The 72,089-nt window shown below is 38.6% G+C and overlaps 5 protein-coding genes, 1 non-coding gene and 2 pseudogenes across 6 annotated transcripts; 5 read left to right on the plus strand and 3 right to left on the minus strand.

The window, feature by feature from the left end:
- Window positions 1-154: 154 nt before the first annotated feature.
- TRNAM-CAU (transfer RNA methionine (anticodon CAU)) lies at window positions 155-242 on the minus strand. The gene is given in 2 exon segments: window positions 155-190; window positions 205-242. It is a non-coding gene; the product is annotated as a tRNA-Met (tRNA).
- A 5,980-nt stretch (window positions 243-6,222) lies between these two features.
- Window positions 6,223-7,071, plus strand: LOC141835307 (protein P21-like). Its single transcript, XM_074722749.1, has one exon. The coding sequence runs from the start codon at window positions 6,261-6,263 to the stop codon at window positions 6,948-6,950; it is 690 nt and encodes a 229-aa protein (XP_074578850.1). The 5' UTR covers window positions 6,223-6,260; the 3' UTR covers window positions 6,951-7,071.
- A 13,268-nt stretch (window positions 7,072-20,339) lies between these two features.
- LOC141834770 (thaumatin-like protein) lies at window positions 20,340-20,930 on the plus strand (annotated as a pseudogene).
- A 1,068-nt stretch (window positions 20,931-21,998) lies between these two features.
- LOC141835373 (auxin-responsive protein SAUR71-like) lies at window positions 21,999-22,552 on the plus strand. Its single transcript, XM_074722822.1, has one exon. It carries the CDS (start codon window positions 22,013-22,015, stop codon window positions 22,343-22,345), a length of 333 nt encoding a protein of 110 aa, XP_074578923.1. The 5' UTR covers window positions 21,999-22,012; the 3' UTR covers window positions 22,346-22,552.
- An 807-nt stretch (window positions 22,553-23,359) lies between these two features.
- Window positions 23,360-25,058, minus strand: LOC141834458 (phytoene synthase 2, chloroplastic-like; annotated as a pseudogene).
- A 4,329-nt stretch (window positions 25,059-29,387) lies between these two features.
- On the minus strand, window positions 29,388-32,723 carry LOC141834712 (receptor-like protein kinase 7). Its single transcript, XM_074722056.1, has 2 exons — window positions 30,038-32,723; window positions 29,388-29,884 (listed from the first exon to the last, which is right to left on the minus strand). The coding sequence occupies exons 1-2, from the start codon at window positions 32,679-32,681 to the stop codon at window positions 29,520-29,522; spliced, it is 3,009 nt and encodes a 1,002-aa protein (XP_074578157.1). The 5' UTR covers window positions 32,682-32,723; the 3' UTR covers window positions 29,388-29,519.
- Window positions 32,724-63,785: 31,062 nt separating this feature from the next.
- On the plus strand, window positions 63,786-66,358 carry LOC141835320 (endo-1,4-beta-xylanase 1-like). The gene is made up of 5 exons (XM_074722765.1): window positions 63,786-63,827; window positions 63,891-64,267; window positions 64,350-64,527; window positions 64,605-65,156; window positions 65,228-66,358. The coding sequence occupies exons 1-5, from the start codon at window positions 63,786-63,788 to the stop codon at window positions 66,356-66,358; spliced, it is 2,280 nt and encodes a 759-aa protein (XP_074578866.1).
- Window positions 66,359-67,562: 1,204 nt separating this feature from the next.
- LOC141834363 (uncharacterized) lies at window positions 67,563-71,945 on the plus strand. The gene is made up of 9 exons (XM_074721725.1): window positions 67,563-67,722; window positions 67,866-67,927; window positions 68,015-68,076; window positions 68,189-69,073; window positions 69,149-69,224; window positions 69,295-69,393; window positions 69,467-69,571; window positions 71,624-71,694; window positions 71,771-71,945. The coding sequence occupies exons 1-9, from the start codon at window positions 67,563-67,565 to the stop codon at window positions 71,943-71,945; spliced, it is 1,695 nt and encodes a 564-aa protein (XP_074577826.1).
- The last annotated feature ends 144 nt before the right edge of the window (window positions 71,946-72,089 follow it).

Genomic DNA, 72,089 nt, shown 5'->3' on the forward strand with positions numbered 1-72,089 from the left:
ATCACTTGGTTTAAATTGATCTCCACATTTATCAAATTTTGTTTACCAACTGCGCCACCACCCCATGTTCTAGCAGGGTAGAGTTACTTGGATGTATTTTTAATCACTTGGTTTAAATTGATCTCCACAATTATCAAATTTTGTTTAAAAAAGATGGGGTGAGAGAGGCTCGAACTCTCGACCTCAGGATTTCGCAAATTAAGCTATGAGACCTACGCGCTAGCCAACTGCGCCACCACCCCATGCGTAAACTCCTCAAAATTATATAATTTGGATTAATGATGCCTCAGCTTTTGTTCACTCCATTCCCAACGGGAATAGTTCGCAGATGGATTACGCCCGCGTCTCAAATTAACCATTTCTCTCTCTTTCTTTTCCATAATCGTCTCAAACTTGTAACGATATTTTAACCGATTAATCCATCATCATTTATTATAAAAAATTAAAAATTAATTATATATTTAAAAATCCCTCAGTATAAGCTATTCATTGGTACTATTTTTATGAAAAAATATCACAACTTCGAATGAGTCCATTGGTTTTTTTTCTCATCAAAGTTGCACAACATATTTATTGTCACCACTGTGGAATTTTTATCGTCGAAAATCATGATCTAAAGTTACTTATGCTCGATTTCAGTACTTAGAATAAGATTTCAAAGGATGTCATGCGCGATGAGTTGATATGAAATCATAGCTATCTCATTTTTTCAATTGTTTATTTAAGTTTTGGATAATTAAGATTGAAAATTTTAAAATTTAATTGATTTATTAAGATATATTATGTTTTTTAAATGTGTCGAAGAAAATAGTTCTGATGATTGATGAATTATTATATCAGCTATAATCAAAGATTAAAATCAAAATTTCTAAATTTAATTTCGTTTTCAACTTTAGATTTTTTACTCCACAATGCATTCAAGGAACTGAAGAACAAGCCACTCCCATCCCCATGGCTGTAGGCATATTGAAGGTTTGAGGAAAAAAGATGCATAGGTGATAATTTACTCGGCAAGTTAAATTTGATAGATAATATTAAATTTTTTACTAGGCAAATCTATTCGGTGATAATTTTAAATTTTTTAAAGTTTAATTTGGTTAGTAATTTTAATTTTGTTTTAGATTTCGCTTGTAATTTATATACTTTTTCTGGTTGAAATACGAATTTGATAAGTAATTTTTAATTTTTATTTATCAAAATTTGATTTAAGATTTGACTAGTAAATTAAAAATATTTATTGATTATGCTTCTTAATTAATTTTTTTATAAAAATACTTTTAAAATTTGGATATATGAGAGATTTTTTACGTTTAAAATTTTTATAAAAATATATTTAATATTACACTAGATTATTTTTTTAAATTTATTTTTTTCTCCATCTTTATTTTCCTTCGACGTCATTTTTTATACAATTGTTGTCGCGCTGTTACTCCTTCACACATTGTCGTACGTACCGTCTCTTTTTTTAATTCACCGTAGATGCCAAAAAAGATTAATTATATTTAAGTATTTTTGATCAAATAAATTTAATTAATAATTTATCAAAGTTAAAATCGATCCATAAAAAATTTAAAAATAATGATTAAAGTGCATATAAATTAATATTATAATAATTTATCATTTATTATCAAATTTAACTCGTATTTTTTTAAATTTATTTATCAAATTTAACTTTATTTAGGTAATTAAAATATTTATTAACCAAATATATTATTCTTTAAATTATACTTGAAAGTTTAAGTAGAAAAAAATATTTTTAAAATTTTACTAATAACATTCGATAAAGATACCATAAAAATTTTAGTAAATAAAATTAATTGTCATTAACAATATTTTATAAATAATTATATTAAATTTTACCAAGTAAAAGTTTAAATAAATTTGTCATACTTTTTTTTCCTTCTCTTTCTTCGCCTAGGGTGATAAATAATATCTTTCATCCTCTTTTTCTTTGCCTTAAAAAAATTTAGTCAATAATTATGTTAATTTTGATTTCTAAAAATTTAAAAATAACATCTACATTTTTTAATATTTTTGTTCTAAAATTATATCACCATGTTAATTTTTTTAAAATAAAAATTATGATAGATCAGATAAAACTGTCAACAAAAATAATTGATTAGTAATTATAATAAATAAAAGTTAATATTTGAATCATAATGGTCAATATTCATATTTATTCTAACCAGTAAAAAATTTAAAAATATCATTTATTTTTTAAATAAATTTTGACTTTTAGTTTATTTTTATGATAAAGTTTAATAAGGCTACCAATAAAAATTTAATAAATAATTATTATAATAAATAGGAATTAATATGAAATTTTAATTTTATTTATATCAGTTCTCTTTCTTTTTCCATTTTTATTTTCGTTAATTTTATTTATAACGGTTTTTTTTCTTTTCTTATTTTTATTTTTGTTAAGTTTTTTTCCTTAATTTTACTTGTCCATAACTCTGTTTACTTCATACAATGGATGAGGAAAAGAAAGAAATCCCTAGAGAAAATAAATCTCTAGAGAAAGGGAACAGAATCTTTTCTCTCTTATATTTGTTTACTTTGATACAAGGAGGATGAATAAATCTCTTATATTTAAATTATTTATTTACTAAAATACCCTCTTCCTCTTCCTCTATCCGCCGAAGCCTCTCCTCATCGCGGCCCCGTCCACGGCGTCCTAGTACACTTCCCCGTCGGCAATAATACCCCTTCTCCGGTCGTGCTTCTTCTCCCTTTGTGCATCACCGATCTGCCTCCCCCACGCATGTCCACGTCGTCGCCGTCGGATCTTCGATTTCCCGCTCCATACGCTTCTCCCTCAACCGATCCGCCTCCCCCAGACGCTCTCTCGCCTCCTTTGAAAATCGATCCGCCCCGGCCCCAGCCCCGGCCTACCGCACTTGCCTCTGCTCACCCTCCACCCACCCTGGATCCTTCCGCTGCCACCTCTACAAGGGCCTCAATGGAAGGGGCGGATCCGCCGCCGCTGCCTCGCCGTCGAACAGGCTCAACGCAAGGCGGTCTGCGATGGTGAACTCGCTGGTCCGGATCAGGACGGTGGAGGGTGAGTGGGTGAAGCACGCGCTTGCTGCGATGGCGAACTCGCTGGTCCGGATCGGGACTGCGCAGGAGAAGTAGAGAGGAGCAGGACGAAGAGAGAGCAGTGAAGAGGAGAGGATATTTGTGTCTTTTGGTTTTCCATCCTTCGCTTTCCGTCCGATTTGGAGGAGATTGATTTTGGCCAAAAATTCATCCGCGGACGGATGAAATTTCCTTTCCTTCCTAAAAACTTTGAGAGGTAAACGAGGGATGCATGCATGCAAAGGAAATCTTTCCGCGGTTTCTCTTTTCGCACTTCCAAGTAAACTGGACCTTAATCTCTGTGCAGCAACCTCCGCGCGTGCGAAACCCTAATCTCACGCTGGCAACCTTTCCTCTTCCTCTATTCAACTCCAACAGCATAAATCTGACGTCGGAAAACTCTTCAATTCCTCTTCCTCTATTCGGATCTGTTCATCCTCCGTTCGACCCCAAATAAATAAGGAGCATATCTAAGGTTAAAGGTAGCCAGGATTCGTACCTCTTCCTTCTTCTAAAAGGTGTGACCTTTCTATAACTGGCGCTATTGCTATTGTTGTGCTGGGACTGAGCTCTAGCTGGTTGGACTTAACTCGGATATGGCTCGGGCTGACTCGATCAGGTTGAGATCGGCCTTGAGTCGATTGACTTGACTTGAGTTTGGTCATGAGTTGGCTGATTCAATCCGAGTGTGTTGACCAAGTCTGAAGCCTAGTTGACTAGAGCTACCAAGTTGGCTGATTCAACACGAGTGTGTTGACCAAGTCCGAAGCCTGGTTGACTAGAGTTGAAGCTAGTCCGATTGAACTTGAGTTTGACTTGAATTGATCAGGATCCACATTGATCAGGTCATGAACTTGCCACATAGTCATTATTGTCTCTGCCACATCATCAGTTATTAGATGTCATTGTATTTTATATCAATATGAAATGGTTAAGACTTATATCTATTTGTATGGGTTTGATCAAACTTATTTGATATGGAATAATCACGATGAAGAAGTTATAGATCTATCTGAGAATGCAAAGGTAAGAATTGATATTGAAAATAATAATGAGATAAATGAAGTGGAATGTGAGGATTCGAAGTTTATTGACATGTTGAGGAACTTACTTGACTTAGAATAAGTTATGCTAGAGATTCGATATGGACAATGGTAATAATAATGCAACATTCAAGTTGTTTAAATCATTGTTTAAAGATAACAACTTGTGTTGATATTTTGTGTTCTTTGAGTTCTTTGCAAAACGCATTTGTGCGCTCTAACCTTCTGTGGTGAATTTGATAATGCTGGTGCTACGATGAGTGTTGATGACACTTTGACTTGCTCATTTCAGATTCTTAAACCAGCTGACAAGAAAAAAGGGTTTGAGAATAATTTGTTAAAACCAGGAACACATCCAAGAAATTAAGCTAACAGGTTGAATTATATATTTCAGTGTTTCTTGTCATTTTGATATTTCAGATCTTTTATTGTAGCATCTTTTTATTAGTCTTTTTTTTTATAATTTAGTACTTTATGTAAAATTCATTTTTTATCTGTTATTTAACTATATATATAAATATATATTTAAATTTTATCAATTATTATTTTATAGAAATGATTGATAAATTAATAAAAATGACTCAGTATTGTTTTTTAAATTTAGTAGGATCCATAACTCAATTGAAAATATATATCAAATATATTTTAGTTGATAAAATTTTTAAAAAATTATCAATCAAATATATATTTAATTGATAATTTTTTAAAAAAAAGTATGATCAAATATATATTTGACAGTTATTTTTAAAAAAATTATTGTCCATTTGTTTGACCGATCGATAATTTTTTTAAAAAATATAAGCCAAAATAATGGTCGGACATATCTACTGGTCAAGTCTTGATAAAAAATTTTTGGTTGGTAATCTATATTACTGATCAAAATAATAGGATTAGCAACTATTTTTTATCGGTAAACTTTTTTTTTTCTTGTAGTGAAAAATGCATGAAAATAGTTAACAAGAGTTTAGTGAGTTTAGTCGTTAAGAGTTTTGAAGTAAATCATAACTATAGATATTATGAATTTTGTATAAATAAGAGGTTTTTTTTTGTTTGCAGATCGCACTAAACCCACTACACGCGTCTGGATTGTCGGGGCAAAAATTGCTCAAACAGCTTGGTTAATGTTTTGTCATTCAGATATATTAATGGTCGAATCAAAATAGATGACCATTAATTTAACGTTTAGGATTTAAGATTTAGAATTTTGATAAGCTTATAAAAGAGTTCTTTCCTTGGACAGTGAACATCAAATAATCAATTTATCCATCAAAAAACAACTCCTCCTTTCTTTGCTCTTCCAAATGATAGCATTCGATCGGGTAAGGCATGTTCTCAGTTCGCCAACATACAATACTTGATCTAACTCAAGCGTCGATAGCTCGGCCTATTAGGTAGCTCGGTAACTCAAGCTGCTTGGGCGGCTTGGCAATTTGCTTAGTTTGCTTGGTAGCTCAACTTACTCGACAACTCGGTTAGCCGGCTGGTAGCTCAGCTTCTTTGGCTAATAACTCAGCTCGGTTTCTCTACTAGACAATTCAATCTGAAAAATATTGCCAATTAACACCAAAACTATCTGTAATTGAAGAGATTAAAGATAGTTAATTATTTCCATATATATTATTAGAGAAATGAAGTGCAATATGAAAAAATATAACATAAAACTAATATGACATATTCAATTGCATAGTTGTGAGTTCCACTACATGGATGTGGGACCCATTGCTTGCAGTGTGTCATGCTGATTTTTTCATGCTGCATATCATTGCTCATATTATTATATCATCACGTGGAAACATCTCTAAAATTTACACACATATATATGCATATGAGGCGGCAATCCCTTCATCATCATGCAACATTTTTCCGCAAAGAGACGAAGAATACGTGCCTAATCGTCTCTTCTATATAGACATCTGTATCAAGACCATAATTCTCTGTTCCTCTTATTATTTTCCACAAACCTACTGTTCTTCGCTAATTAAGCCATAATTCTGATCTGTTTCGTCCCCACTACGTCTCTTAAGATTAAATTAACTTGCAGTGCCTTGTTCGATTAGAAGATTACCTCCTTCCTCGATCAATCTCCTATAAATTCCCCTTCTCTCCCTCGTGAATCTGCACAACTGAGGCATACTCATGGCTTCATCAATGGCTGTGCTGCTCGGTTTCTTCCTCTTCCTGTTGCCGCTCTCTGCCAATGCCGCCACCTTCGAGATCGTCAATAGGTGCTCCACCACAGTCTGGGCCGCCTGGGTCACCCTCAGCCCCCGGGCCGGCGGCGGCAGGCAGCTCAACCAGGGCGAGTCCTGGACCATCGACATAAATGCCGGCGCCACCGGCGGGCGTATCTGGCCACGTACCGGCTGCTCCTTCGACGGCAACGGCCGCGGCAGCTGCCAGACCGGCGACTGTGGTGGGCTACTGCAGTGCGGGGACTACGGCAGGCCGCCCAATACCCTCGCCGAGTTCGCGCTCAACCAGTTCAACAACCTCGACTTCATCGACATTTCCAACATCGACGGCCACAACGTGGGGCTGGACTTCAGCCCCACCACCGGCGGATGCCGGGGGATCCGGTGCAACGCCAACATCGTGGGGGAGTGCCCGGCGGAGCTGAGGACGACGGGGGGCTGCAACAACCCCTGCACGGTGTTCGGGACGCCGGAGTACTGCTGCACCAACGGCCAGGGCACCTGCGGTCCCACGACGTACTCGAGGTTCTTCAAGGATCGCTGCCCGGATGCTTACAGCTACCCGCAGGACGACCCAACCAGCACTTTCACCTGCCCGGGGGGCACCAACTACAGAGTTACCTTCTGCCCTTGATTAATCCATCCGGATTATAATCTATTAATTAATAACTATATGACAATAAGATCAACGTAACGTATCATGGAGAATAATTAAAAGTGGTCAATCGATAATTGATGGTTATCTTTCTCATAAATTTTCTCTCTGATTATATCGTTTACAAGTGTTTTGTGGGGGCTGTGTTGTTAACAAATTGGTATAAAAAGTCTTATGGTAATATCTGAAATAATGAAAGCAATTAGGTCGATGTCACTTTAAAACAAATTACAATTTGAACTAATGAGAAAGGTCATTTAATTAGCTAAAGTGTTTGATGTTGTTAGTAAATTAAGACAAAGAAGATGGAAACGAAGGAGCAACATAAAAGTGCAATTGTGACAATTAGAAAGGAATTTGAGATGTCTAATAAGCTCATATATCAAACATTTGAAGTGTTTGATTAGCATAGAAACCTCAAAATAAAAAATATATATAGATAGAAAGATCCAAGGGAAAATTAATAATATAATTATAATGATAATTTAGACTTAGATTTGAGTTCTTTAGATTCATCAATTATTTATTTTATTTTTTGATAAAAAGTGTTTGAGGATGAGAAGACTAAGAAAAAAACATAATAGTGTAATTATTTTTACAAGAATATAATAATGACAATTTGAGCCCCACAATGTCACCAAGCAATATTATATGCAAAATGTGTTTAGCATGCCCCACAATGTCACCAAGCAATAATTATATGCAAAAGGTGTTTAATGACCTTGAACAATGGTGGGATTAATAAAGATATTTACCACATAATACTTATTTACTAATGACATCAATTGTATAAAAATAGTTTTAATTGCTAATAAACATATATACTCATGTAGATAAATCTAGCTCTTAAGACATGGTGTAGAAGAAGCTGTTTAATTAAGTGTGCAAAGATAAAGGAAAAAATATTGGGCAAAAGAATTGACTAAGACCATGCAAAGGATCATAAGATAATTATAGCTGATAAAAACAGTTAAAAGAATAAATAAGAGGATCAAATTTTAAATTTTAATATATATGAATATTTTGAATGTTGATCTCTGAGTATCCATATAAATTGTACTTAAATTTAAAGGTGTCTACCTATTTGGAAGAAATAATAAGAAAAAGAGAGAGAGAACGGAGGAACTTGAAATCAACTTCATGTGGTTCAATGCTACGTACCTTGGAAATCAAATATGCGTAAAGTGCGATTTGCATAATCTTTAAATTAAGTGATAGTAAAGATTATGAAGCTGGATAATTAATCATGATCAACCACGTGGATTAACATGCATGAAAGCCTCGTTCCTTATGAATTCGTTTAGGTATGCATATACATCACGAGAAGAAGATTACGAAGAAGATCTAGACGTGATGGGGACACATATCTGCCGGCCTACATATAGAAAATCTAACATTTTTCCACATAAAAAGAAGAAAAATATATCTCAAAGAACGCCTCGTGTCAATCCTCAATCCCTCTACGCCTCTTTTTCTCCACGTACCCCTTTCGTTCTGGTCTTGAAATATTTATCCTATTATCCAATTAATATGTTCATGTCTGAGACTTGGGAGAGTACTGAGCCATCGATGAATTATCTTCGAAGTTGATGGATCTTCAATTAATTTGGTAGAGAATTAATTGAGGGACTGTCCGGATATCAAAATTCGATGAGAGTTAGAATGCATGACAAGATAGATCTTTCAACCACTTCGATACTCAAATAAGTTTTTAGATATAGAGAAGGAGAAGAATAATAAAAAAATGATAGAAAGGGTGAAAAATGATTGAACTGCATACCTTTGCTCACTCATGTACTAGCCATCTTATATACCTCCCTCCTATACGAGGAGGGGTGGTCACGTTCTCCATGTCCTAATTGATAGGACAATGTCTATAAGCATAGGGAGGTCCCATCACCATGCTTCGAGGATCATATCATCTTATGTCTCATTGACTCTGTCATCTTATGTTCATGAAGGAAAATGTCTCATCATCCTGTCTTAGGGTCATGTCATCCCACGTCTTCTAGACCACTCTAGGAGTCATGTCATTCCACATCTTCTGGATCTGTAGTCACTATGCTCGAGGGTCATGCCTCTCATATCCAATTAAGGAGGCCAACATAAAGGGTTGAGCAGCGCTGGTCGAGCTGATGAGGTTGGCATGGCTGAGTAGAGCTGATGAGGTTGGCAGGGCCGAATAGAGCTGAGCTCGGTAGGGCGAGTAGGATTGATGAGGTCGGTGTTGGGTTGCAAGGGTGCAAACATAGTTCCACATATAAAACACATGGAAAAGATCATGGATTTAAAGGATGAAAAGTATCTCCATTGGTATGAGGCCTTTTGGGTAGAGCCCAAGAACAAAACCATGAGGGCTTAGGCCCAAAGTGGACAATATCATACTATTGTGGAGATATTTTGATTCCATCGGTACTTACAAGTGGTATCAGAGCGAGGTCGCTCTTCACCGGACTAACCGCCGGATGAGTCATGATCCGGATCTAACCATGTGGTTTAAATCTTAAACAAAGGAAGTGGGTGCTCCCGTGTTTGAATCAAGAGAACCAGACACCAGGCAGAAAGTCCTAGTAGGTCGGATGGACCGAGGGGCAGGAAGTCCTAGTAGGTCGAGTGGACCAAGGGGCAGGAAGTCCTAGTAGGTCGAGTGGACCGAGTGTCACGCCCCGAGAAGGCCGTCCGAAAAATTTCAACAGCACCTCCCCTGTAACTGTGACAATTCCCCTAATACATACAACGATACTCGGCCACATGCGGCCAAAATATGGACTACACGTCCAATCATACACACACAGATACATAACAGATAATGAACTCTAAGTATAAGGCCCACATGGCCACATGCTAATAAACCAACACACGTACCAAAAACCAAAATGGGTAAACGACAAATCCATACATGATAGTAAAAGCTTCACATCGAAACATAACCGGATCCACAAAACACCACGAGAACATAGATCCAATCTCAAATACACAACATACACTACAAATCCATGAATAAAAATAATACACCGAATACAACTAGGAATAATACCAACCAAACCATATAGAGTCAAATACACAACATACACTACAAATCCAGATGGAATCAGCCTAGGCAGAATCTGTCATGCTCCAAGTAAAATCCTATCTACTACCTGGGGAGGAACAAGGAAACCCCAGGGTCTGGTAGTGAGTATAAAATACTCAGTAGAGTACAGAATATAAATGCACAACATGTAAATATATCAACTGAGATAAAGAGAAAAGTATACAGTCTCTACACTACTAATCAACAGATAACAGGATATATCAACTGAGGTAAAGAAAAGGTATACAACCTCTACGATAGATATATAAAGAAAAGGTAAATACTACTCTAACAGGAATCCTAGTAAAAGGTATCATGGGAACAGATATCATGGTAATAATAATCATGTGAATAGAAGTCATATGCATTCAACGATGCATATCAGGTCATACAATACAACAATAATATATCAAACAAATGCAACAACCACAGGCAACGATGATGTAAACAACAGTGCGGTAAAATAATCCACCAGCAACTGCATGCACCAATGCAACACACATCAAATGCAACATGCATGGTCACTGTCTGCACTCATCACCCCCAGACACCCGCACAATGAACTGGGGCGCATGACAGGACACTGCACACCTTCCAACAACTACACGTGAGTGAGGAGTGAGAAAATATCACAGGGGAGCTATCTCCGGCCTGGTCACTGTCTGCACTCATCCCTAGACACCCACACAATGAACTAGGGCACACAACAGGAATCAACCACATCAACAACAACTACACGTAAGGGGAAGGGCAGTCTTCAGGAGGGCCAGTCCTGGTAGCACCCACACAATGTTATAATGATTGCACCCACACAGTGCTACAATGATCACACCCACACAGTGCTACAATGATCACACTCACACAAGCAGTGCGTCAATGTTCAACATGTTATGATGTTATGATGCTCAGCTCAACAATTAATAACAACAACTACTCAACATAGTCAACAAGAATCATGATGGGTCCTCACAGACCAATGATACATAATCGAGACTATACTGACAACGGATAGATCAATCAAAGGTCAATTGGTACGTGTCTGACAACGAGTAACACCAGGTATCAACTAGGTAAATAACCCGAGTAACAACAAGATAGGTGAATAATGATAGATCATGCACTAGAAATAATAGGTCAACAATATAGGTCAACAACAAGAACTCACAACAAGGTATCATAGATCAATAACCAAATCAAGGTATCAACTATAAGTATCAAGTCTAGGTATCAACAACTAGTACCACAACAAGGTATCATAGACCACAATAAGATCAAGGTATCAACTATGAGTATCAAGAAATAGGTATCCAGTATCAGACATTTAACAGAACTAGGGCAAAGTATCCGACTTCTAATAGAATTAGGGTCAAAGTATCAGGCTTCTAACAGAACTAAGGTCAAAGTATCAGCTTAAGTTTCAATTCTAAGCATCAACAACTAATAATCAAGCAACGATAGCAACAGGATAATATCAGATCATACAAAGGTCAACCAGTAAGTATCAAGCGACGAGTGTGATAATATATAACAACAAGACAACTAACAGATACAACAAGAATATCAACAAGATAAGTACAAAGTTATGTACTTACGAATAAGTAGACCTGTGTTGACCAAACACAGGAGTACCCACCTGATGTAACGCACGTCGATATACGAAGCCCCAGAAATACAACACTCCGTATATATAGCAGGATCACGAATCACAGTCCTGCAAATGACAACACAACACCACTAAATACGATATTATATTAATTTCCATCAAAGGAAATCCTAGCCAACTTTAAGATTAATCTAATCCAACCAACAAAATCTATGCCAACACTCACACCCGGATCCAAGCTAAACCTAATTAAATTCAACCTCTCCAATTAACTCATGCTAAATAAACACGAGTTAATCTCATTTTAATTGACCTTTACCCGATTCTAAACCAACTGATCAAGTCAACTTGATACGAGTTAATTTAGATTCAGGCTAAGGATCAAATAAACTTAATCAACTAATTGGGTTCATGTCAACTTGCAATAAGGTAAACCCTAACTCCATTAACCATGGTAAACCATCAACCACTGCACTGTGTTAACCTTTAACCCTAAGTTAACCGGATCCAATGATAGCCTAATGCAAGCTTCAAGAACAAACTTCAAAGAGCTTACCTCGATCAAGCCAATCTAGTCCTTGAATACCAAACTTAGGTTCAACTTCCCTTTGCTGCCTCCACCAAGTTTCTATTCCTTCCTTTCCTCTTCTTCACCGTGCTGCCAAAATCCAACAAAGAAATCAAGCAGTGATATACCATTTTCACTTCACACAACCAACATAACCTTCAAATCCTTAGCTAATCCAAATGACTAGATTAGAAACAAGAAGAAGCTTACCTTAATCAGTCTTAACCAATCCTTCTTCTTCCTGATTCTTCTTCTTCAACAACCAAAGCCCAAGGACCGATCCAACTCAAGATCCAGACTCGGAACACCTAAGAAATCATAGATCTAAGCTCACAACCCAAGCACAAACCGAAATCAAACTTCGATTCTTACCTATCTTCCTCAACCTTCGGTTCGCCGCCGCCGCAAGCCACATGAAACCAGCCCCTTTCGGCGAGATCCAAGCCTCAAACAATAGATCCGATCGCCAGTGGTGCCACCTTCGCCTTGGCATGACGACGCCCGCGTCGGAGAGGAACGGAGCCGGCAGATCCCTTCACTCGGCTTCAGTAGAAATCGACGAGATTAGCTCGCGATCGGGAGAAGCAGCGAAGTAGCAAAAATCACGATTAAGGATGCTACAGTACCGGGTTTTAAGTTCTTCTTAACGGGTTGTAGGTTTCGGATCCATCAAGCTATCACCCATTAACCTAATTAAGCTTATTTACAAATAAGCCCAAAAAGTTTTAGTATTTTATATCGAGGGGCAGGAAGTCCTAGTTACGGCTAGGCAGGAAGTCCTAGTAGGTCGAGTGGACCGAGGGGCAGGAAGTCCTAATAGGTCGGATGGATCGAGGGGCAGGAAGTCCTGGTGGGTCAAGGATTCAAACTCAAAAATGATGTTTGAGGGGGGCCTGTGGTCCTTTGTTTGAAGGGGGATTGTTGGGTTGCAAGGGTGCAAACATAGTCCCACATCTAAAACACATGGAAAAGATCATGGGTTTAAAGGATGGAAATGATATGAGACCTTTTGGGTAGAGCTCAAGAATAAAACCATGAGGGCTTAGGCCTAAAGTGGACAATATCATACCATTATGGAGATATTTTGATTCCATTGGTACTTACAGTCGGTGAGACTAAGCTGTATGAGTTGATGACATCGATGACACCGAGCAGAATTGACTAAGTTGATGAGGTCGGTGGCACCGAGTAGAACTGTCTGAATTGATGAGGTTGACGAGGGCGAGCAGGGATGACTAAGCTGATGAGGTCGGTAGGGCCAAACAGAGTTGTCTAAGTTGATGATGTCAGTGAGGTTGAGTAGAAATGTTTGAGCTTGGCTAGAACTCAGTTTAAGTTCACTCTGGGCCTTGCCTATAGATATGAACTCCTTTGACCCACTTCAGTTTGACTTTTGACCATCTTTAAGATGACACGTTGTGGGCTTCTATCCCTCCACATCAGAATGGGCATGGGGATTATGTAGCAGAATTCCTATTGATGATTTATAATGTCGTGATCACCTTATCGTTCCTTAGTAATCCGCACGTTAGATGCCATTAAAGTGAATGATACATGAGTCCTGCAATTAATGTTGTTATTTCTTATAATCAACGCATGTCTAGATCATCATGGGAGGGGGGGGGGGGGGGTTCGATTCGAGGTGACTGTCGTGATTCTCAAGGTAACAATTGAGATTTGGTTGATTTGAGGACCGGATCTAATGACGGGGTTGATTAGTGATGAGTTAAGATTTTATGGCATTTTATGGATTCAATTTGGATTTCTACATGAAAATAAAATGCTAAATGACATGAATTGATTGCAATTGTGAAATATTATATATTTGGATGATTAATTCTAATTTCTATGATTTAACGGTTAATTTTACATTAATTGAGCTTGATTCTTTGTAGGGTCCAAATTGAACCATGATCGAGCCAAATTGAGACCGAGTCAAGCCAAAATTGGTTGATTGATGGTCCTAAAACGTTATGATCAAGATTAGGGTTCGATTGGAGCTGAAATCGGGCCGATTGGAGCTTAATTGGATGAAATGGGTTGAACCAGGGCTGGACTCGGGCTGAACCAAGTAACGGAAGTGGCTGTGAACAGTGTCCCGTTATAACGAGAAGAAACACTGTAGCAAAAAATCGCGGTTACTGTAGCAAGTTACTGTAGCACCTTCGTCCCATTTTTTTTCTTGTTTTTCGTCGTTTTTCATCGCCAGAACCTCAGATCTTCCTCTTCCAACTTGATTTCCGGATCCTAAAGGATGATTACAAGTGAAGTTTGGCGATAATCGTGATAGAGATTAGCTGGTGAGGGTTTCTTCAGCTGATTTTCTTCCGCCGCTGATTTTTTATCTGAATTTGAAATTCAAGACAATCGGAGTGATCTTGAGTAATCGGAGGGGTTCTTTGAATACTTTGGATTGTTCCTGAGCTCAAATTGTAAGCGATCAGATCATGGATCTAGTGGATTTTCAGATTTCTGGATTGGCTCTGTTCGGCATGTTCACGGAGGGTTTCTGTTCTTCGTCGATTGGGTTTGATCAAGATAAGTTTGAGCTGAGCTGAGTGATTGTCCTCTGGGATTTCTGTTTCTGATTGGGCTTTGTGTGACGGCAAAGAGGCAGATGAATTTGGAAGGGAAGAAACTGAGTTTGATTTGTTATTTCTGTTACAGTTTCTATTTTTAATTCAATTTCTGATTCATTTGTTGGTAAACAGATTTGCTAAAGTTCCATCGAATTCAATTTCATTTGGTTAATTCATCACCTGTTTAAAGATTCATTGCATTGGATTCCTAGTTTTGCAATTCTATCCTCAGCATTGAGTTACTTAGTATGTTAAAATTCTGAAACTCTGTTACCAAATCTATTTGGAAGCTTAATCATGTGCATGTTTAATTCATGAATTAGGTTGTTTTGATTTCAGATTATGCATATAATTCATTCATTAATTCTGATCTTCTGAAGTTCATTTCATCTATTTCTGAATTCTTGAAACTAAATTCTGATTCCTGGCATGTTTTGTTTCTTGCATTTGATTCCCTGCAATTGATTTGAATTCTATGGGAAGTAATTGATTCCATTGTATTGTAGGTTTCCTGATACTTGAATCCCTTAGATCAATTTTGCAATAGAGTTGTTTTAGAACTTATCACTGTTCCGTATCAGAGTTTGTGATCTTGTATCAGCTTATTTGATAGCTTAGGTGTTAGTTGCATCTGTTAGTTAATTGCATGTGATAGTTAGAGTGCATCTTTGTTTTGCAAGCTAGATTGGTTTCTTTGAAATTCAATTACTTGTTTTAGCCTAGTTTCATTTCTTTCTTTGTCTCATGAATTGCATTTTCTTTAATTGTTGATTTCATTGCCTTGTTAAACTTTTATGCTTACATTTAGGTCCATAGCCATTTACTTCATGAATTATTTTTATGCTTGCATTTTATTTCATTTCCTTATTCTGAATTTACATTTCGTTGAAAAACACCAAAATCCCATTTTTATAAAAAAAACTCAAAAATAAAACGACATCTTAGCTTGACTTAAACAAATTCTCTACTAGTCCTTGGAAAATACGACTCGTGGCCCCTATACTTCATTTGTTTGTGAGCTAAGGGTTTTTGATTATAAATTCTAATTTGAGGCTCATTCGTGACACTAGTGTGGGTTGTATCAATTGGCCAGCCTTTTTGCATTTGAGATTAAACGGTTGGTGTGGAGGAGTGGGGATTTATTAGAGCTTGCAGTAGCAGACGCTGCTTCATTCGACGCGTTGCTTCTTTCTTATTTTTTTCTTTCCTTTCCAATGTCCCAACTCATAAGTACCTCACCCTCCATTCACCTTTCTTCCTTTCCTGTCTTATGCACTGTGAATGCAGTATGAGATCTCAGCTGACTATCGTCTAACCATGCAAGGACCCTTGGATCGACTGACCTATCCCGTAAAGGCTTCACCACCTTCTTCCATAGCCAAATGGTTTTCGATTCCCCATTTTGTTGTTCTTTTCCAAGATATTCAGGTGCTTTAGCATTCCCTTACAACAGTTAACCTCTAATTCTTTTCGACTCCTCTATAGTGTGATTATAGTATTTAAATTGTACTCCTAGCCTTTTCATTTTTTCTTTTAACCTGAAAAGGCAAAGTGCAGGGTTTTCTACTTCATAGCCCGACCATCTTATCAACTTTTGACAAAATATCTTACTTTTCATAAGGGTTGAAAACCCACTATTTATTTGTCCGACCTCCCATTCCGTTTGCCTGACCCACTGTTTGGTAGACAAACCTACCCCAACCCACCTTGGGTCAGTTCAAGCTAGATTCAACTTACTTAGATCGAGGTCATCGACCGGTTAGTCAACCTTCATTTTGATGTCAACAAACTGCTGGAGGAAGGCTTTCTATATCACTTCAAGCTAAGTCCCATCTACACCAAGCTCTCCCACTCTCTATGTAAGGATTTATTTTTCTTCTACTTCTTTTATCACTAATTTGAACGTTTTCTTGTCTATGTAGTTGTGACTATGTTTAAGGTTGCGTGTGACCATATGCTAAAGTTGACCGAGGAGGAGGTCGAGGGGTGTGTGCCCTTTCGCGCAGGCAACTCATCAGATGTAGCCACAAATATTGAGGAGCTACCACCGCCCTGAGCATCCATGGTGGTCGAGCTAATCTCCTTTGGTGAGTCGAGGGGCAACTCAAGTAGAGGAAGAGACGCATATCCCAAGAGTCATCTTTGGACTGACACTCACAACCTGTGGAATCCGCCGCTCCGAAGCCTAAGGATAAGGGTATGCAAATCAAGGATAAGGGCCCACAACTGAAAGAAAAGGATTATTCACCTAACGAGCCTAGGCCCCTATGCCTTCAAGTGTTGCGCAGAACTCTTAGATGCAGGCCACAAGGGTTAGCTTGACCCTGTGATCTTGTGGGTCGAAGTCTCTAGCTCCCCTTAGAGGCAAGTGATAACCAACCATTTTGACATAAGATTTAGGACTTTTTATATGTGTTTTGATTATTTTATCTGTTTTAAATCATGTGCATGAGTTGATTTGTATGATGGGTTCATTTTGAATTTTTATGCAAATTCGCTCGTATTTATGATCTAATTTCTAGGGATGTGAATGTGATTTTGTAGGGAATGAAGCTAGGCTATGAATCCGAGTTGGATTGAGTCATGTACATGAGTTGATTTGTATGATGGGTTCATTTTAGATTTTTATGAAAATTCGCTCATATTTGTGATCTAATTTCTAGGGATATGAATGTGATTTTGTAGGGAATGAAGTTAGGCCATGAACTTGACTTGGATTGAATCATCTACAGGTGGAAAGAGACTAATTGGATCTGAAGTAATCTGAATCCTTATATTAGATTGGATGCGATCTGATCAAGTGTCGAGAGCTAGACAATTATGTCCGTCGATCTAGATATGGTTGATTGTGGTCCATCCATTAAGATTTGACCTCATCCGTTGCACCCATTCAGATCTAGCTATCTTAATCGTTCAAGTGGACCGAGCTGATCTTGACTACCCATTCAGATTTGATCTCATCCGTTCTTTTAGATCTAGAGCTTTTTTTGGTGTTGAATGAGATCTGAGAGAACAAAAGTGGGTTTCTATAGTGAGCCAAGGATCATGATTTTTGAAGGCATGCATGCATAGAGGAGAGTAGAGGAAGATCGTCGGACACCATTCTTCACCACAAGCTCACGTCGATTGTCGAAATTTGATTGTCGGAGAAGAAAGGGGGTTCCCTCCTTCTCTAGAGTTCAGTCTCAAGTTGTCTCATTCCATGTCCAACTGACGTCGTCCACATCGCATTGCCATTACTACTTTTGTCGCCGAGCTAAATTCACTTTCGTCGGATCTGTTGGAGACAAAAGGGAATTCCCTACACCTTCAATAGATTCAGTGTCACCTTCCATTCAACCAATCTGACTTCATCCCTTCACTGAGTTCTCATCGATCGCATTTTTGCCAATTTTTTTCTCAATCCAGAACCGATTGAACTTGGGGTTGCCCTAGCTTGTGCTGTATGGATTTTCGATTGTTGATTTTGCTCCCCATTTAGTTTGGATTTGGATTTTATAGAGATTCATGCATTCAATTCAAATTTGGTTAGATACTATTCACCCGGGATGTTCGGTTAGCTTGGTTGTTAGTATTACAAGTTTCGCATGGGCGGAGCCACAGGGGGGGCGCCTGGGGGCGGTCGCCCCCTGCCCTTTGAATTTTTATTGAATCGGATGAAGACTACTATAAAAAAATCAAGAAAGTCTTCTGGGCAGTCTAAATTGTAGAAGACTATTATAAAAAAAAAATTGTAGAAGACTACATAAATAGCCTCTAAATTGCATGCATGGTCTAATTTGTAAAATCTTCTGGGCAGTCTAAATTGTAAAAGACTATTATAAAAAAAATTGTAAAAGACTACATAAATAAAGATGTCAAAATTTAGATATTAAATTTTTATTGGCACAATAAATAGTATATTACAATAGATGAAGATCTAATTCAATGAAGAGATGATGGAATTACTCAAGCTCAGTTCAACATTTCATTCGAAAAATGGCTATGAATCATTCGATATTCATGAAATTTGCCGATTAACTGAAAAGTTCTATCTAGAAGATTTTACAAATCAAGAAAGAACGCGTTTAAGATATCAATTGGAGCTTTTTGAAATAGAAATTCAGAAAAATGTGAACTTTAAGGATATCTCAACTATTTCTGAATTATGCCAGGTATGTTTTTTTATATAAAAAATAATATTTTTTTATTGAAGGTTAGTCATTGCTAACTAATATGCACATAATTTTGTATCAGGTCTTATCGAAGAAAGAAAAATCAGAAAGTTATTCTCTTCTTGACAAATTGATTCGACTTATTTTGACTTTACCAGTTTCTACTGCAACATCAGAGCGTGCATTTTTTGCAATAAAAATTGTGAAGAATAGGTTGCGGAACAAAATGGAAGATGATTTCTTATCAAATTCTTTGATAATGTATATTGAGAAGGATATTGCTCGCAGTTTTGATATCAATTCTGTCATTGATGAATTTGAGTCTATGAAAAAACGAAGAGCGCAACTTAGATTGCGTTGAATGTAACTTATTTCTTAGTTAATTCAAAATTTATTTTATTAGTGTGACAATGCGATGTTAAAAAATGGCCCCCCCTCGGTAAAAATCCTGGCTCCGCCCCTGAAGTTTCGGCTAGGGTTTGAGCATTGTTTTTTTCCCTTTGTTACTTTAGTCAGTAGTCATGGATAGATCAATTTCTTATTTCCTTTAGTTTACATGACTTGATTTGCAATTTTAACTTAAGTCACTTGAATTTTCATCCTAGAATGTTTCATGCTTCTTATTTCCTTTAATTAGATTAATTTCAATTCTCAATTCCTTGATAAGAATAAAATCCTCAAATCAACCTTATCTAGCGAGTAGAGTTGATGAGGTTTGCAGGACCAAGCAAAGCAGATTGAGCTGATGAGAATAGTAGAGACCGAACAAACCTGATGAGGTTGGTAGGGTGTCGGGGTCGATCAGAACTGATAAGATTGGTAGAGCGATCAACGCTGATGAGGTCGGCGAGGTTGAGCAGAACTGCTTGATCTAATGAGGTCGGCGAGGCCGAACAAAACTGTCTGAGGTGAGCTAATGATGTCGACAAAGCCGAGCAAAACTGACTAAGTTGATCAAGTCAGTGACCTCAAACAGAGTTATCTGAGCTGATGAAGTCAATGAGCCCGAGTAGAGCTAACTAAACTGATGAGGCTGGTGAACTTGAATAGAGTTGTTTGAGCTGATAAGATCAACAAGGTTAAGCAAAACTGTCTTAGCTTAACTCAAACTCAATTTGAATTCACTCTGGACCTAACCTAGATATGACATCTTTTGATCATCACTTTAATTTAACTTTTGACCCTCCTCAACATATGAGTGGTGGACTCCTATCCCTCCTCATCATCCTATTTAATATATTTATGTCATTTCCTCTACGTTTTTTAAAATTTGTCTTCAATTGTGATCCTTGGTTTCTATATATGATTATAATATCTCCTCCTCTTCCATTAATTATTCATGAATTACGCAGGCTAATTTATTAATTAAGCTTCACTAATTATATCTACTGATGGCTACATCGACGACTGTAGTACTGCTCTGTTTCTTCCTCTTCCTGTTGCCACTCTCCGTTAGCGCCGCCACCTTCGAGATCATCAACGGCTGTTCCTTCACTGTCTGGGCCGCCTGGACGGCCATGAGCCCTCGTGACGGCGGCGGCAACCAGCTCAACCCGGGCCAGTCGTGGACCATCAACGTAACCGCCGGCTCCACGTACGGCCGGCCAAATCTGGGCCAGCACCAGCTCCTCCTTCGACGGGAACAGCCGCGGGAGGTGCGAGACCGGCGACTGCGGCGGCGCTCTGCATGCAGCAGTCCCAGTGCCACCGGCAGGTGCTGCGGGTTCCCCTGCGCCGCCGACAGCATAGTGGAGGAGTGTCCGGCGGCGCTGAGGACGCCGGGGGGCTGCAACCACCCCTGCACGGTGTTCGGGACGCTGGAATACTGCTGCACCGGTGGGCAGGGCGCCTGCGGTCCCACCCAGTACTCGAGGGGTTTTAGGGAGCGCTGCCCGGACGCTTCTGTCGGCATTCCGAGTGACTAGGCCGCCACTAACGATTGCCCAGGCGGCACCAATTACAGGGTTACCTTCTGCCCTTGATTAACAACATTCAAATTAGAGACACATTATATTTATATTCAAGTAATTATCCACTGTATACCATGTGTTGTTTGGAAAGACCTTTCACAAATTGTCATATTCATTGTGTGGGCCCGTGAAAACGATGACCGAAGGCATGCGTGCACCATCACGTGCATGTCCCATGCAGACGACAACTTAAGATACGGAAATGTTGGAGGCAAACATCGGACGCACGTCCACGAGCACGACAGCCAAAGCACCAAGCAGCGCCTCGTCACGTCGCACCAGATTTACCGGAATCCGACACAAAAGTAAGCATCACGTGCTCCGCACGCAACCAAAAGTTGAGGTACGCCCGTGACCTTAAATTGTAATCTACTTCCCCGTTTAATTTGTCATTACTCACTCAACTAACTAAATATTGTAGTCAATTATATGGAGTGGTTCGTGAGTCAACTCCCATGAATATGCACATGGTAGAATATTTAAAAATATGATTGGATAAATAAAAGGATGACAGGGAATAATAAATTCGGCTGTATATATGTAACAATATAATGCAAGTATCCACATTTTTCAAACCAAAATAATTTTTTGAAAAATGGTTAGGTGTAGCTCTTTAAACAAAAAGATTAAATAACCCGTGTCAATAAATATGAAATTAGATAAATTTAATGGCAAATAATTAAAATAATTACTCAGCGCATATTGCACGCCACGTACAACGGACGCTGCATCTGTTCAATCTTTCCGTACGAAAGTAGTCGCACCTGCATGCCTACCACTACGGTGATTAGGTTTGAAAGTGGGCCCCGCCGTAGCTTAAGTATGATTCGCTGGGGCAGAAAAGTACGTTTGGGCTAACAACGAGTACCTGCCACTTTCGGTTCGAGCTGGAATCTTGTCGCTGTTTCATTGGATGTACATCCTGTGGGCGTTTGGAGGAAAACGTTATGATTTCCTATTTTAATTTATTTTATGTTTATTTGTTGGTCTAAAATATATATATTATTTTAAAGTTTTTGTATTCATTTGGCTATAAATAAACGTGGAGCACGGGCGGAGTCGAATGAGCCATCGGAACCGTCGAAATCTAGACGATGAGGCCGTTGCTGCGGCGGCCGGCGCGAGTGGCCGACTCCTCGTCCTCGACGCAGGGCGAGGCGATCACCGGTAAGGAGGCTGCGTCTGCGGCGGAGGGGCACGTGCCGGTGTGCGTGGGGGAGGAGATGGAGCGGTTCGAGGTGCCGGCGGAGCTGCTGAGCCGGCCGGCCTTCGCGGCGCTGCTCCACCAGTCCGCCCGTGAGTACGGCTACCAGCAGCGCGGCGTTCTTCGAATTCCCTGCCCCGGCCCACTCTTCCGCCGCCTCCTCCTTGCCGGCGGCGAGGCAGAGGCGGAGCTTCTCCGCGCCCTCCGTAACGAAGACGAGTGAACGATCGCACAGCGAAGTTTGTGCGGCCTCCTGCCGGCATCTTTTTTTCACCTTTTCCGGTTTTACCCAGTTCGACTGCTTAATTGCAGCGCACAGAGAGGGGCAGCGATGGCATTTCAACATTTTTTGTTTTCTTTTAGACAATAAAAAAAACTTTTCCATCTTGTTTGCTAATTGTGTTCTAAACAAATTACATATTGGCACTCACCAACTCTTTAGAATTAAATATATAATTTATCCTTCTACAAGTCATATTTAATATAACAAAAGGATTATTCTTAGAAGTAGTTCATGAATTTTTAATTCTTATATCAAAAGGTGAACTTCTATAATTGATACTTTGGTGGTCGGTCACTATCTTCATTGAGCAACACTTTGATTGTCATTGATCGATCCTTTGGTTTATGCATTATTTCATTCAACAATTGTTGGGTTTTCTTCAAGAATATGTTACTTTTGGCTTTGACAGCACAAACAGAAAGAAAGCAAGCTTAAGATTCCTAAACACCTCAGATTATTCCAGTGGCTTCTCTAATCTTCCTTCTTCTTCCTCCCCGACCAATTTAAGGTCCTCCTCCACGCGTCGGATTACGTTTACAGCCAGAGAGCATGGGCCTGGTCATAGATCTGTCCCTCCCTCTCATTCTCTTTGCCATTTTACTTGCCTTCGGCTGCTACTTCCTCGGAAGAGCAAAGGGGAGACAGGAAGCTCTCGCCGGCGTCGGCATGCAGGCCTACGGAGCTCCGGCACCACCTCCTGGCGTCGTTGAGGCTTCTCTGCCAACCACCTACGCCAAGGAAAGTGCAGGAAATTTGTGATCGTGTTTAGTTTCTGTTTTGTTCTTTCGTGAGTGCCTTTGGATTTCTCTGTCCACACCATATTGCTCTTTTGTATTACGATGAAATCCTTTGTAATGACGCCCTTGATTTCAGAATTTAAACTCGATTTGTAATTTTTATGAAGATCTTAAATCTCTGCTGGAACGAAACTGAAAAAATAAAAAACACTGCTGTCTATCTTGAAGGGCCTAGTGCCCTGGCATTTGCTCTGGGCAATGAGATCAATTTCTTCACCTTTCCTACGTAGTCATTGGCTTCGATGGAATCAAGGATCTGTCGATAAAGCAATGCCGCGGCAAAACCTGAAAAAAAAAAACGAAGAAGAAGAACACTATTGCTCAAATGATGATCCATTCATAGCTGGCAGCAATTATATGATTTCATACCGGCCATCTGCTAGCTGAATTCAACTCGTAGATGCCCTTCTCAGCTTCGTCAAAGAACATTCTAGCATGCTTAATTTGACCCTTCATGAAGTTGCTCCATTTCTCGGTCACTTTTCCTTGGAAAATATCATCATGTGATAGACCACCTCGAGCTAATTCATCTTGCGGAAGGTACAGCACTCTCCCCCTTCTCGAGCTGAAACAATGCAAGAATACAAAGAGATTAATCCAATGAAGAATTTTGCCATATCGCAATCGGAAGGAAGGAGTAGTTACACTCCCTACATCCCTGAGTATGTTGGTTAACTGATTAGCCATGCCTAGAGCTAGTGCTGCGTCATAGACACTGTGTGTGGAGGCTTCTGAATCTGGAGCAATTCCCATTACAGGAACACTCATTAGCCCCACGGTGGCAGCCACATAGTAACAGTAGAGATAGAGCTCATCAAAGTTATTGTATCTTGATTTCCGCAGATCCATTCTCATTCCTTGGATCATATCCTTGAATGGCTGTATCAGGAAGAATATGAACAATCTACGACTGTTTATATCTTCATTTACCTGAATGTCTACTGGATATTTTGATACAGTGTCTGATAGAGTGGCATCATACAGATCGTAGGGCCGGCCATTGAATAGATCTTCCAACTCCAGCGATCCAGAGCAGTGGGTGCTGTATGGGAAGCATTGGGGCCGTCGACAAGTTCATCGGTCCTTCTGCACCATACTGAACATTAAAGTGAGAAACAAAAACTTACTTGATTATAGAAAAATGAATAAAGAGTAGAGAGATTGATCATCTAAATTACATGTCAATTATGAGCAAACAAGATGATGGTAGCAAAGCCTGCCCCCAGTACTAAAGGAGTAGTAGTCTTTGTAAAACAAGGGCATCTTCTTGTTGCTTCCGTGTAACTATTCTCCTTCAGATGGTTGACAGGTTGACGATGTAGATTGTGATTCTTTGATTTGCGGGCGTACCCTTTCAAGTAGCCAAGGCATGCCTTGAAATTGAAGTACTTTTTGGGTAGACGACGACATCCCTTCCCTTCGAGTGGTCTAGGCATCTCTTCGAGTAATCTAGACATCCGTTTAGATAGTTTAGGCACCCCTTCAAATCAACGTATTTTTTGGGTAGTTGAGATATTCCTCCGAGTAATTTAGGCATCCCTTCGAGTAGTTTAGACATCCCTTTAGGTAGATAGATCCTTTAGGTAGTTTAGATATTCCTCCTCCGCGCCTCGCCCACCAACGCTGCCTGGCGGAGCACGACCTCGCACACCAGCTTCTCGTAGGTGAGCGGCGGCACGGCGACCTGCAGGCTGGCAGAGACGACCGAACCACCGCTGGTTCTTCGCAAGCTCCTCTTCCTCTTGACGAAAGGCGACCCTTTGGGAGACACGACACATGCACCAATCCATCTCCCATGGCATACATGCTCTTGAATCGTCTGATAGAAATTTCCACAGAGGCGCCACTCCAGACATGCGCTACTTCAAGCGACCCAGGCGACCATCTCCTTCGAACTCTTCGGGGGCTCACAACCCTCATTGACCATCCTCCACCTCTTCATTGGGCCAGTATAAGTTCAAACTTTAGAGAACTCGAGCCCGATTCCTTTTATAAAAGCCCACGGACTCTTAGCTTATAATCAGCAATGCAGGGGGCATGCATACCACGGAGGTCGGCATAATGAAAATAAAAGGCCCAAGTGTCAACTGTGTGACAAGTTTGGCCATGTCACAGTGTTAGATCTGCAACAGTGGTGATCATTCTGCAACGTCATGTCAACACCGTTTGATTAAAATTTTAATTCTCCTTCACCACCATCAGCTATGATAGCCAAATCTGCCATGGTCTTTGATCCTACTTGGTATCCTGATTCAGACGCCACCAATCATCTTAAAGCAGAATTAGAGAACCTCTATGTTCACTCCCTTTATCAAGATACAAAATAAATTATTATATGGTATGACAACAACAACAACAACAACCAAGCCTTATCCCACTAAGTGGGGTCGGCTATATGGATCCTTTTACGCCATTGAGCTCTATCTCCTATTATATCATCATTTATATTTAAATAAATTTTATCTTGTTTTATTGTTGCTAACTAAGTCTTTTTTGGTCTACCTCGCCCTCGTTTGATATGCGTATTTGTTATAGTTTCACACCGCCTAACTGGAGCATTTATCGGTCGTCTAAGTACATGTCCGTACCACCTTAAACGTGTCTCACGGAGTTTTCCCTCAATAGATGCAACTCCAACTTTCTCTCTAATGCTCTCATTTCTTATTCTGTCCATCTTCGTATGTCCACACATCCATCTTAACATCCTCATCTCCGCAACTCTCATCTTTTGCTCATGTGCTCGAGTCATAGCCCAACATTCAGCGCCATATAACATGGCAGGTCTAATTGCCGTTTTATAGAACTTTCCTTTAAGTTTTAGAGGCACTTTACGATCACATAAAACACCTGATGCTCTCCTCCACTTCAACCATCCTGTTTGTATTCTATGTAAGACATCTCTCTCAATCCCTCCATCGGCTTGCAAAAATGATCCTAAATATTTAAAACTCTCAGTTTCAGACAACTCATCATCTCCTATTTTAATACTTGTCTCACTACGTTCAATATTGCTAAACTTAAATTCCATATATTCTGTCTTTACTCTACTAAGCCTAAAACTCCGCCTGTGATAAGTTTACCTTATCATTGCCGGTCCCAAGCCCGGATAAAGGAGGAGGGTTGCGTTAGGTTGCCAGCCAGCGTTAAACTAAGGCAAACACTCATGAATATGGTATGACTCTTCCCATTTTTAATATTAGTGACTTGTTAATTTTTAGCATTATTACAATGTCGAAATATTTTACATGTGCCTACCCATCACTAAAAATCTACTTAGTGTTGCTCATTTTACGACGGACAATAATATCATTTTTGAATTTCATCCAACTTATTGTGTTATTAAGGATCAGGCTACGAAGGTGGAACTATTTTGAGGTACGCTTAAAGATGGTTTCTATTGTTTAGTCCAGACCAGTAAGCTATCTACCAAGCGGTATGCTTGTCTTGACGAGCAGTAGAAATGTCTTGACGAGCACTCTTCTACTGGCACATGGCATCATCGTCTAGAGCACCCGGTGTCCACTACAGTTGCTCGTCTTATCTCTCATTATGGTTTACCTATTTTAGGTAATAAGACTATCTCTTTTTGTGATTCATGCCAATTTGGAAAGTCTCATAAATTGCCTTTTTCGTAATCTCGATCTCGAACTGAAGGACCTTTTGATCTAATATGTTCTGATATTTGCGGACTATCGCCTAGTTTCTCTACTAATGGGTATCACTATTTTGTGGATGATTTTAGCCGCTATACATGGATATATCCTCTTAAACGCAAGTCTGTTGTACTTTGAACGTTTCTCCAATTCTAAGCTCTTGTTGAAAATCAATTTGGCAGGACGTTCAAAACTATTTAGACAGATGTGGGGGAAGGGGGGGGGGTGAATTTCGTATAGTCTACAATCTCCCTAAACTACGAGGTATTCAACATCGCCTATCATGTCCTCACACGAGTGAACAGAATAGTGTTGCTGAACACAAAATTCATCACATCACTGAGACAGATTTTGCTATGCTAGCCCACGCCTCTATGCCCTTACTCTTGGGATAAAGCTTTTTCTTACTGTGGCATATTTGATCAATCGACTTCCCACTGCCACACTGGATTACCATTCCCTATTTGAGATAATCTTTCAACGGTCTCCTGATTATTGGTCTTTTAAAATATTTGAGTGCAACTGCTTTCCTCTTACTCGCCAGTACAATCGTCACAAGCTAGATTTTCGATCCATCAAGTGTATTTTTCTGAGATACAACCTATCTCACAAGGATTATCGCTGTCTTCATATTCCTACAAGGAGGATATTTATTTCTCGGCATGTGATTTTTGATGAGACCTTTTTTCCTTTTGTTGATCATAGGGACTCCACGTCACTCCATGCTCCCTCATCAACTACATCCCCTACTCTTGTTCGTACTAGATACCTCTGCAGGTCCTGGGTCACTTTCCAATGGCTACTCATCATCACTGTCTGACAACCCCTCCATGGTCACTAGGGATACTGCACCTCCGGCTAATGTACCATCCTCCTTGGATTCTCCACTAGCACCATCTGACATGGGCCTTCTCAAGGCCTCTACTTGTTCTCTACATCCCATGACCACTCGTGCCAAGACTAAGTCTATTCGTCCTCATGCCCATCTTGTCACTACTGACTCTTCTGAACTGACCAACATTCTGGTGCCAATAGTGAACCTGCTTGGCAAGGTGCCATGACATTAGAGTACGATGCCCTCATCAACAATGATACATGATCTTTGGTTCCTCGTAACACTCATCAAAATATTGTTAGCTGCAAATGGATATTTGAACTGAAATAGAAGGCGGATGATTCTATTAATCATCATAAATCTTGCCTGGTTGCTAAGGGATTTCATCATCAATCAGGCATTGACTATGTTGAGACTTTTAGCTATGTGGCCAAGCCCACTATTGTTCGTACTGTATTAGCTCTTGTCGTCTCTCGAGAATGACTCATTCATCAACTTGATGTGAGTAACGCCTTCTTACATGGAACATTGCACGAAGAAGCATATATGTCTTAACCCCATGGTTTTATTCACATTGACTATCCGGGCCATGTTTGTCGCCTTCACAAAGCTATATATGGTTTAAAGTAAGCTCCGAGAAAATGACATGTGACACTATGTACCTTATTGCTCAACCTTGGATTCCTCGAGTCCAAATCAAACTCCACTATCTTTGTCTATCACTTTTCAGAGTTAACAACATACATTTTGATTTATATAGATGATATAATTTTTTACCAACAACTCATCATCTCACATCGCCTCTACTATTGGCACACTGGATGAGCTTTTCCCCCTCAAAAATCTAGGTCAACTGTATTATTTTCTTAGTGTTGAAGTGACTCACACCTATACAGTCTATTCCTTTGCCAGTCTCACTATATTACTAATTTGTTAACCAAGACTCATATGCACCAATCTAAGCTCATTCACACTTCGGTTGCCTTGAGTCATTCCTCTCTCATCATGATGACAATCCCCTAGTTGATCCTTAGCCATACCGGAATATTATTGGTGTTCTTTAATATCTTACTCTTACACGCTCTGAACTTACATGTGCCGTCAACCGTGCAAGTCAGTTCATGCAATCTCCTACTACATCTCACTCAATGGTTGTCAAGCGTATTCTTCGGTATCTTCAACATACCCCACGCCATAGTATTCTTATTCGACCCTCCTTCTCTCTGGGTCTGAAAGCTTATTATGATGCTGATTGGGCAGGCTACCCCGGGCCGATGACTGTCGATCTACCACAAATTACTATATTTTTTAGCAACACCCTTATCTCTTGGAATTCTAAAATAGTAGGTGGTTGCTCGTTCCAGTATTGAATCGGAATATCGTGCCTTTGCGCATGCCACTACCGAATTATGTTACCTCCAATCACTTTTCAGTGAACTCCATGTTCCCTTGTTGCAATCATAGGTTCTCTAGTGTGACAATATTGGTGCCACATTTCTCATAGATTTTTCACATTTTGTCTGTGAATTACTTCTCATTCAGTATATTTCTATCAAAGATCATATTGTTGACATTTTCACAAAAAAAGGCTTATCCTCACATTATTTTGCCCTTCTCCGAAGCAATGTGCCCTGGATTGCAATCAGCTAATTAGTGAATCAAGGACTTGCCTCCATGTTTATCATTTCATATTGCAGGATATTATATTTATTGATCAAAATCAATAAGATATACACAAAAGCAGCAGGAACTTATTCTGCTAATCTCTTCTCCTCTCAACAGGATGCCCTTTTCTTTCTTGTACAGGGAACAAGGTGACTTCCAGCGTTTCACTCATCGACTTCCATCAGTTTCTTGTTGACATATTTTACGGTTCCACCGTTCACGGCCTCCTCCAGCATCTGCACCACCGTCCTCATCGACGGCCGCATCGCCGGTAGCCTCGCGGTGCACAGCAGCGCCACTCGCAGAACCTTGACCGCCTCGTCCTTGCTCCACTCCTGCTGTATTCTGCCGTCCACCACCGCCATCACGCTCTCCCCGCTGCTCATCCGCTGCGACACCCAGTGGACGATGTCTTTGCTCTCGCCGTACTCCGCCTCGATCGGCCGCCGTCCGGTCACCAGCTCCATAAGCACCACTCCGAAGCTGTACACGTCGCTTTTCTCGTTCACCTTCCACGTGTACGCGTACTCTGCATTTTTAACCGCGACGACGATTAACGATTGAAATGGATAGAAAAATAAATCGATGAAAATCTGATGGCCATCGAACAATTTAGATGAACAGGATGATTGATTGAGAGCGATTCTGAGATATTAGATTAAGGAAAAGGAGCGAAGTGGACCTGGAGCGATGTAGCCGTGGGTGCCGGCGATGACAGGAGCAGACGAAGCTTCGCGTGCGCCGCCTCCGGCCGCGATGGCGGCGGAGTGCAGGATCTTGGCCAGGCCGAAGTCGGCGATACGGGGCTTGAGGCACTCATCGAGAAGGATGTTGCTGGATTTGACGTCGCGGTGAAGGATGGGGCGTTCACCCCCGTGGTGCAGGTACTCGAGACCTCTCGCAGCCCCTAGCGCCACTTGGTACCTCTCCTCCCAACTCAACTCCTCGGCCTTCCCAGGCGCCGCCGCGGGCGACCCGTGGAGCTTATCCCATAGGCTGCCGTTGGGAAGGTGCTCGTATACCAGCAGGTACCACTCCTCGCTCGTGATGCTGCAGAAGAGCTTCACCACGTTGACGTGGCGCACGGTGCTCAACGTCTCCACCTCCGCCTCGAACTCGCTTGCCGCCATCCGCTTCCGCCCCCTCCATCGCCCCCGGGTAGGCGCTAGCATCGCCGCCGTGCTCCGCTCCTTGGTTCCGGCCTCCGCCTGACTTCGCCATATCTGTTTCACTGCCATTACTTCACCGTTCGCCAGATGCACCTGATACACCTCGCCGGACCCCCCTGTCCCGATGAGATTCTCCGGTTTGATTCCTTCTACAATGTCCTGCTCGTTGAACGTCACGATCCGGAACGACTTCATGTCCCATGACGGGTCTTTTAAAAATTCACCGTCGCTGGCGCCGCCACTTGAGTTGTCGCGGCGCCTCTTTAGCACGATATGGAGACCGAGAGCGGCGAGGAAGACAGCTACGACGGAGAGAATGCAGGTGAGGACGGTGCGCAACTCACCGGTAGAGCCCCTCTTCAAGGCAGAGCATCGCTTGACAGAGCTGAGTTTGTCGGCGTTGATACCGCCGACGCAGAGGCCGGGGTTCCCGGCGAAACCGCCAGTGTAGGCCGAAATAGCGAGACCCGACGGGATGGCGCCGGTGAGGCTGTTGTTGGAGAGATCGAGGGAGGAAAGCTTCAGCACGGAGATGCTCCCCGGAATCAAGCCGGAGAGCTTGTTGTCCGACAAATTCAACGAGTTGAGGCTCGTCAGCTGGCCGAGGCTTGCTGGGATCGGCCCGGAAAGGTTGTTCTCGGCGAGGTTCATGGTGGTTAACGCTGCGCACGAGCCGATCTCATTCGGGATCTCGCCAGAGAAGCCGTTGCTCTGCAGATTAAGGCTCCCAAGGTTTCGTAGACCTCCGACGCTCGACGGGATCTGGCCTGAGAATTGGTTGTTATGCAGATCTATCTGGACGATCGACGCCACGTCTCCAATCTCTGGAGGAATCTGACCCGAGAACCGGTTGTCGGAAATTAAGAGCTGGTTTAGGGACTTGGCAGCACCGATGCCGGCGCCAATCGAACCTTCAAATTGGTTGTCGGCGAGATCAATAATGTTCAAGTTTGGCAAGCTCCAGATACCTGAGGGAACCTCACCGGAGAGCGAGTTGTTACTGACCCTGAACCGAATCAGAGACGAGCAGTTAGCGTAACTGGCGGGGATCTCCCCGGTGAACTTGTTCTCCAGCATCAGAAGCTTCTTCATGGTCCCTTTCCGGCACATATCCGGCGGGATTGGCCCCGTAAAGGAGTTAGTCGACACGTCGATGTAGTTGAACTCCGTCCAACTTCCAAGCTTCGCCGGCAACTTCCCGATGAACCTGTTCGAGTACAACGAGAGGTTGGTGAGGAATCGGAAGTCCCCAAATTCCGGCGGTACCTCGCCGGAAAGGTTGTTATCGAACAACTGTAGAGAGACGAGGTTCGTCAAGCTCCGGAGCTCCGATAGGTCGCCCTCCAAATTGTTCATCGACGCATCGAAGAAGGCCAACTTTGCGAGGTTCCCGAACCCAGTCGGGATACGTCCGGTGAGCGAATTGTTGTAAAGCTCGAGTTGCCATAGATTGGAGAGCTTGGAGATCTCCGGGGGGATCACGCCAGTGAGGAAGCTGTCGGCTATCTCGAGGTTGACGAGTTTTGTCAGGTTACCGATCGCCGGCGGAATTTGTCCATGGATGTTACAATTAGAGAGGTAAAGCCAATTGAGTTTGGTCAAATTCAGCACCACATCAGGGAAAAGATTAGGATCGAACGAGTTATCCCCGACGCTGAGTACCTCCAACTCAGTCAGCCCGGCGAGGGAGCTCCACGGGAAGGCACCGGTGAAATAATTACTAGTAAAGTTGAGGACTAGAAGCTCGACCAGAGTGGTCATTTCGGGAACTACACCGGTGAGAGAGTTGAAGGCGAGGTCAAGCCGGCGGAGGCTGGTGCAGCTGTGAAGGTCATCGGAGATGTCACCGGAGAGGTGATTAGACCCCAGGGAGAGCACGGTGAGCGAAGGAAGCCGGCAAACAATATCAAAACGGATTTCTCCGGAGATTCCAATGCCGGTGAGGTCGATTTCAGAGACAGAGCCACCAGAATCACACGCGACACCGGCGAAGCCGCCGCAATGTGAGTTGTTTGCGGTCCATGATTGGAAGGCGGCCGCATTAGCTGTCTTGAAGGTCGATTTCAGCAGGAGGAGGATTTGCAGCTCCTCCGCTGGAGCTGCTGGAGCTGCCTCGCCGGCCGCGGCGAGGCAGAGTAAGAGGAGGAGGAAGCGCATGGTGAGAGGCGGTGGCCGAGTTTGGTTAATTTGGGTACGTTATAGAGACGGGCGAACCGATGAGTTCGAGCCACGAGGAAGTGGATAGATGACGAGACCGTCCACGGGTCCATCTGTTAGGCTTTGGGCCTGGAATTTGTCGTTTGTGTGTGGGCCCGTCGACCGTCGTAGCCGCCGCGTTTGACTCCAGGAGCACAGCCGCCGTCGACAAAGACAGTCTGGACTCTGATTTCATCCCACGACGAAATATCGGCGCTACAAATTTATATCACCCACAATTTTACTCGACTCGTCGTTGGACGCAAATGGTTCTAGATGGTTCATAATTTGTACCATCTCGTGTAATTTATTTGCAGATAAATAAAAAATACGTTAAATAATACAAATCAAAGATGGCAATGTTGTAATTTTGTAAGTATCAGCAAGTTAACACACGTGGGGAAATGTTTTTGTAGATTTGCTTGATGATTGATTTATTTTATGCTCGATTCTTCTTAGCAAATTTAACTACGTAGTTAATTAATTGAGTAGTATTAATTATCAACATTATCAGCTTTACTTTTTATGATTGTCTGAGGGAGTGGCACGTCGATTGTTTCTAGATCTTCTCCAACTATTTTGACCTTTAAGATCAATGATGGATCAGTCAATTGAAGGGAAGCTTCCTTCATGTGAACTATTTCATTGAAATGTCTTTTTCTGCCAAACCAATTAATCAACGTCTTTAATTTCAATTAAAGCACATTTTTTATTATCATAATTCTTGTTGTTATTGCTGAGTGTCCACTCAGTACGTGCCTGGGTCTCCCAAGTCAAAAGAGCAAGTTGGCTGTTCTCACTTTGTCTTCTGAAAATGCCAAATATTTCCTTCATCACCAGTATTGACAATTTGCTTTTCTGCAGGCTCATCTTCCACATTGCATTAAAGGAGGCAATGATAGAGATTGATGTATTTATTTATTTATTATTATTTTTTTTTAAAAAAGAAGAAAGTTGCAGCACTTAATTAGTTAATGATCTATATATCTTATACTGCTAATAAAGTTGGACTTTAATTCAGAGGCTTTTTTGAGTTTCTGTTCTTGTGCAGTAAAAGGAAGAGCGAGTAATGGTGTGTGGCTTCATTTGGACAACAGAATTTAGGGGTTTTGTTTGTTGGCACAAAACAACGGGGATCTTGTCTACTTCCCTGAGCTTCATGATCATTTGTGTGGATTAATTGCCAGCTTGCTTGAAAGTGAGACTGTTTGTTAGCCAACTACTAGCTAGTTTAGGTCCATGCATGCCATTATTGTTTGGGAAATCAGATCGGACCGACCGGTTTGATCGATAAAGCTAAGATGGATGAGATCAATTGAATCCAATTCAAAAGTGCTAATTTAGGTCATATTTGAAACATGTAGAAACAAATACTTTATTTTCCACTAAATGGTTAGTTAAATCAGTGAGATGTTGGACTGCCTCGAAAGAGAAGAAGTTTAAAATCTCTGCTTCCTGTTGTTTGATGAAGAAGGAAACAAAATTGTTGTCGGAGAAAAAAAATATTAGTTAAAAAAACTAATCGAATCGAATTTGTAACTGATACTAATCTTTTTAATTGTAATAAATAAAGGCAATTAAACGTTACAAATTGAAACAGCTTTAAAAGCTCAAAACTGGAAGATTTGTCAATGATCTATTCGTTAGTTTTGGTGAACTTCTTTAATGATATTTTTTTTAACGAAGGATATATATATATCATCCAAGTAAATGCATAAAGATATAAGAACTCCAATGACATTGACTCATATCATGTCTGACGAACTGTTAGATTTGAACCATCGCCAAAGGTATGTTGTATATGTGCTCTTATGAGTACCATATTCATCTCAATAGCTCTCCATCTCAATGTCACTCACTCTAGCATGTGTACAAAAATAAATCAATGTCCCATATCCAATAGCGTAATCAGAATCTTCAATTATTCTGAACTAATTAATAGGATCAAACTAAATTTTTTAAATTTTAATTTAATATATTAAATTTAAAATTATTGGGCTACACTGGGCTCCATCCCAGTGCAGCCCACCACTGGCTACGCCAGTGCCTATATCCTCTGCAGATAGCCAAGTTATCCTCCTAATGTAAGAGGGTAGCCTCTAACAGTCAGTCAGATCCTCCAAGTACTACCTCCATCATCCTTTAACATCATTCGGATCCACCTATGCCAGCGGACATCTGTGTACATCATCGCGCAACCATCAACCACGTCCACTCGCGTATCATCACTAGCATTCGCCACCACCATTAAGCATAACCACAGCTCGGCCGCCTCAATCATCATCATTCAGCAATCCTCTGTCCACAGGCTCCTCCAAGCACCAGTCATCTACAGCGTCCAATTGCCCGAAGGAACCTGCCCATCGCTCCAAGGCTAGTAAGCCCAAGGAGTTGCACACTTTGAGCAAGTGGTCAGCTATCAACGGATTTAGTGTGTCTTTACCGTAGTCGTTACTATGGACTAGAGAGGTCATGTCAGTGGACCTATTCACCCTCATAGGCTTTTTGACAAAGCCTTAGCCATCAATGGATTTGGGACGTTTTTACCGCGAGCCATTTGCTGCGGACTAGATGGATCTAGAAAGGTGGATTCATGCACTCAAAATAATTAATTTATATATGTGTGTGTGTGCGCGTGCGTGCATGAATGCTGTAAATTTATTATGTATGTAAATGCAAATACAAATGTGAGTATAAATAGAGAATGAGTCATGCTCTAGTATGTGTGCTAACCTAATAATCATTCCATGCAGTATGTATGAATGTAAAATGAATGGATATACATAATGCTCTAAAATATGCATGGCATGTATCCGATCTCAAAGACGTCGTGCTTTGCAATGGCCTACTATTGCCTCAGCTATCGATCAGTGTAGATGCCCAATGCTCGATACACATGTATCTGTACCCGCGAAATGAGTGCCACCTTGTCCAATCTCCTCTCCTCATGCATGTTGCGATTATGGGCCCCCTATATATAATGTACCAAAGCCGCTAATGCTATCTGTCGCGCCAAAGTAGCAGTGGAAGTTCTCCGGTACTGCCGTCTGAATGTCCTTAGCGTACTCCGGTATGTAGTCATCTCCGGCCTCATGTGCAATCATGCTTGTATCCGTCCCCACAAGCGACTGGTAGTCTCACATAAGAAAAAGACATGCTCCAGGGTCTCCTCCTCTTGTCGATAGAAAAAAACTGTCTTGGGTAAATTTTTTATAGTGATCAACCCCATCACCGAAATGACCCCATAGTTAGAAAACCCCCTAAGAGATTTTTTAAAGGCACAATACTATTATGTTGATAAGAGTCAGATATATATTGCTAGGAGGACTCGAATCCGAAATTTTAGGTAACACATATCTCTATATTTATGATTTGGGATAAGTCACTTCGATAATAATGGCATACATCGATAGGAGAGAGAAGTTATTATATTTTCATAAAACATTTTTTAAAAGTATCAAAATAATCATATTTTTTTTCTCTTTAAAATACTCTTATTCTAATATTATTATAGCAAGGAACATTCTTAATTATAGTGATTATAATTATATGTATTATAATGTATTAGATTATAGTTGTAAAAATATCACTGAAATTAACAAAAAAATAGATAAAAATATGATAATTTTTTTTTAAATATCTTTTGAAAAAATAGCTTTGACAAAAATTATAACATGGCGTCTCGGTTAGTGATCTCTAAATGATTTCGAAGTGTTCCAACTTATACTTCATAATTTTTTTAATAATCTTGTAAAACGCTTTAGTCAATTGTAATAAATTTTTTAGAATTCTTTTAAAAATGTCTAAGAGATTTTTTAAATAATTTAAGTGTCGAAAAGATAGATGATTTTTTCTCTAAATAAATCTGAAGCATAACTTTCTCTAATTGAAAAAAAAGAATATTTTTAAGACTTAATCTTCATCTTAAAACTTTGTAAATTTTTAGATTAAGTAGTATAAGTAAATTAATCTTTTTCATTTGTATTTGTAGATTATCTAAATTTGCATTAAACTTTATATCTACATGAATATATAATTTAAATATTGTAAAATATTAAATCATATATTTTCCTTCTGGATGAGTAATCAATTAATAATCGAATCGATTAAATCATACAAATCAAACTTTTTTTTAACTAACTGAATGATTGAATTTTTTTACGAAAATCAAATCAACCAAATCAATAAAAAAATAATTAATTTGATTAAAAATTAATTTTTTTCATCATTGGTCGATCCAATAGTCTGAAGTTGATATTCGAAATTATCAGTCGACCGACTGATAAAATATAACAATTGAAATCTTAAATTTTAAATCTGAAATCGAACTGAATTGTTGAAATAACTTGTATCTGATGCAACTGTCGACATGGCCATGTGGTCTCTGAAATGCCCATCGCACAGTCGTGTTGAAACTCTGTATCATACAGAACATTATCAGACTATATATGTGGAGATGCGGATTATATAGGACTATTTTTATCATAACGCCGTTGCTTCCATGGGGTAGGCACATCGCCAAGTCATATTAATTTTTTATATTCTTTTATCTTTTCTTTCGTTCTTCTTTTCGATTTCTTTACAACTATTACAGTTCGATCTCAACATCAACTAATCAAATTAATCGTTATTTAAAACTAAATAAATTTCTCAACTAACTGAACCAACCCTCCAATTTCAGTCGGTTAATTCAATTTAACCTATATTTTGCTTAGCCTTAGCCATGAGGGCTATATTTTTATTCTTTAGGATTATTGATCAGACGAATAAAGTATGTTAGTCAAGAGAAATGGAAATCTACGATTCAAAATGCTCAGCTCATTGATAAATTTAATAAATGGAATAAATGAATTCGATGATTGCGTGGAACTTTGATGAAGTTACATATTGGAAATGCCCTCTACACTCTAATCATTCTACAAAACAGATGCCCAGTTAAATTCCCATTTAAGTTACAAAAATGCAACTATTTGCTTCAACGCCTTCAAATATCAGTATAAATTTTGAGCAACTGATCAACAAGGAAAACCAAAAAACAGAAAAAGAACAAGGAAAACCAAGAAACAAAAAATAAATGGAGAGAAATCTTCTTGTGTTCTTTGTCCTCTTCCTCTCTTTCTCTGCTTCCTCTTGCTCGGCTTATTTCTCTGGCGACGATGCCGACTCCGATGAGGCTCTGGCTGCAGCGCCTACCGGCGGAGCTAGAGTCTACATTGTGACTGTGAAATGGCACAAGGGTCTGGAAACAAAGCAGTTTGCCATTAGAACTCTGACCTCTGTTCTGGATAGGTATGCCTTATCGTTCTTATTCTAAACAAAGAGAATAGTTTCACATTCAATATGTTACTAAAACATCTCAAACTGATCATTGTCAAGACTAAAATACTAAAGTTTTTGCTTTTAGTGATAATTAGATTGTTTTTTTTTTAATCTTGAGTTTGTTTACGAGCAGTGAGGAGGCTGCTAAAAAGGCTTTGGTGTACGTGTACGACTATGTGTTCCCTGGTTTTGCTGCAAAACTCACTCCTATTGAGGCTTCCATACTGGAGAGTACGTAAAAAACAATCTAATGTTCTAGTGGTTTTAAATTATTTATTTGTTTTCTAATTTATGATTTGTTGTTATTTAATACTACAGAGCAACCTGGAATTCTTCAGGTCATTCCAGATACCACGTACAAGTTGATGTCGATGTATTGATCTCAATTCTGTGTTAAAGTTGTGATTTGCAGAATGGGAGATTAATTAAGAGTTTTTCTTCTTTTGATATAAAATGATTCGTGCAATAAATATGAACAATTTAGAGCTTACTTTTATTTGGGTATGTTTTTTTTACTATGATAAATAAATATTATTTTGCTTAGTGTTTTTTTGCTCTAAGTTAAGTATTGTACTGTGTTAGTATCTAAAGAATTGATAATGAGATATTTTTTATTTTTTCACTAGAAAATTTTATTTTATTCATAAAAGATGAAATTGTCAATTATAATTAAATGAAAAAATATATATCCCCTATCAATATCATTTGTATTAATGCGCATAGTTTAAAATATTTTTTAAAAGGACAACTTTGCAGGCATTTGCCGCCAAATTCCCACGAAGATAATAAGAACCGGGCATATAAACCCTAATTTCCGGACCCTCTTTATTATTCACAAACAGAGTCCCATTTTATGATACGTCCGCGTGCTCGAACTCTTAGTGGTGATGACGCCGTGCCGTTTGATCTTCCGAATTTATCCGGTGAGAAGGCCATCTCTCAAGATCCCGCTCTCAGAAATCGGAAGCCTCCACCGTGAAATCCATTCTCCCCCTCCACCGCGTCAAGAGGCTGTCTGGAAACGCCGTCTTGCCATCGCGAGCTTCCATTCCTTCCGCCGGTTAGGATCTCTCCAGGTATTGAATATTTTTCTTAGTTTCCCCATCATCTGGGTTTCTGTTCGAATCAGGCATCCAGTCGCTTTTCATTCTCAATGCAGCGCCGCGGGAGCGGTCGTTCCTGCTCGAGGCAAAGCCCTAGTCCCCACGGATTTCGGCATCGCCATTCCAGACGGCACCTACGCCCGAATCGGGAGTCGCACTGTCCCTGCTCGATGAAATGCCAATGCTAAAGATTATTCCTTTTTCATGTATCTGCAACTGCTGCTGCTTTAGCACCAAAAATGGGGCCGGGCGTGGAAGAACTAGATAGATGTGGGAGCTGGCGTGATCGACGCGGCGTCATTCTGTCCGACCACTCGGACGTGGACGTTGAGTTGAAGCAGGAGGATCGGATTGTGCAGGTGATCCTTGAAATGATTATGACGCTGGAGCTGGTAGAAGTTGCGGATTTGGATCCACTCCACTGGCATGTGATGCGATTCGAAATTTGTCAGCTTTCTCTCTGTTCGTAGTAAATGGAGGTAATAGCTAAACTCTGTAAATTCTAGAATAAATAAATTAAAGTTCGTGATGTGTCAACCTCTCGCGTAGCATTCTGATCGCTGATCAAAGACACTCAGTATCCTCTCAAAACTTATGAACAATAGCAAAGGGTTCCGGGATTCATTTTATTCAAAATCTAAACTGGAAGAAAAACACACAATTAAGATCCTCATTTTCATGGATTAAAGAGCCTGTTCTCGCACTTGCATTTCCACTTCATGGGCTTGTAATTGGATCTCTCATCATCTCTCGCTATGCTCCTGCAGCTTCCCAGCGACTGATCATCCACTGCAGTTTCAGGCACCTGAACTGCCTCACAATGGCTTCTGCAGCTGTTGCATCTCATCTCACAGCTCGGTGGCCTTGATCCCATCAATGCTCCACCCAACAACACCATCTCCTTGCTTCCCTGCACCAAACGATCGATGATCGGAGTAATGAGAAGAAAGACTAAGAATCCATGCAGGAAGAGTAGCATTTCATTCACCAGCTTAATTATCTGATGTATCACCTTTTCATCATCTTTCATCAGCTTACTCCCATGAATTTGCAGGGGAATAGAGAGGAACAGCAGCAACAGTGAGAGAAGGAAGGCTCTACGAATTTGACAGCTGCAGCAGCGAAATGCACGAGCAGTGCAACCCATTTCTGAAAACGAGCTGATGGTGATTAAAATGCCCTGCGACTAATATATAGATGTTGTCGCTCATAGATTTTATGATTATTTTTACAATTATTATTATAATTGTCTGGAGAAAATGACCTGATATTCAATGCAGAGATCTCAGTAATGGAAGGAATGGCAACAACAAAAGGTAATGGGCAGGGGGAAAATTACATCTGACAGCCTGAATGATGTTTGAGATCAGAAGGTACAGAGGAATATGATGGAGATGAGTTAATTAGAGCATGTGCTGGCGCTGAATCTTAGCTTCTTTGTTACACACACTCTGTACTTTTTGCCTTGTTCCTGTTTTATCTTTCTGAAAAATATTCAAGTTCCAGTTTCTCCAGATCACATAATTACTGCAAAGCGATTTAAATTGTTGCTAGAAAATTTATGCATCATGTTCGTATTGCAATTAATGACTCACTCCCTCTGATAAGAACCTTTGGATTCCTTTTGTACTGATTCATGCATAGTTAATATATGCTGCTGACAACACTGCCACCGTGAATCAGTTAAAACATGCACGCAGTTAATTGGCAAAGTTAGAATGGCTCTCAGTTTCTTCATATCAGTACATTTAGGGGTGAACAAAATCTCCATTAAATTAAAATAATAGATCGAATAGACTAAATTAGAAAGTTTGCTTTGATTAATTAGAAAATTCAGTTATATATATATTTTAAAATATCGATTATTTCAATTTATTTGATTCCGTCTTGATTTTAAAATTTTAACTTTGATTAAACCAAATTATTATTAATCAACTTATGTGTTGTGAACCGTCGATTGATTACTTGAATTGAATAATGATAGAACAACTCTATTAGACCTTATTATAGTTTGGAATTGACGGTTTCTGATAGGTTGACTCTAAACTTTAACTGTCCAAGATAGTTAATGATTCACAGTTCAAAATCACCGATTCACGGTTCACTACTATTCGCAATATTTGAGATTATTATTATTAAAAATTTAAAAATAATAAAAAATATAAATTTATAAAAAAATAACAAAGAAGGGCTTGTATTTAATTATTTAAGTTGCCTACGTATCCTCTTAAGTATAAGAGAATCAAAACTCATGTAATTCGCTCATCTTTTTACCCTTTCACCTTATGAAGTGTGTTATTATTCACTTCCATTTTTTCATAATATTCATTCCTTCCGTATCAAAATCTTCTAATTCGTCATCTGAAAGTTACATTTGTTATATTCTTTTTTCAGTGTTGGTTCCTCATCAAGTAATGCTTGTGCTTCCAAGAACTCAAAAGTCAAAGTAGATCGTTGTTCATCAAATATGTTACCTCCAGAACTAAATATCTGCTCTATGATAATGGTTGATACTAGATAAGTTAAAATTTTTTTAATGATGATGGAGAGGACTAAAAAAGTTCGAGCCTTCTGAGACCACTATCATAGAATATTGAAATTTGATTCGCTATCTGTTTCACTAAAATCAAAAAAATTCATAAAATAATTTTTAAATTCTTGTATGGAACTAGAGGATCCTTGTGCACTACAAAAATTTTATCAATTAGCGACGGACTATTTCCGTCGCTAATCGAGATCAGCGATCGATTAGCGACGGAAACAGCTTGTCGCGTGTTTTTTGATCGCTGACATCACTTTAGCGACGGAATTTAAATTCCGTCGTAGAAAATAGCGACGAAAGTTAAATATTTGCGACGAAACATATTCGTTATAAATTTGCAACAGATTCTACAACAAAAATGAAATTCGTCGCAAATTTACAACAATATTTGCGATGAAAATAGATTTGTTGCACATTCAGCAACATATAATTTTCATCGCAAAATTCGTTGCAAAAAAAAATATTCGTTGCAAAATTCATCGCAAATAGGCAACGAAAAATTTATTCGTTGGCAAATCGGCGCCAAAACGTGACATCTATAGAAATTTGGCGACGAACGCCAAGTTCGTCGCTAAATTTGGCGACGAAATCTAGGTTCGTTGACAAATGTGCGACGAATTCTGTGTTCGTCACAGATTTGGCAACGAATAGTTAAATTCGTTGCAAAATCTGCAATGAATATAGAGTTCATTGCAGATTTTGCAACGAATTTAGCGATGAATCATTTTCGTCGCCAAATTTTTAACTTAACCCTAAATCTAGATCTGAAATCATTTCTCGTTCTCTCGCAAAATGTCGCTGCCTCCCTCTCGATCTCGATCTCGCTCTCTCGTTTCTCGCTGCCGCTGCCTTTTTCACAAATCCGTCGGCTGTATCTCTTCGTTGGTAAGCTTCTTCCCTTTTTCCGTTCCTTCCTCGCATTTTTCCCTCGCCGCGCACTGCCAGCACTGGATCACCTGGAATCCTATTTTGTTCTTGCACAGAATCCTATGCAATAAAATCGAGTTTTTCACCTGGAATCTAGAGCCGATCCATAGTTTTAGCTGGCTAGTTGTTTCTACAGGCATTTCTTCTGTTTATCTTTTCCGGCAGTGCAGTATAAGATATCTTTTCAGTAGCTTTAACATGATTGCATCTCTATTATGAACTGATTTTTTGGGACAATTTTCCTCAATTGTCAAAGTATTATCTTATGTTTGAAGTTTGAAACTTTCTTCTTTTTGTGTCTTTGGCTCACGTATATATTTGTTTTTTGTCTCATGGTGAGGGATTAATATTTCATGGCATATTTTCCCAGATCTTCCCTTTGCAATCTACATTTCATCTCATGCTGATGCTATGATATTTGCTTATTGATGTTTAAACTTGATGTCGTCAAACTTCATTATGATTGCATTCAACATCAGAATGTCCCACACATGTCAGTTGCTATCTAAATTATTGGATGGTTTCAGGTAATGTATGATGCATCAGGAATCAGATTGCATGCTGGTCAGCAAGCTGAGGTATGTCTAATAAAAAAATGTGCATTTGGTTTGTGTGAATATCAGAACTGTTTTTTGTTTTCTTAGAAAAGTGTTCATTTTCCAATATCTTTGATAGGAACTTTTTCTTGTTTAAGGGGAAGACCTAACATGCATTCTGTTTGTTGAAAATAAATTGTACTGTATAGAGAAGTCATGAAAAATGTTGGGAAATAGTTTATTTTCTTTTAATTTTTTGAATTCTATAAAAATGGCAAAACTATTTCTGTAAACAAAGTTTGTCTGTACTAATTTATTTCAAATCATGCCAAATATTCATGTGTTATGTTGCATATTAAGTTTTTTTTTTTTTAAATTCATCTTGTAAAAGTGTGAACAATATACATGTTAACTGATTTCATACATATACGACTACATGTTGTCTTTTTCTGTTTATCTGATGAAGTGTAGAATGAGCCACCTAATTATTTTATCATCGAGAATTTGCCAGATGATATATAGATCTTGAAGTGCTCTCAAATTCGTGGTTTTGGATAATATGTAAATCTTTACATATTTAGTTTAATTTATAGATTTAAGTTTTAATTTTAAGCATGATACTTTCTCTTTATCATATTTTTTTTACAGGAGAAGAAAAGATAGCGATGGAGAAGGCAGTAGAGTCTCCGGAGAGCACCGACCACGATGATTTGATTATATCTTTTCTTCATCCTCAGACTTTGTTATATTGGTATTTTGTATGGATTTGATGGATTGGTTTGTAGACACTTTGTATGGATATTTTATATGGATTGTGCATCATTTGGATGCTAGGATGATATGGATTGTATATATCGATGTTATGAATTGATATTATGTATGGATTGATGTTATCGATAATTGTTCTTCTTTGACGTATGGATTGATGTATAAATGAATGTTGTTGGTATATGGATATTTGTTATTGGTGTATGTTGATATTTGTATGTGACAGATAAAATGTATTTTGTGAATTGATCCATTTGGATCGATATTTGTATGTATTTATGAAATAATCAAGAAATAAATAGAATTTGTGAAAAAAATTAAATTTTGCAATGAATTTTGCAACAAAAATCATTTTCGTTGCAAATTGGCAACGAATTTTGCGACGAAAATGTGTTCGTCGCAATTCTATCGTAAGTTATTTATCGAAATTCTGCAACGAAAATCCAGATTCATCGCAAAAGTCATCGCCAATTGGCAACGAACTCTGTTCGTTGCCAATTGGCGACGAATTTTTATTTTCGTTGCAGAATTTTGCGACGAAAAAATAATTTTCGTTGCTAAAATTTCCGACGAGTGATTTGCAACGAATTTAGATTTGTCACAAAATTCGTTGCAAAAAATTTTGCAACGAATTTTTTAACAAAATTCGTTGCAAAATTTATTGCAGAAGTGGTTTATTTTGTAGTGAAAAGAGACTAGAATTACCTGTCATATGATCCGTGACACTAGAATCAATGACCCACTTAGAGCATGAGGAAACAAAGCATGTATTGTGGTTATCTGAATCAGCAATAGCAGTGATAGAGGAAGATGAAGACTTAAGTGATTCCTGATATTGAGAGAACTTGACAAATTCTTCTACAAAGACAAGCACCAATTTATCAGAGGTATCATTAGTGGATGCAATATGAGCCCGACGTTTTAAGCTGATTTTTGTACTGAAGCTTTTTGCACTCAAACTTTGTATGACTCGGCTTGCGACAATAGTTATATATAATACCACTAAAATTTGATGTCCGAGTTTCAAAAGCTTGTGAGTTTCCTCCTTTGTTTCTATTGTGAATAACAGGTCTTTTTGATACATAATTATTATTGCAACTCACCAAAGTACCACTAGATGGAACAGGTGTGATATTTTCTGTACGGAGAATGCGGCTAAATACTTCTTGTAATGAGGAGACCTCAGAGCTAGATAGAATTTATGATTTAGCAGATTCGAAGTCAGGTGATAAGCCAGCAAGGAAACTCATGATAGTCATCTATTCTCGTTGGCGTTGTTGAACCTTCACATCAAGACTAAAGGGTAGTAGCATATTAAGCTCCTCATGTCTTTTTGAAAGCCATGAAATAATTAATCAGAGGTTGATCTTGTTTTTCCACACGATAAAAAGTTTTGCAAACTTCATACATACGGGTGAGATTTCCTTTTCCAAAGTATAGAAAATCTAGATAACCCATCAGTTCTTTAACGAATTCACAGTGATTAATTAAACCAATTAACTCATTATCAATACAATTCTGAATCTGAAGGAATAAGTGAGCATCTTCTCTGAGCCATGTCTGTTTTGAATCATCTTGAGGCGGGTCATTAGTCAAATGCCCATCTTTATCAATACTTCGTAGATAAAGACGGACAGTTTTATTCCAATCCAAATAATTTGAACCATTTAACTTATAATCCGTAATTTTAGACACCACAGGCACCATATCCATCACGATAGAAGGTTTATGTTCGGCCATAAAATTTGATTCACAAAAGAAGCCAAATAATTCTTAATATTGTGAGACGAAGAACCAAATTTGAAGAAGAATTCCAAATCAAAGGATGGCTAGAGACAACAGGAATCCGATCACCTCATCTGATTGGCAGAATCATCAGTCTGGTAATCCACAGCTGGTAATCCACAGCTGGAGCACTTGCTAGCGTCCTTGGGTGCTTCAAGAATGCAGTTGTGCTTAGAGGCTAAATCAGACCCGGATTGAAGCCAATTGAAGTTGAAGATATGCTGCTGCGGCGGTGCAGAGAACACCTCAGCTAGGGGTTGGCGCTGGGATCGCGCGATCAGACCAGAGATCACGATCTGTGAGAAGGGAGGAGAAGGAGAGAACACCTCAACTAGGGGTTTCGGCGTTCCTCTTCTCTGTCGGACGCACAGGCGGCGGTCTTTAGAGGCGTCGCAAGAAACATGAAGAAGAAATCGTGATAGGGAATCGCGATTCTCAAAACCTCACGGCGGATGGCGTCGCGAGAAACGGTCGATCGCCGACGCTCTCCTACGTGCAAACCGAAGGTAGAAATCGCGAATAGGAATGGCGCGAGCGGAACAGGAACAAAATTTTAGGGTCAGCGCCGAAAATTTTCATGAACAAAATTTTGTTCGTGAGAAAACCTTGCGGCGAACTGAAGGTAGAAATCTCTTTCTCTCCCACGGAATCCGATGGAATCGAGAAGGCCGAAGGCGCATTGCGAGCAGAGGAGGAATAAATCTTGGTGGCTCAGGTTTGCGAGAGACTCAAGCGCCGCGCTCGCGTGAGGAAAAGAAAAGAAAAAAAATAAAACCCTAATTTGATAGCTCTGATACCATGTTATCAAAATAACTCCAGAAATCTTATCCCAATTACAAGATATAAGGCCCAATACTTTAAAATTCTCCTAGCATCTAATCCGATTACGTATGACTATGCAGATTGGATGTCTTCACTTACAACAAATGATCGATTGCATAATAAAAAAACATAATTATTGAAAATGAAGATTCTCAAAAAAATTTATCATATTTTAATAAACTTGCCCCTTTTATATACAAATTACATACTCCTATTGAAGGAATTAAAATCACATAATATCTCTTAATCAATTACAACTATTATCAAATCAAATCTGTAATAAATCTGCATAGATTTGGTTCTCCACACTCCCCCTCAATTTATGTGGTAGATGCTTTCCAACCCAAGGATCATGTTCATCTCACTTAGATTAGGTCTGAACAAGGCATTGGTAAAAGATGTCAGCTGCTTGATGCTTTGATGGAATGTAGTTGAGAGTGATTGATTTATCTTCAATTTTCTTGCTGCTAAAAATCGATCAATCTCCACATGCTTGGTATGATCATGGTGAACATGATTCTTGGCAATTGCAATAGCTAATTGGTTGTCGCATAAGATTTGTGTAGGGCCTGATGTCTCAACTTTGAAATCGTTTAGCAGCCGCTTTAGCCATATCCCCTCGCAAATACCTGAGGCTAGTGCTCTAAACTCAGCTTCTATACTACTTCTAGCGACCATAATTTGCTTCTTGCTTTGCCATGTTACCAAGTTTCCCCAGATAAAAGAGCAATATCCTAATGTAGACCTTCTATCATTTGAAGACCTTGCCCAATCAGCATCAGTATATAAAGATCTGTTATCGGATTTCCTAAACATAAAATCTTTCCCTAGATCTTTCTTCAGGTATCTCAATATATGATTCACTACCTCCTTATGATTCATAGATGGATTAACTTAGAAAATGACTCATCCGACTCATTGGAAAACTTATGTTCGGACATGTATGAGCTAAGTAGATCAACTTACCCACTAGGTATTGTCCCTTGTCAGCCGCTAATTCATCAGTTCTAGACATAAGTCTAGTATTGGGATCCATGGGAGTTTCAGCTGGCTTGCACCTACTCATTCCAATTTCACACAATAGATCAAGTATGTATTTGCGTTGGGAAACAAATATGTCGTTGCTTCATGTCACTTCCATTCCTAAGAAATACTTTAAGTGCCCTAAGTCTTTAATCTTGAATTCTTTGGACAAAGCGACTTTAGTCTTCTAATTTTGTCACCATAATTTCTTGAAAGGACAATGTCATTAATATACACAATCAAAACTGTGATTTTTTCCATCTAGGAAGTACTTAGTGAATAAAGTGTGATCAGCTTGTGCATGAGAGTATCTATCATTCTTTAAAACTTTTGTGAATCTATCAAACCATGCTCTTGGTGATTGTTTCAGCACATACAATACCTTTCTGAGTTTGCATACTTTTCCTTGTGTATCACTTGTCTCAAAGCCAGCTAGGATGTTCATATATACTTCTTCAATCAAGTCTCCATTAAGGAAGACATTTTTAACATCGAGCTAATACAGTAGCCACTCCAAGTTGACAGCAATGGACAGTAGAACACGAACTATGTTGAATTTAGCCACTGGTGCAAAGGTCTCCTGATAATCAATTCCATATGATTGAGTATATATCCTTTCGTCACTAGGCATTCTTTGTACCGGTCTATGCTCTCTTCTGCATTTTGTTTAATTGAGAACAACCACCTACACCCCATAATTTTCTTTTCTGATGGTAGCTTTGTTATCACCCACGTGTCATTCTTTTCTAGTGCACTATATTCCTCGAGAGTCACCTTCTTCCATTCAAGAATTTTAATAGCTTCATCCACAAAGTTAGGAATACTAATTCTATCTAAAGATGTCACAAATACATGAAATGATGGAGATAGATTCACATAGGAGATGCAACTGTGAAGAGGGTGTTGAGTGCATGATCTGATACCTTTCCTGTGTGCAATTGATAGATTTAATGTAAAATTAGCTGTGGACTAGAATACTGTCTCATGTTGTGATTCAGGTTTAACTTGACTTGGGGAATTCTCTTCGCAATGTAATAGTATCGACGTTCGATGTTTCCTTCTTTCATACACCTGTAGAGTAGGGATGACGAGGGTGACTATTAAAATTTAGAGATGGTGGATCATCAAATTTTGGAGAAGGATGCACAGAAGACTCAAACGATGATAGTCCAAGAAGGGATATCCACTCCCAATACTACAATTCAGTAACATTCTGCTACGGTTTATGGTTTATGGAAGATAGAATTTAACTAAAGCCAATCGATCTTGCTTGATATGTAAGCATGATCAAGGAGAGAGGAGGCCACAAACTCAACGAAACCCTAACATCATTAGTTTGTTTACTAGCACTATTTACAAAGCTAGTGACAAATCTTCACAAGGATCAATTACATAAGGAACAAACAAGATAAAAGGGAGGCAACAACCTACATCACATTGTCATCCACCATTGGGTTTAAGATGATCAAAGTATAGGTACGTACATTGTATACGTAGAAGCAGAAATTCAATATATCTTTTTGTAAGTCCCAGGTTGTCCAATCTAAAATCAGGGCATTAGACTATGGAATATCTGACTATCTAAGATTACATATATATACTAACATTTCCACTCAAACTAGAGCATAAATGTCTTTCATACTTAGTCCATCATTTTGACATGACAATATAGAGTTCCAGGAAGAGGCTCAGCAAAAATATCAATTATTTTCTCTTTAAACGAGGTAGTGTTTAGTGAGTTCAAAGAACACTAGAAGATTATTTGCAATATAAATTGGCTATCAAATTGACACAGTGAAATTTAATTGGCTTGGTGTTAAAAAAATCAAAATCATCTAGGAAGGATTGATCCACACCATCCTAGAAGTTATGTGTGCTAATACCCAATATTCAACTAAGATATTAGATCATGTTACAATACTTTTCTTCTAGCTTTTCTACTTAACCAAATTAACCTCTACGTATGGATAGAACAATGATGTGAAGCTTCTATCAATAATAGATACAACATAATCAACATAAAAAAAAATCAGTATATAAAATATTTAGATGTTCATTCTTCTTCTAAAGCAAACTTTTAGCCGAAGACCCTTTTATATAAAGGGCAGTCTAGTGCACAATGCTCTCGACAATGTAGGGTCCTAGGTAATGATTTATTGTACGCAGCAAAGACTTTTAAAATATTCAAGATATTTTAATATTGCATCTATAGGAATTAAATGAACAATGCAAAGGATACATCTAGCAAAGCATTAATGAAATAGATGAGTTATTCCCATTGGTCTATGATAACAATAGTAGTATTCAAAGCCATCTTTTATGATTTTTTATTATTAAAGTTTCTACATGCTCACCTTCATGTATATAGTCTTGTTGCAAGAAATATACTGCAAATTTCCTTGAAAGAGCATAATGGAAGATTGTTGGACCTGAGCATGGTGTTTAGAAGAGAGAGAGAGAGAGAGAGAGAGAGAGAGAGAGAGAGAGAGAGAGAGAGAATTAAGAGTAATTACCAAAGGAAAGGTCATGTGATATAATATGTCATTCTAGATTACTTTGAAATTGATAGACCTATGATAATGACAAAGCTCAAGAGTAGATAGATGAAACTTCCTCATGCAGGAGACAAGGCTTTAGTTCCACTGCATATGTGAAGTCTAGAGAGATAAAAATAAGATGGATAAAGCATCATAAACAAAAAAGGAAAATGTATAAAACTTGATGGTTCAACAACCTCCTCATTAGGGATAATCAGCCAAAAAACCCTAATCATAAAAAGGTCTGTTGCAATATTTAAATTGTAGATTAGGGGGAAAATGCACACAAATATAGCACTCAACTTAAAAAATCCTATAATCATTATAAATATGAGCCTAAACCCACTACTTTAATAACTCTCTCAACCAAACATCCCTATTATCAAGTCATGTTTTTCCTATCTAAAGGTGGAACCAAGCTATGGTTTTTCTCCTCAAAATAGCTAGCAAGAACTACCACTCCCCAAGCCCAAAGGATATATTTGAAGGATATTTAAGAAGAATTAGAAGATATTGGATCACATTGACTCAAATTTAGACTTAGCAACTGAATATATCATGAATGATGAGAAGATGATGTAAATTGGATCTTTTTAACATATAGAGAATGTGATCCTTGATAAAGAATTTGCCTAAATTAAAATACATGAAGGGATTGGATGAATGTTGTTACTATAGAAAACCAAAAGATAAAAGGCAACAATTTTCATCTTATGAGGGAGGCGAAGGAACAAAAAGGTAGAGAGCAGAAAGTGTGAAGCATCACCTCTATGAGTTGGTAATGCAACTGAGAAGAAAGGAAGTGTGAAGAGATGAGAGGTTTTGTGACGGGATTAGGAATGAGAGAAAGTGTGAATGAGATCGCACTATCAAATCAATCAACCAAATGGCAGGCTCCTCCCAACATATATAATCTAGAGCAATATCAAAGCAAGGAATATACCACGATAAAGAAGCAACAAAGACCAACAAAAATCTAGCACAACCAAACTCAATAACCAACTTGAAAGTGGAAGCAACATATGGAAAGTGATTACATATGTGCAAAGTAGACAAAAGGGAACCATGTATAAAACAACACTCAACAACAATAAAGTTTCATCAACAATATCAACGTAAATGATAGACACTAGGTAGACTACCAAGATCAACTATCATGAATATCATACTACAACTGCATTGAATCTACAATAAGAGCACTTGGTAAAAACAAACAACAAAATCGCAAAAAAACTAAGAATTCCATATCTATTAAAAATCTACAGGCTATCAATATAAAAATTACTAACCACTAATGTGCAGTTTAGAGTGGTGCTCACGTACACTCCAATATGTGCACAACTACTGAAAATAACTTGATCGTGATTAAAAATCAACAATATTATGAGAAAAGAAGCTATAAAAATGCAAAGGAAGGTTAAAAATTCAAGTAGATAAAACAATGTAAATTGAGTTCTCCACAACATATGATACCTTGAGACGTGAAACATTTTAAACAACAATTCTCAATCACCATCTCCACTAATATTACTCGTATACATCCACAAGTCATTTTCATCCTCAAAATTGTAGTGTCATTTGTGACTCCCAATTAACACAATTTAAAGCTTATTCCTAATCTCATTTCCTATTTAATCAAATCATAACCTTGACCAATCAATCATACATCATAATCAACTGTCCAATCTGAAGCCCTTTTAGTTCATCATAATCAATTATTTATTTTATTTAAACATTTATTCTCAGAAATTAATATTTACATAGTATCATAATACTTCAACCCAAAATAACACACATGATGATTCATTTCAACTATCAATATTCCCAACAAAATCATCATAATTGTATCTTTGATTTCCTTTACAAACTCAATCACCTCTCGCAATGAAAAATAAATTTATAAAATTATCATAGTATCATCAAATCTCAATTCAAGATCATCTAGGTTTCGATTTTCTACATCATCACACTAAAATAATCAAGTAAATGTAAACATGTCTACCTCGATTATTAAGACACTTCCCAACATTCCTTTACAAAATTAATTATCAAACCATTTGCAACAAAAACCTAATTTATAGAGACCTACCACATACGGCTAACATTAGATTATAATAAAACCTACTGTTAAATTACAATTATCAATAATACATGTATACATACAACAACAACAATCAAATTTTGTCCTACTAAATGGAGTCAGAATATATATATAGAAAGATGATATACTGCACACTCATCCGTGAACAACCTGTGAACACCTAGTGTTAATTTTTATTTTTTAAAATTTGTTTTTTAGGATTTAGTGTTTAGGATTTAATGTTTAGGCTAAAGTGAAAATTAAAAAAAATAAAATAAAAATTAACACTAGGTGCTCACAGGTTACTCACGGATGGGTATGTAGTATATCATCATATATATATATAAATATTAATAATAATACTACTTTTGAAAATCTTATTAAAGTATTATTCTTTAGTATTTTATACTACAATGCATTTAACAAACTTATTTCCTGTTATACAAATTTATTTATCATTTTGAATTTATTATCATTGATTCCAATCCAACTGATTTCAAAATATCCAAATATTAACCATGTGTGTTTCTTTATGATCATGCATGTGTCTCAACTATTCTCCAAGTCAATTGTCATACTTAAAATAATAACTTTAGGGCCTAAGGCAAAGAATATCAAAATTTTTAGAAGATAATTGGCAAGATATTTGTTTTGGCTACATTAGTTCATATGTTTCAAAATAACCAATCTAATAGCAAAATAGGTCAGTATATGTCATCCTTTTCCAACCACTTGATATTAGATATCTTGCTTTAAGCATACAACATAAAGGATAATCACAAAAAACCATGTTAATATTTTCATCTGTTGTAATGAAAACACAACAAAAAGCTCACGTAAACCTTCATTGAATAATGCAAATACATTACAACAGTCAAATAGTTTACCTTTGATGCCCAATTGAGATAAGCATCATCTCCGAGCAACATTAGAGGCGATAGAAACCATGAGCAATATTATTTTAGGAAATATTTATTTTTGATTCATCAAAAAATAGGCATTGTACCTGTTATGTTGAAAATTAGTATTGTAGTTAATCATAAAATTAAAAGGAAGTAGTAGGTTGCCTTAATTTAAAAAAAGGTTTTCCTATGATCATCCTTTCATACTCCACATATTATACCATTACCACACTTGTGATCTAGAAGATGTCACAATGTCATAGTAGATGTGGAGCAGCAAGATAGACGTATTGAAGACAGAATTTAACTGAAACCAACTAATCTTGCTTGATATGTAACCACGATCAGACAAAGAAGAGGCCGCAACTTCAACCAAACCTTGACATCATTGGTTTTTTGACTAGCACTATATACAAAAGTAGTGACAAATCTTCAAAAGGATCAATTGCATAAGGAACAAACAAGATAAAAGGGAAGGCTGCAACCTACATCACATTGTCATCCACCATTGGGTTTAAGATGGTCACGTGTAGGTATCTACACAGTATATGTAAAAGCAAAAACCCAATATATCTTTTTGTAGACGCCAGATTGTCTAATCTAAAAACAAGGCATTAGACTATAAAATATTTGATTACCTAAGATGACATATATATACTAACTAATAATTCCTGTAAGCTAGAGCAAAATGTCTTTCATACTTATTTCGCTATTTGTGACACAACAATATAGAGTTTCAGGAGAGTTTCGACAAAAATATCAACTATTTTCTACTTAAACGAGGTATGACATCACAAATCATGTAGCAGCACCCTTGAAGTGTTTAGTGAGTTCAAAAAACACTAGAATGTTTGCAATATAAATGGCTATCAAATTAACATAATGCATCTTAATTGACTTAATGTTAAAAAAAATCAAAATCATCTAGGACAGATTAATCCACACCATCCCACAAGTTATGTGTGCTAATACCCTATATTCAACTAGGATATTTAATCGTGTTACAATACTTTTCTTCTAACTTTTCTACCCAACCACTTGCTCCTTTACATATGCATATAACTATGGTGTGAAACTTCTATCAATAATAGACACAACATAATAAAAAAAACATCAACATCTACAATATTTAGATGTTCATGCTTCGTCTTAAGCAACCTTTTAGTTGAACGCCCTTTTATATATTCAAGTAATTTTAACATTGCATCTACAAGAACTAACTTAATGAACAATGCAAAGGATACATCTAGCAAAGCATCAATGAGATAGATGAGTTATTCCCATTAGTTTGTGATAACAATAGTAGTCATCAAAGCCATTTTTTCTAACAACATACTATGATTTTGTATTATTAAAGTCTCTACATGCTTACCTTCATGCATATAGTCTTGTTGTAAGAGATAAATAGCAAATTTCCTTGAAAGAGCGTAATGGAAGATTGTTGGACTGAGCATGGTGTTTAGAAAAAGAGAGATAGAGAGAAATAAGAGTGATTACAAAAAGAAAGGTCATGTGAGACAAAGTCATCATTCTGAATTACTATTGAAATTGCTAGACCTAGAGAGTAGATAGATGAAACTTCCTCATGCAAGAGCAAGGCTTTAATTCCACTGTATAGTGTGAAGTGTAGAGAGATAAACATAAGATGGATGAAGTGTTTTGGGAAATGTGTTAATATTGACAAGAATTTGGTAATAATTCAATGCCACATTTTGGAAACAATTTATCATAGCTATTAACAGAGAAGTGTTTTTGGATTTAGGAAGTTTACATCAGAAAAGGAAGATTCACCTTGCTTCTAGAAGCATATTGGAGACTTCTTGATAAATGGTCAAGAAGTGCATACACCAGCTCTCTTGGAAAAATCAGATGATGGGAAAAAAAATATATGATTTAAAAGAAAATAAATAATGCATAAAAATAGACTTTGAAAAATTATCTACCATTCAATAGGCTCCATAATAGCAACCACGCATATCACGAAGACAACCTATCAAAAAAGATTAAGAATACCAATTAATTTGATTCAAATACAAGGAAAACATAATGTTTAAATTGGTATCTATCTTAAGAAGTAAGAAGAGTGATCATATGTCTGGGTTTTCATACAAGTCAAATATTGTGGTAAACTGTAGACATGTGAGTTCATAGAAAATAGAATACTAGTAGAATTTGTATTTGAATGAGGACCCACATGAATGGCCATCGACTTCAAAAAAAAGTGCATCATCTCGTCATTTTCTTAGTATTCATAAAGAACCATCGTAATGATGATAATTATTACTTCCATTGATATTTTCTCTAATTGATATTATGTTATACTAATACTGTATTTATATATAGAAAATTTTATTACCCAAAGATAATAGGTATTTATTAAATTGGGTTGAAGTAAAATCAAGAGTCAAGATCTACTAGCAAAAAATAGGTTAGATAGATGTCGATGGTTTGGATGCATTGAGAATCAAAGTTCATGTAGTTCGTTTACCTTTTCACCTTTTCAACTTGAGAAGTATGTTGTTATTCACTTCCATTTTTCATAATATTCATTCCTTCGGTATCAAAATCTTCTACTTTGTAATCTGAAAGTTACATTCCTTTCCTTGTATTCTTTTTTCAGTTTTGATTCAATCATCAAGTAATGCTTGTGCTTCCAAAAACTCGAGAGATAAAGTAGATCATTATTCATCAAATATGTTACCTCCAGAATTAAACATCTGCTCTATGACAATGATTGACACTAGACAAATTAAAAGTTTTTTACAATGACAAAGAGTACCGAAAAAGTTTGAGCCTTCTGTGACCACTACCATAGAATATCGAAATTCGATTTGTTATTTGTTTCACTAAAATCAAAAGAAATTGTAAAATAATTCTCAAGTTTTTATCTGCAACTTGAGGATCCTTATGGGGGCTTCGTCGCCCATTCTTTTAATAAAAGTTGTGCTTTTGTTAGTTTTGAATTACTACTAGAAGTACTAATATTTTATGTTTCAGAAATATTAATTTCTAAGCCACATTTTATACTATAATTTTATAAATTTTATATAAATAATTTTAATTTCATATATAATACTAGCAAGCAAGATTAGGAGAAGAATCATCTTTAAATGGAATTAAAGTATCATAATATAAAATAAATATTTTCGGTAAAACTTCTAATTTAAGTCTAGAGTCTAGAACAAATGCAACTAAATAAATTTTAGGAGTTAAAAAAATATTTTTTTCATTTTGCTTTCATTACTAATACACAATGAGATAAAAATTCGTTCATTCTATGTTTATTTAAAGCTAATACTATACTATAAAATTCATTATAACTAAATGAGAAGTAGGATAATGAACACTGAAAAATTATTCGATTGGATCATTAAATATGTTTAAAATTTTACAAATACTATTACATATATTCTTTTGGTGTGAAAATAAATATATATTAGTATTATTATTTTATGCAAAAAATGAACATGATAATTCTCTGTATTGAAATGAGTCTTGTAATAATCCATAGGTTGAATTTCAACGTATTGGTACATCACGTAGAAATTTTTTAGATTTCATTTCATTACTTTTATAAAATCTATCCCATTATTTCATTAGAAGAGGATGCGAACATAAATAAAAAATAATAATTTTAATTGATTTAATATAATTTTCTAATTTTTTAAATTTATTTTAATTATATAAATTTAAAACATAACATACACAATGAATATTAAAAAATAAATCACTAATGATGGGTTGACATATAAATTTAAGTTGTTTAATACTTGTAGTATTAAACTATATTCTTAAATGATATTGAAAATATTTTAGAAGTTAATCAATATTCTTTTAAAATTAAACATAATAATTGAGAGATATTGTGATCACTATGTGATTGATAAAAAACTTTATATGCAAACAATCATTTTTAAATTTTTTAAGAGTTATCAATCTAATAGTAAGTCATACCTCTATATGAATGTATTTGCAGGCGATCATTCCAAATATTATAATATAAAGAAATTTTATTATTTAATTTACTAAAATTTTTAATTAAATCTTTTTTTCTTGCCTTACTAATCTTTATATTTTAATTATACAAGTATTGTTTGAGAATACGTTGAGCATATGGATTCAATGATTTTTTAGTAAAATATTCAAAAATGTATTTAGATCCAAAACTAAAAGAAAGATGTTTTACAGAAATAAATCTAGCCAATGATTTTCTTAATTTATTATCAGCATACATAAATAAATTGAAATCAATACCTCTACTAGTTGTGAAAAATCTAGATAATTGCGTTTGAGACTGTTAGATTTCATATTCCATCGAGTGTTTGTTTCGATATGTCATTTCTATTAAAATCGATGGAATCAAAATATCTCCACAATGACATGATATTGTCCACTTTGGGTTTAAGCTCTCATGATTTTGTTCTTGGGCTCTCCCCAAAAGGTCTCATACCAATGAAGGTACTTTTCATCCTTTTAACCCCATGATCTTTTCCATGTGCTTTAGATGTAGGACTATGTTTGCACCCTTGCAATCCAACAATCCCCCCTTCAAACAAAGGATCACAAGCCCCCCTCAACGTCGTTTTTGATGTCTGAATCCTTGATCCATCAGGACTTTTTGACCCTCGGTCTACCCGACCTACTAGGACTTCCCCCTAGCCGCAGCTAGGACTTTTTGTTCTTCGGTCCACCCGACCTACTAGGACTTCCCACCTAGTCGCAACTAGGACTTTTTGCCCCTCGGTCCATCCGACCTACTAGGACTTCTCACCTGGTGTTTGGTCCTCTTGATTCAGATACGGGAGCACCCACTTTCTTTGTTTAAGGTTCAAACCACATGGTTAGATCTGGATCATGGCTCATCCGGCGGTTATTCCGGTGAAGAGCGGTCTCGCTCTGATACCACTTGTTAAAATCGATGGAATCAAAATATCTCCACAATGGCATGATATTGTCCACTATAGGCCTAAGCCCTCATGCCTTTGTTCTTGGGCTCTCCCCAAAAGGCCTTATACCAATGGAGATACTTTTCATCCTTTTAATCCTATGATTTTTTCCATATGCTTTAGATGTGAGACTATGTTTGCACCCTTGTAATTAACCCAACAATTTCAATAACTCATAGTCGCCACCCGCTTGAAATTTATAGAAGAATTTGAAACGTTTACATTTTGCACACAATTCTAGACAAAAAAGTGATCTTTTCAAAATATTTAGTAAAAATACATCATTTTAGAGGAGGAGCATCCCAAACTGGAGAAGTGTCATTGATACTTCTTGTGTCTCAGATGTTGGAATTTACTTGGGTTTATCATCGGTAATTGAATATCATGATTTCCATTCAAATTGACTATGTCCTCACCCTTCTGAAATCGAGATGATGAACCTCCTTCTTCTATTATAATTGTAAAATTAAAGTCGAAAGCGTGTAGAATTGAAAGCAAAAGTGATTAAGATTTCAGAATTGAGAATGAGAGTAGAGAATGGTGAGAAAATGAACTTCTTATTTATAGAGTTTGAAAAGTAATGAATACTAAATCGTAATCATCAATCAAAAAGTGAATAAATAATCTCAACCATTAAAAAAATACAAGAAAACTCCACCCACCTCTTTCAACAGCTAGCCAACAATTCCAACGGTCGGAACTTTTGGTTCCAACGGATATAACCCCCTAAATTGGCAGTTAAGTTGGGCCTTCATTTGTTAGGCCAATTACGGTTTGGGCCTGCCGACCTGGGTCAACAGGTAATCGACCTATGCCAATATTTTGTCAATATTTCTACTACATAAAAAAAATCTTGAATCAGTCAATAGAGATTTCATGTTGGAGATCTCTTGACCTAGTCAATATAAAAGTCATGTCATCCATCTTCGACAAGTGAAGGGACATGACAGTTATTATAACATCCTTTAATAAGAGACATCCTTTGATCTTCTGTCCAAAAGGTATGAGATGCAACCTTTGGTCTTCTCTCCAAGAAGTGTGAAATACATTATTTGGTCTTCTCTCCAAGAGGTATGAGATACACTCCTTTGGTCTTCTCTTCAAGAGATATGTCCTTTAGACTTCTCTCCCTAAGGTAAAGGGAGAGAGACTCTAGAGGGGGCTATGTATGATCATCTATCTCATGTCATCTACTATTTTCTCTATTCATTTTTCTCCGTTCTACTACTCTGACTTGAGCGTTGGAGGGACAACGCTAAAGTGCATCTTGACCCCCTTCTAGTCTCTTGCTAAGTCTTCTCAAAGCCAACTTCTCTACAGACTCCTTAGCGACTGACTTCTATGTAGAAGACTCCTTCATAATTGACTTCTCTATAGAAGACTCCTTAGTGGCTAGCTTCTTTGCAGCAGACTTCTTGGATGTTGTCTTTTCTACAGCCAACTTCTCTTGGTGGCTGACTTTTATGTAAAAAGACTCCTTAGTGGTTGACATCCATGCTCTTGTTGACTCCTTTTGCCAAGTCTTTCTTGCTCCCGTCGACTCCATCGGTCAAGTCTTCCCTGCTCCTACCAACTCCTTCCGTCGAGATTTCCTTGCTCCTACCGACTCCTTCCGCCGAGTCTTCCTTGCTCTTGTTGACTTCTTCGGTCGAGTCTTCCCTGCTCCTGCCGACTTCTTCCGTTGAGTCTTTCCTACTCATGTCGACTCCTTCTGCAAAGTCTTCCTTGTTCATGTCGACTCCTTTGGTCGAGTCATCCTTGCTCCTACTGACTCCTTTTGCCGAGTCATCCTTGCTTCTACCGACTCCTTCTGCCAAGTCTTCCCGTCATCCCTGCTTCTGCCGACTCCTTCTGCCAAGTCTTCCCTGCTCCTATTGACTCCTTCAGTCGAATCATCCTTGCTCTTGTCGACTCTTTTAGCCGAGTCTTTTCTGCTCCTGCCGACTCTTTCCACTGAGTCTTCCTTGCTCCTGCCGACTATTTCCGTTGAGTCTTCCTTGCTTCTGCTGACTCTTTCCGTCGAGTCTTCCCTGCTCCTGTTGACTCACTACAAAAATTACACGGATTAGCGACGAAAATATTCCGTCGCTAATCCGTCGTTAACTCGTTTTAACGACGGATTAGCGACGGAATTATTCCGTCGTTAAAATTTCGGTCGTTGACGTCATCATAGCGACCGATTTTAATTTCCGTCGCTAATTAGCGACGGTGTTAAATTTTCGTCGCTAATTAGCGACGGATTTTTTATTCCGTCTCTAAAATTTAGCGACAGATTTTTTATTCCGTCTCTAAAATTTAGCGACGAAAAATTAAAATTCCGTCGCTATTTTATTATAAATTTCCGTCGCTAATGGAAATTAATTTGAAAAAATAATACAGAAAATTAGCGACGGAAATTTAAATTTCCGTCGCTAATGAAAATAAAGTTTTAAAAATAATACAGAAAATTAGCGACGAAAATTTAAATTTCCGTCGCTAATTTTCTGTATTTTTAAAATAATTTTTTTATTTATTTCAATTCCCTGTTTTACATAAACAATATAAAAGAATTAAACAATCTAATTCAACAATTAATTACCACAATACTATATACTTCCACAATCACAAATAATTATCAATCACAATACAACTCACAGAGATCATAATCATAAAACTACAACAATCTGAATAAAAAAATACATATACAAATCTCTGAATACAAATATCTCAATACAATGCTACTGCATCAAATATTTAAATACAATAAAAATTAATAAAAATATCTAAACTAATCGAGCCAAAATATCCAATCCTACAAAAAATACAATAAGATAGGTTAGTAATAAATTAATGATAACAAGGTATTTTGAAAATGCATATTTTACAAGTCATAACTAAAAAAAGAAATTATACAAGTATTAATATACCTCGCAGGCAACTACTGATCAGAATCATTAGGGTCCTGAGTCTCCACATCTTGAGTCCAACCAGATGAGGTGAAACTGCATTATAAAACATATAAATATTAGACACCCTCCAACAACTCGCAAAACAATCAATATCTGTATCTGCAAAATAATATTAAACATATAAATATAAAAAGTACTAATAACATCAATATTTACCACCCTCCAACAACTCGCAAAACAATCCGACCACCGGGTGCTGCTGTTTGATCGGACATATCTGTATCTGCAAAATAATATTATAACACAAAACTTATTCGAAATAAAAATGAAATCATCCTAGAGTTGTTGTGGTTGATCTTTCATGAATCAATGGGGCTGACAAGAGTTAATAAGGACTGTATGTATGTGTATTAGACACACACCTATTAAAATTTGATGAAGGTTGGTTTTACACAGAATGGGATCAATCCCTCAGGCTGTAGATGCATCACTTGTGAAGTGCAGCAAGCACCTATTAAACTTGATGAAACTATAAACTGTATGGTACAACAAGCACCTATATATTAAATTTGTGAAGTGCAGCAAGCACCAATTAACCTCAACTAAATAGGTACAGCAAGCACCTTTGAGTTCAGAACATTTTTGAAACAAATCATCAAGAGAACATGCCTGCTAAAAGACACTGTTTTTTATTAAAACATAAAGTATTCGGTAGCTATTTCTCTAGCAAGCATTATAACAAGCTCACCTTCACTCATTCAAAACTAAAAAATTTAGCAAAGAACTAACTTAAACCAAGCACTCTTTCAAACATGTATTGTTAAATGCTAACAACTTAGGATTAACCTTAAATATGTTATAAACAAGCAGCTTAGGGTTTACCTGTTTAGCTTTGGAGAGTTCCGCGATTTAGGGTTTGGGAGGAGACTGCTGCGAGGAGACTGCCGCGAGGTTGGGAGGAGAGTTAGCGAGGGTTCGGAAGGAGTCAGCGATGTTAGAAATGCAAAATCGACAGAAAAGCTTAGGCCTTACCTTTGGAGAGCTAGGGTTCGGAGCTAGGAAGGGAGGCTTCGCCGGAGCTAGGAAGGAAGCCTTCGCCGGAGCTAGGAATCTGAGCTAGGGTTCGGAGATAGGGAGGGAACCTTCGCCGGAGGACAACGCCGCTAGGGTTTGCCGGAGGAGATCTCGGTGGAGTGCCAGAGGAGACGCAGTCGGTGGAGTGCCGGAGGAACGACCGGCGAGCTGTCAGAGGGAGAGGGAGGAGCGACCGCGCGCAGTCGGTGGAGTGCCGGAGGAACGGCCGGCGAGCTATCAGAGGGAGAGGGAGGAGCGAACGCGCGCGGTGGAGAAGCTGTTCGCGCAGGAGAAAAGAAAAGGTTCGGGATACCTAAAATCCACGATAATAGCGACGGATATTTATTCCGTCGCTACTCCGTCGCAAATATTAGAGACGGATTGTTATTTCCGTCGCTAATTAGCGACGGAAATCAATATTCCGTCGCTAATTAGCGACGGAAATCATTAATCCGTCGCTAAGTGGAGACGGAAATAAGATTAGGGACGGAAATTTTTTTTCCGTCGCTAATATTAGAGACGGAATTTGATTCCGTCTCTAATTCCGTCGCTAATTCGTTGTTTTTTTTGTAGTGACTCCTTTGACGAGTCTTCCTTGCTTCTTCCTCGCTCTTACCGACTCCTTCCGTTGAATCTTCTCTGCTCCTATAGATTCCTTCTATCGAGTCTTCCCTGCTCATGCTGACTCCTTTGGTTTAGTCATCTTTGCTCTTGTCTACTCTTTTCGATGAGTCTTCCTTGCTCCTGCTGACTCCTTCTGCCGAGTCTTCCTTGCCCTTACCGACTTCTTCCGTTGAGTCTTCCCTGCTCCTACCGACTCCTTCCACTGAGTCATTCCTTACTCCTGTCGATTCCTTCCACTGAGTCATAACTTGCTCCTGCCGACTCTTTTCGCTGATTCATTCCTTGCTCTTATCGACTCCTTCCGCTGAGTCATTCCTTGCTCTTGCCAACTTCTTTCATCGAGGAATTTTGCCACATCATCTTAGAAAAGTAAATCTTCTATGATTTGTCAAAGATTTGATCCACCCTCGTATTCAAATTGAAACACAGCCTGCTGACCCCACTACGGGTAAGGGCCAGGGTCTGATTACGACCCCCATGGGCAGGTCTAAACTCGACTATAAATTGAATTGACTCGACTATTAGTTGATTGATAAAAAAAATCAATTAATCAATTGAATTAATCTATTTTATTTAAATTCTATCGATTCCATTTTTAACCTAATGTTCTCCCTAAATAGACTTGACGTGGGACCAAGATTATATCGCTAGGGTGACTCCCAGCTCCCTTAACTTCCAAGTCGTCCTAATTGAGTATCTACTACCCTATTAGCCCCTTAACTCTCATGAAATGTGAAAAAAGAGAGAAAAAAGTTAATTTAAAACATGAAATTTAAAACCTTCAATTGCAGTGCAAGCATAGTTCATGCATGCTAGCTAGATATCGATATGTTCTCCGGATGCAAAGACAAAGGTGAAGTAACCTATCTCTTCAAGAAAAAGAATCCTCTCCAACATTAATTATACTCCACAAATGGAATATGCCCTCAATACTCCAACATAATCTTAACATGCGAAGATAATTAGAAATAAAATAATGCTAGCTAGTTTTAGCTTGCAAGCCCAGAAATAGATATGTTGGATCTAAAAGTACTGCACGTGGATCTAAAATTAAGTTCCTGAAAGTCATATATAAGCAGCGAAGTTGCTGGCTACAATAATCCAAGCAGCGGAGAACAGTTTCTTGCTTCTGTGTGTTCTTGAGAGGTTGCTCGCTCTTGATTTGAATCCTTTCCTAATTGATAACTTCATGGCTGATCAACCTAGCAGCAATTCAGTTTGTGACGCCAAGGTATAGATAGATTCATTTTCTCACTCTAGATTTGCTGTATTATTGATTTTTTTTTCTTCTCAGAATTCCCTGCAGAAAAGATTCATGGACGGAGAAGAAAGCATCATATTGAACCCTAACTTCGACGACGGCCTCAGCAACTGGTCCGCTTGGGGATCTTGCAAGCTCGCGCTTCACGACTCGATGGCCGACGGCAAGATTGTTCCTTTTAGTGGCGGCAAGTACTTCGCGGCCGCGTCGGAGCGCACTCAGAGCTGGAACGGGATTCAGCAGGAGATCACCGGCCGGGTGCAGCGGAAGCTCGCTTACGAGACGACGGCGTTCGTTAGAGTTTTCGCCAATGCATCGGCTTCCTCTGCTCCATCTGCACCTGCGGAGGTCAGAGCCACTCTCTACGTTCGAGCAGCGAATGGGCGCGAACAATACGTCGGCATTGCTAAGTACTACAATTGTTTTACTAAGGCAGTAATTAGCAAGGTTTAATCATCTGCTGTGTTTGATCCGATCATCCGCCATTGACAGAGAGATGGCAACCGACAAGGATTGGGTGCAATTGAAGGGCAAGTTTCTGATGAACGGTGAAGCTTCTAAAACTGTGGTCTTCGTTGAAGGGCCACCGGCGGGCATGGATATCCTTCTCGGCAGCTTGGAGATCAAGCATGCAGAGAAGGCTCCTCCATCGAGTCCTCCGGATTTCGAGGTCAATCGAGAATGAAAACTGATCATTTAACAGTTGAAAGATTGAAACAGTGAAAGATTTATGTTTTTTCATGGCAGAATGTTAGGTACGGAGTCAACATAATCCAAAACGGCGATCTCACCGACGGCTCCGACGGGTTAAGCGGTTGGTTCCCTCTTGGCCCCTGCAAGCTCGCCGTCGTCGCATCCGGCGCACCTCGCGTGCTTCCTCCAATGGCGCGCGACTCCCTCGGGACGCGGGAGCCGCTCAACGGCCGCTACATCCATGTCACCGACCGCACGCAGACGTGGATGGGCCCCGCGCAGACCATCACGGAGAGGATCCAGCTCCACGTCGCCTACCAGGTGTCGGCGTGGGTCCGCGTCGTCGGCGCGCAGGGCACCCCGCAGAACGTCAACGTCGCCCTCGGCGTGGACACCCAGTGGGTCAACTGCGGCCAAATTCAGGCCACCGATGGGCGGTGGTACGAGATCGGAGGGTCATTTCGGGTCGAGACGCCGCCGGCGGACAGAGTGATGGTGTACGTCCAAGGCCCTGCGACGGGGGTTGACCTCATGGTGGCCGGGCTTCAGATTTTCCCTGTTGACCGGAAAGCAAGATTCCGACATCTCAAGTACCTCACCGACAAGGTATGAATCTGCCGCATTTGTCAAAATCACGACTAAATTTTGACAAAACGATCACATATTAACTTCATCAGGTGAGAAAGAGAGACGTGGTTCTGAAAATTACAGCCTCGGATAATCTCGCCGTTGATTGTGCATTGCCGCCGCCATTGGTGAGAGTTCGACAGATCAAGAACAGTTTCCCTTTCGGCTCATGCATCGCGCGCAGCAACATCGACAACGAAGACTTCGTCGACTTCTTCGTCACCAACTTCAATTGGGCCGTCTTCAGCAACGAGCTCAAGTGGTACTGGACGGAGCCGCAGCAAGGGAGCTTCAATTATGCCGACGCCGACGAACTTCTCGATCTCTGCAAGAAGAACGGCATCGAGGCGAGAGGGCACTTCATCTTCTGCGAAGTGGAGAGCGCGGTGCAGGGCTGGGTTCGCTCTCTCAACGACACCGATCTCGCCGGCGCCGTCCAAAGTCGCCTCAACGGCCTCCTGACGAGGTACAAGGATCAGTTCCAGCACTACGATGTCAATAACGAGATGCTCCACGGCACGTTCTACCAAGACCGGCTCGGAAGAGACATACGATCGAGCATGTTCAAGGCGGCCAACCAGCTAGACTCTGCAGCGACTCTGTTCGTGAACGACTACAACGTGGAGCGTGCCGCGGACACAAGGGCGACGCCGGAGACGTACATCGAGCAGATACTTAGCCTGCAGTACCAAGGCGCTCCGGTGGGCGGAATTGGCCTTCAAGGGCACGTTACGGCACCAGTCGGGCCGGTGATCTCGTCGGCTCTGGATAAACTGGCCGTCCTCGGCATCCCCGTCTGGTTCACCGAAATCGATGTGTCGGCGGCGAACGAGTTCGTGCGAGCGGATGACCTGGAGGTGATGCTGCGGGAGGCGTACGCGCACCCTGCGGTGGAGGGGATGATGCTGTGGGGCTTCTGGGAGCTGTTCATGAGTCGGGACGGCGCGCACTTAGTGAACGCGGAAGGCGATCTCAACGAGGCAGGGAGGAGGCTGTCGAGTCTTCTTCAGCAGGAGTGGACGTCGCGTGCTCACGGAAGAGTCGACGGCCAAGGGGAGTTCAAGTTCAGGGGCTTCCATGGCACGTACAGCGTCGAGATCAGAACGCTCACGAAGAAGGTTACGCAGACGTTCACGGTGGAGAAGGGGGATTCTCCTCTGGTCGTGGAGATAAGTTTATGAAACAAATTCACAATTGGAGAAATAAGAAACACCAGTCTAATGCGATTGGTCTTATAAACTGTAATGGACTTGCAAGAAAACTTTATTAAGGAAGAAAATATACTGTGGATCTATGTCTTTTAGAATCATCGATTAGAATAGATTGGTGGGTCTTAGGGTTTAGGGTAGTTAGATTTATAAGATTGGATAAAAATCGATTCCTAAGAAATTTTATTGGATATTGAGCCTTAAAAGAATCAATACGATTTTATGAAAAATCAGGAGGTCATCAATCGATGAAAGTTGAAATTGACTTCAAAATCGAAATGTACATTTCACGTATAGATCTAAACTATTAATTTGCTCAAAACTGATTAAAGGTGAATGAGAAATTAATTATTCAAAATTAATCCAGAATAACATTAATTGTTAATTAACGTTGTATAAGGAAATGCATGGGCATAGTCCATATCGATAAAATTCGATAAACTTTTCTTCCTTATTAATGTTGTTGTGTTAATGGAATTAACATAAAAGCTCATGTGCTCTCTTTTCATGGGTAAGCAAGTGCTCGCACATGCGAGCCCACAACTCACCACGTGCACTTTGCATTTCTTTTAAAGCATTCATCTTATCTTGTGCATTTGAAATCTAAAAAAATCTACGAAAAAAGTTTGTTGACTTCAAAAATTTGAAGTGCTATTAAAATGTCGTAATAATGATAATAATTACAGGATCAATATGAATAAATTTTTCTAAGGAAATTGCTCTATTTTTTAAGGAATAATGATAATAATAATAATAAATTTAAAGTTTGTGTTACAATTTTATTTCATTGTTAAAGAAAGCACGTTGACAACCTCGGTTTAAGTTATTAACCAGAAAAAGAGAAGGCTAGCCCCCCTATTATGAAGTCCGCATAATTATCTCCGCGGAGTTCCCTCTGATCATCGTCAGATCTTTATCAAAACGCACCATTTGTTAAATTCAACGGTATACAATTTCCCGCTCGGTACATCCAATGCGGGAGTTCGTTTCCTTGCTGCACTGACAAGCCGCTCCAACGGCTAGTTTTCCTTTATTTGAAAAGCCGACCAAATTCCTTTTGCGTCTTTCTTTCAAGATTGGTCTCGTTCTCGATCTCGATCTCGATCTCGTTTGTTCTTCCCTCAGATACGATCTCGATCTCGTTTGTTCTTCCCTCAGATATATTTTTCGGGTTGGGATGGAGAAGCTCCGGTTGGATTTGGTGAAGGAATCAGAAGCGACGCCCAGCGAAGTGGACGATGAAGTCTACGAGGAGATCGAGGCCCCCAAGTTCGTTGACTTCAGCCTCCCCGATTGCTCTCGTCCGGATGATCGATCCTGGTTCTGCTCCCGCGTCGGTGAGCTCTTGCCTCGACTATTCATATGCATTAGGGTTTTCGATTTCGTTTACGCTGTCAAAAGATCCCTTTTTCCGGATGTCTGTCATTCCAGTTTTAATTTCCTGCTAGTTCTCACTCGTAGTATGGTGATTGATGTTTAGGTTGTGACCAAAATCACGAGGAAGTTGATCCTGATGCTCTCCTCAGAACCTTTCGGATTAGGGTTTGACTATGTCATCCCCTTCTGTTATTTTTGCTCCCTCATTTGTAGTAATTATTTTCAATTTTTGGCCGTCACGATGAATCACAGGTCATCGAAGCCAGAAGCCCCAATGTGTGCCGTCGAAAAGCATGGGATCGAGAAGCTCCAAGGTCTTGATTCTTCATACTTTTTGTGTTGTTATAATTCTTTGTGTTGTAGAAAGTTAAAATTAAAATTCTCAAGTGGGACAAAAGTTTTAACACCAATTAGAGGTTATGACAGTTTGATCCCAAAATGCCCAAAATCTGCTCCTGCAAAGTCCTTAAAGTGTAGGACTGCCGGTCGGAGCACTGTGACTTCATTTGCTGAAAATATGGCAAAAACCAGGCTAAAGGACCATCCCGTCTCCAGCTTGAGGTTAACCCCTGGTGAAGTTAAGTCAAGATCACAACATTCTAAGAGAAAAGAGGCATTGACGACACCAAAACTCCAAAAATGTCCAACCAGTCAAGAGGATTTTCGGAGTTTGAGCCAGCAAAGGGAACCAGTTAGTGTAGTGACGAACCAATCTGTAGCGAAATCTCTTTTTGTTGAGACTGTTGCTACCGCTACAGATACTACCAGTAACAAAGAAAAACCTGGGAGTGCTTCTCCATCCAAATGTGAGACTTCTGTATCTGACGTTTGTGTTAAAATGAAGAAGGTTAAAGTTACCAAACGCGTAAAGAATGTGCCAAGCAGGTATCTCTGTATACCAAAGAATCAGAAAAGCTCAAAGAACGCTGAAGACTCTGCACAGAATTTGAACAAGGCTGATACAACTAAAAGTAAGATGAAGTTGAAAAGTGGGGCACCTGCAATATTCTGCAATCCGTCAAATGATCTGAAAGCTGACAAAGAAATGGATTGCCATGGGACTACAAAGGTTGACAAGCAATTTCTAGTTGTAAATTCAGATAAAGAGTGCCTGAACTTAGAAACACAATCAGGTGAAATGGACTCAATAGGTCTAATTAAGTCAAGGAAGATGAAGAACTGTGGGAAGGATATACAGGACAAGGTTTCTTTCCCTCACTCTTCCAGGAAACCAGATAGTGGAGCTCAAAATGTAGAAGCAATGACTAAGGTAGATGATGAGAAAGAAAATGCTCTTGGCACCAAGAAAAGGTATTTGTAACTGGATTCTACTTATTTTGCCCTCAAATTGATTAGGGGAAGTTGATTTTATATTTTTATTGACAGAGTTGTTAGTTCAAACACCCAAAATTATGCAAGTGAGAACATCATGTCTGCAACTAGAGAGAATGATCCCCAGAAGGCAGGTTACAGTTTTTCTCTGTATAAAATAGATATTTATGATTGTAGTGAATAATTGTGTATTTAAACAGGAAGTTAGATCTCATATCAAGTCCACCACTGAAACTTCTGATCGAGAGAAACATAAAAGGACAATTACAAATCCAAGGCCTTTTAGACTTAGAGTTGATGTGAGTTCCTTTGTCTCTCAGGTTTAAGATAAAATTTGATGGACGTAGTTAGAATTTAGTTATGTTCTGTCAGGAAAGGAGGATTCTTAAGGAAGCAAACCAGGAAAGAAGGCTTCAGGTTGAAGCTCAAGCTCAAAAGAAAAGTGAATCCAATCTCAAACATGCAGAAGTGATCAAGGTTAGTATTTGGTAGTGCTTTTGTAAACATTCTCGATTTATAAAGCTAATATGTGGAAAGATAAGTGTTAAAGTTGAATCTACTAACTAATTATCCCAAAATCTTGACCTATTAAAAAAATATCAATTACACTTTATATCCTTAATACGCACACCATTTATCTGTGAGTGAATATACTTTACTCTTCGGCCCAAGCTGAACACATAAATTTATGAAAAAATAATTTTTGACAAATGAATTATTTGTATTTTATTATGTTCCCCTTCACATGTGGGTGACTAAACAGCCAAACATGAATTGATGAGATAATTTTTTTATTGTTTTTCATAACACCTATTAGATTTAAACCTTGGACCTCTTCTTATCCAGTTATATATTTGTATCTTAATGGTAGGCACATACAATTTTTAGTCAATATAGTGTTTGAGGCTATGATAATATTTTGTGGAGGCTGACATACAATTTTTAAACAATATAGTGTTTGAGGCTATGATAATATTTTGTGGAGGCTGCATCTATATTATGAAATTTATCTGGAATTGATTACTAACTCAGACATTGTGGCAATTGTTAAGCAGATATAAATCCTCGTTCTAATTAAGTCGGTTTCAGAGACCCTGCCTAAGGTCAACTATTAACTAGGTAGGTTTCACAATTACAGCTAATATAACTGCTTTCAACAAGGAAGACTTTGCCCTAGTATTTATATCAACCACTGTTAATTTGATAGGTTTCACAGTAATTACTACTAACTTACTTTATGTTTTAACAAAATCATTATTTCAATAAAATGACATAATGCACAATAAAATGAAAACAATCTGAATAACACAATTAATTACTAAATATTAATGACTTCAATATATCAACCAACATAATAAAAAAACAAGTGCAATCACATGTTTTGTCTACACATCTCAATACACAAAAATTATGTTGTTCGACATGTTTGCAAATCATTGTGGCAATTGTCAAGCATATCATGGATATAAATCCTTGTTCTAATTAGGTCGGTTTCAGAGACCCTGCCTAAGGTCAACTATTAACTAGGTAGGTTTCACAAGTATAGGTACTATAACTGCTTTCAACAAGGAACACTTTGCTCTAATATTTATATATTTGCATATCAATCACTGTTAATTTGATAGGTTTCACAGTAATTACTACTAACTTACTTTATGATTTACCAAATCATTATTTCAACAAAAATGACATAATGCACAATAAAATGAAAACAATCTGAATAACACAATTAATTACTAAATATTAATGACTTCAATATGACAACCAACATAATACAAAAAAAACAAGTGCAATCACATGTTTTGTCTACGCATCTCAATACACAAAAATTATGTTGTTTAACATGTTTGCAAATCATTGGGGACCAGCAATAATAATAACAGTGAAGATAAAAAGCCACGTGTGAGTAGAAACAAATCAATCCAAATAGAATACAAAGTCTGCCAGATTTGATATGTCAGAAACCAACTTAAGGCAACATTGAATTACACTTCGTCAACCATCTAATCCAATCTGCCCAACTTAATTCCACAGTCAGCCTACTTTAACCCAGTCTCTCATCTCCTACTTTAACACCACCATACATACTATTTGTATTGCCCAACCTTTCAACAAATCACATCCCCCAGTAGTACACTATCACTGCACAAGAGTTTACCTTGTCAACAACATAGATTCTTGCCACTTCACTAGAAATGAAACTCAGCACAACTGTAATCAGTCCAATTTTCCTGTTCGCTGCTGCAGAGAGAGGGGTGATTATGTGTGTTTGGAGGGAGAAGAAATGCGGAATGTCAATCTCCGATGGCATCAACTGAATCCAAGTCTAGTCCAACTTGAGCCCAGACTAATTCCAAGCCTAATTCCACCTCTTGAGAGTCCACAAGTTCCCTAATTAAACCCAAATCGGGTGCCAAAAACAATGAATCAGCCCCCTAATAATTTTGGTCCACCCCCTAACTTTAACAGTGTAAAGGTATTGATATAACAAAACCACAAGAAATTCTAATTTTGGTCTGACCATTGCAGGTCGTAACAACCAAGGAGAAAACCACTAAAAAGATGGAAGAACCATCAAGGCAAACATCTAAAGACAGAAGGTTCACGCAATCCTCCTCAAAGTTGTTACTCTTTGCATAGATAATTTGATCTCTTAAACATATTTCATTCATGCAGTGTGACAACATTGAGGAAGCCACTGGATGCTAAACTAGGAAGAGGTAACAGCAAAACAGAGAACCCTTTCCTTACAGCAAAAGGAACAAAACCTACAACAGTTCCACGAGAACCAAACTTCCATACCATACATCTACCAAGAGGTTGCTGCAAGAGGGCAGAGTCAAAAAGTTGATGAATCTAGCTTTCACAGCTGCCTTGACTAATTTGTTCCACAAAATTCCTTTGTACTGGTGGCATCAAATCCTTTTCATTCAATGGTTCCATTGAATCATTCCCCTGTACTTTCAAAATGCTTTCTGCTGTAAATTGTTAAATG

This window comes from Curcuma longa, chromosome 9 (genome assembly GCF_044706935.1).
Source record: "Curcuma longa cultivar G26 ecotype Majalengka, Jawa Barat chromosome 9, ITB_CL_G26_1.1, whole genome shotgun sequence".
NCBI classification, from domain to species: Eukaryota; Viridiplantae; Streptophyta; class Magnoliopsida; order Zingiberales; family Zingiberaceae; genus Curcuma; species Curcuma longa.

Excerpts from the sequence above, each read along its gene's own strand:
- LOC141835307 (XM_074722749.1), top strand. The coding sequence starts at position 6,261 with ATGGCTTCATCAATGGCTGTGCTGCTCGGTTTCTTCCTCTTCCTGTTG.
- LOC141834363 (XM_074721725.1), top strand. The coding sequence starts at position 67,563 with ATGGAGAAGCTCCGGTTGGATTTGGTGAAGGAATCAGAAGCGACGCCC. Across the intron at positions 67,723-67,865 it reads CTGGTTCTGCTCCCGCGTCG|GTTGTGACCAAAATCACGAG; the intron begins GTGAGCTCTTGC and ends ATTGATGTTTAG. Across the intron at positions 67,928-68,014 it reads TCAGAACCTTTCGGATTAGG|GTCATCGAAGCCAGAAGCCC; the intron begins GTTTGACTATGT and ends GATGAATCACAG.
- LOC141835373 (XM_074722822.1), top strand. The coding sequence starts at position 22,013 with ATGAGGCCGTTGCTGCGGCGGCCGGCGCGAGTGGCCGACTCCTCGTCC.
- LOC141835320 (XM_074722765.1), top strand. The coding sequence starts at position 63,786 with ATGGCTGATCAACCTAGCAGCAATTCAGTTTGTGACGCCAAG. Across the intron at positions 64,268-64,349 it reads CAATACGTCGGCATTGCTAA|AGAGATGGCAACCGACAAGG; the intron begins GTACTACAATTG and ends CGCCATTGACAG. Across the intron at positions 65,157-65,227 it reads TCAAGTACCTCACCGACAAG|GTGAGAAAGAGAGACGTGGT; the intron begins GTATGAATCTGC and ends TAACTTCATCAG.
- LOC141834712 (XM_074722056.1), bottom strand. The coding sequence starts at position 32,681 with ATGCGCTTCCTCCTCCTCTTACTCTGCCTCGCCGCGGCCGGCGAGGCA. Across the intron at positions 29,885-30,037 it reads CCACGGCTACATCGCTCCAG|AGTACGCGTACACGTGGAAG; the intron begins GTCCACTTCGCT and ends TTAAAAATGCAG.